This window comes from Agrilus planipennis, unplaced genomic scaffold (assembly GCF_000699045.2).
Source record: "Agrilus planipennis isolate EAB-ADULT unplaced genomic scaffold, Apla_2.0 scaffold74, whole genome shotgun sequence".
Taxonomy (NCBI): Eukaryota; Metazoa; Arthropoda; class Insecta; order Coleoptera; family Buprestidae; genus Agrilus; species Agrilus planipennis.
The window spans coordinates 721,758-793,846 of NW_020438975.1; positions in this window are offsets into that span (position 1 = coordinate 721,758).

The following is a 72,089-nucleotide window of genomic DNA, read 5'->3' on the forward strand; positions in this document are numbered from 1 at the left end:
GATGGGAATTAAGAAACTCGAATGGTCTCGCTTTCGATTCATTGACCATAATTTTCTCTCTTGTTTAGGCAACAGTAGAATACTCACAAAATATTCGAGACGCTTGCTTAAAACATTCATTGATGTTTACTAAATTTTTGGGCGAGACTGGGGATAGTTAACTATAGGGGTAGGTTGAGTGATTGTTAAAAACCAGGCATATTCAACAGTTATCTAGTTTGGTGTGATCAAAAAATAAAACATTAAATTGAAGTAGTTTGTAGTGGGTAAAAATTCAGAATTGAATTTTCAGAATATGTCATATTAAATATATTCTTCGTTATATTTTTGTAGTTACGCCTACACACTCGCTGTTTACTTTCAAATTAATTAAAGCAAGAATTTGATTGTTAATCTTTTAATTACGTATCATTTGTTTTTGATTTCACTTCAGTTTTGAGGTTATACCGTTTATTTAAAAGTTAAAAAGAGATTTGACGATTGTTGACCCTCTGATCAACCTACCCCAAAGTAACCTGTACGTACTTCACATGGAATAAAGTCAGTCTTTTGACAACCAAAATGTCGGGCTCGCTGACTACATCAAAAAAGAACTGGCATTAGAAAGTTACCTCAAAACAACAGCTGATATTTGTTACGGATTTTCACTTTAAGAAGAACGAAAGTTTGCATATGAGTTTTGGCAAACAAAAATTATAAATCTATCCCTGACTCGTGGAACAAGAAAACTAATTGATGCTGAAGATTGGTTAAGAAGTTTCCTGGAACGTCATTCTGCACTCTCCATACGATCTCAAGCTACAAGTTTATTTTAAGTCACATTATTTAACAAAATCAACGTAAATCTGTTCTTGGACAACTTGAAAACCGTCAATCAACAACGTAAATCTGTTCTTGGACAACTTGAAAACCGTCAATCAACAACGTAAATCTGTTCTTGGACAACTTGAAAACCGTCAATCAACACAACGTTTGAATCAATGTCTTGGTGATACTTGGAACGTAGATAAGTCATTGTCGTTTGTTACTAAACAACTTTTTTTTGTTTTCGTGGAAGAGGGGAAATCTTCAAAAGACACCCAGCCGTCCGTACGACTGGGCAGTGTAGGATTCCCGAGGAAGAATCCTAGGCTGTTCTAGGACCAACGAAGGTTCTCTTCAGCCGGTGTGGATATGATAATGTTATGTGATTATTGAATATTTACGTTTGAGGGTTACTAAACAATCCTTGCTTTTTCTATTTATAGCAGTTTTTAAATCCGTTCGCTTCGAGTTAAACTCTTCGCCTGCACCACCAATTCAAAAAATAACGGCTGAAATTAGCAAGGGTTGGCTCAAGGTAGGAAGAAGTAGATGTGCGTATTCAACTGGTCTATGAACTAAAGACCATTTAATAATGATGATCAATATTGAAGTCAATAGATGGAATAAATAACACAACTCATATTGCCCATTGGTTTTTAATAACGTTTCACATCAAATGTAAGATCAAGATATTGCTAGTAGATAGTGAAGGAGATATTCAACTATAGTTTGGACATTCAAAATTGGCATAGTCCACAATAAAACTGTCGCATTTACTTTCTTCTTCCAACTTACTAACTAGACTAGAGCGTATGAAATCCTATGACATTGTTAGTTACTTAATAGTGGATTAATTACAATATTAATTTGAAATCATTTTTTCTTTACGCACCAATGTTTTAACCACTAAACTACGAGAGGCCAAAGGTACCGGGTTCGATTCCCGGCGGGGGTGCGACAACAGCAACAATTTTTCCCTCATTAATTTGAGGTAGTTTGTAGTGGGTAAATAAAAAAATCGAAAAAATGATTTCAAATTAATATTGTAATTAATCCACTATTAAGTAACTAACAACGTCATAGGATTTCATATATTTAATATATATATAATTAAGTTAATAAAAATCGACGGATCGTTAACCTTGTAGGTCAGTTGGTCGTGGTTGCAGTTGTCACCTCTCGTAGTTTAGTGGTAGAACGTTGGTGCGTAAAGCCAAAGGTCCCGGGTTCGATTCCCGGCGGGGGTGTGACAACAACAACAATTTTTCCCTCATTTATTTGAGTTAGTTTGTAGTGGGTAAATAAAAAATCGAAAAAATAATTTCAAATTAATATTGTAGACTAGAGCGGTTGCTGGCAGAACGCGTACATATAGTAAACATAGAAAAGAGATGTTAGGTAGGAATTGTAGCGGACACTAATAAAGAAAAAGGAATAACATTACACCAATTAATGTATAGCAGAAAAAAATGCAGACAAGCAGAATTTGAACATGTTGTCAGTATCGGACTTTAAAGGAAGTTCAACATTCTCAGGAATTTAGGAGAGCAAAGACGTTTGATTAAAGATATAATTCCAATCAGGCAGTTATAAAGCCGACCCTGATCTTTTGCGTATCTAACGAACCTTTAACTATCCCATCGTTTACTATTATTTGGTTTTCTCTTTTGACATTGTTTGTGCACTACTCGTGAAGCATTTCCTAACTTCACAAGGGCGTGTTCAAAATGCAACAACAAATGACTACAGTCCCAAGTAGAAACAAGAAAGAAGATACGTCCATCTTCACAGATAATTTATTGCGGACTTTGTCAATTTTGAACGTTCCAACTATATCGAATATTCCGTGCTCAATGATGTTTCCATAATGAATTGCAATTTCAACGTTATGCGTTTAGTTGGCGTGTAGTAGTCGTAGGAGGACAAACGGCGCGTTCATGGATGCCTTGATCGAAACCAATACAATGAATAACAAATGAACGTTCAAACGGAGACAAACTCGCCTCAACCAGTCACCCATTAAGATGTTCTCGCTCCATTTAACGCCATCTATTATAGCTCGGAATGCCAATTCAATCAGTTGGGACACTCCGTTCCGAGAGACAAAAGGCACTTATTGTGTTAGGAGATGAAAGTAGATTAACTGATTAGTGCTGCAAAAGTGTTGCGATACTTAAGCTTTTCCTATGTTGCCAAATGACAAAAGACGGACGGACGGACGGCGACGTTATGGCAAATGGTCTCTTTTGTCTTTCGTTCCAGTGGGAGAACGCGAATGGAATGCGTACTTCTTGACGATTTGTCGAAATTACGAAATGCACTTTGACAAACCCATGACACAATAACTCCCTCCCCTAGAGTGGTTTCAAATATCCTGTCAGTCACTGTTTTAATTCAAAAAGGTTCAAAAAGGAAATTGAATTACTGAAAAACTGGGGCACAAAGTAATAAGTAAATGTACTAGTTTTCATTTTTTGTACTCGTCAATTATTCTCTTATTTGATACACTTAATTCATCGATTTTCGATAAATTACGAAATTGTGGTATCGCCAGTCTTTACCTAAATGATAAATTTTTGCTTCCATAAAGTACAAGAAAACATCATTCCAATAATTAACAGCCGATCAGTTTTGGATTAAATGACATAGACCACGATTGCCAACTTAAACAGATCCAAGATCTTTTTCAGGATATTTATATAACTTTGGGGGTAAATTTTAACCTTCTTTCCTGCTATTGGGATCCGTCAAATGGGCATACACCATCTGGTGGCAAAATTTATAACTCGAATGAGGGAAAAATTTACATAGGAACTGTGCACGGAAATTGTAAAATTGTTTATTAAAATAATAAAACACGTTAAAAAAGTAAAAATTTTTTTGATGATGGAGTCGACGAAGTTTTCTTCTAAAGTTAAATCAAATAAAAAGTTAATATGTTCAGTGAAAAGCTGCAATAGCACTTCAGACATAGATCTTCACTCTTCACCTACATTAACTACTTTCCAATAAAAACTAACCGTTTTATATATGTAAAAAATATATTCGGAAAATTAGAGAAAAAAGTAAACTAATAGAAGCTTGGATGAAAGCAGTAGGTATCAAAGAAGTGAATTCCGGAATAAAAATTTGTTCACGTCATTTTAATGCACATGATTATATTTCAGCAAGTATTTACCATCAGCCATAACCTTAATATTTAAAACTAGAATCATACTAAAATTATAAAGTGAGAAATTATTTATTCCTGTGTAATTGATTTAACACAATTCTAATGATACGATATAAGTATTTTGAGGTTAAGAACCTACCTGCTGCAATACAACAAAGTTGCAATAATGTGTTTGCAACGTTCTCTTAAATCGGCTTTGCACGTGCAAGTCATTGATATGATATTGCTTAAATCACCCAGAATCACCTCACCAATTATATAACGTGAATCACTTTTTAAATCCGAAGTTTGTAAAAAGTAGGCAGTAAACTTGACGGAATTTGAAGGCTAGCTTCCGGATTTGTTATTTCCGAATTTTATAATGTGATTGGCATTAAAAACACGCTCACCTTCAACGAAATTTCCTTTCCGAGGCTTTGTGTCAGCCCAATCACATATTGTGTCAATACTTATTATTTTATCGTAATTTAAAAACTTGGAAATTGCACGGTACACTATAGGAACTACGATAAATTTTCCCTAATCGGCGCCATGTTTTTAAGCTCCTCCCATTTGACGGATCCCAATAGCTTTAAAGATTATTCTTAGCAATTCGTTTATTAAAATTTCTGTCATGATTCTTTTGCTTTCTCGTTTTCCACTGGCATAATAGACACGATCGACAGGCCGCTATAGGCCGCTATCTTTCATCAGAAATGTGAATTTTCTTGTAATAATTTAAAATTTTAACTGATGTATGGTAAAGTACTTGCTTGTTACGTATTGATTCAAAAAAGGTTTTGGAACGAATAGTGTTGAAAATTCTACTCAAGAAAAGGGTTTTTCCTGAGAAATTGTAACATTCAGTAGTTGTAGTGCTTGTAATGAACCAACCGGTCTGTCTCTCTTGTTGGATGCCTACACTCTCTTTTAGAAGAAGCCTTAAGCGGTTTAGTGTAAGAAGTTGGTAATAACGGAAGACGAATTAAATTTATGAAGGCTCGGATTCCCAAACAAATAACAAACGTCAAACAGAGAGAAGTTCGGAGCGATATGGATTTCAACTTAGTTCTGAAACTTCTAAAGATATAAACTCTACTACTACATCGCCATCGTTGCTACTACTACCGCTGTTACTCTGGCTCTTATTCATTCTTGTTCGTTGCAAACTTGAAAAAGTTAAAAATAAGTGTAAGTACTGGACCGATATCGTCTGTATATATAGTGTCGCATACTTTACTAAAAATTGCACATTCTTCGGTTTTTGCTCTATGCATGTTAAATATTCAATCGATTATTGTTTTAATTAATTAAGGTTGGTTGTACGTTATGTTGTAATTGTGACCATTTAAATATACAATTTCAAGTAATTAATTACAGATTAAAGAGGTTAATCGATAAGTTGATGAAAACTAGCGTTAGATTAAGAATATACACAGTATCTGGTCGAATTTATTTAAATCCGGAGTACCAAAAGAAAGGAACTTTTACTTTTGTAAAATCTTGTTCATTGAACTGAGTACCACTATTGGAATCCGCCAAATGGGAGGAGCCTAAAAACATGGCGCCGATTAAGGAAAATTTATCGTAGTTCCTATAGTGCACCGTGCAATTTCCAAGTTTTTAAATTACGATAAAATGATAAGTATTGACACAATATGTGATTGGGCTGACACAGAGCCTCGGAAAGGAAGTTTCGTTGAAGGTGAGCGTGTTTTTAATGCCAATCACATTATAAAATTCGGAAATAACAAATCCGGAAGCTAGCCTTCAAATTCCGTCAAGTTTACTGCCTACTTTTTACAAGAAAAACATCTTGTATAGGCGCACTCCCCTTGAATTTATCAACCGCAATAAGTCTGGAAAACCGATGAAACAGCAAATTGCGTCGTCGGAATGTTTATCGGGGTTCATTTCCAATTGCACTTACAATTAGTTTACTGCTACAGGTGTTTGATTATGTCGAATAACAGATGGAAAATATATTATCGATAAAATGCGATAGTGACAACTTTAAGCAATAGCGATAGAGGGCGGTTCAATAAGTACCCGTGTTACAAGATTAGAAGATTTTGAAGATGAAGATTTTTCTTTTATTTTTCAACATATTCCCCTTTTAGAAAGATACGCTTCTCCCAATGTTCCTATCATTTTTTAACCCCTCCAAAAAGTAGGATTTGTCGAACTCTCCAAAATACGCTCCTGTCTCGACGATGACTTCCTCGTTTGAACTAATTTTTTTCCTGTTAGCCATTTCTTCTTGTTAGGGAATAAGAAGAAGTCGCAGGGAGCCAGATCAGGTGAGTACGGGGGGTGCGGCAGAAATTCATTACGCAATTCATGCAGTTTTACGGCGACAACTCCGGATGAATGTACTGGTGCGTTATCGTGGTGAAAAAGCACCTACTTTTTCTCCAAATGCGGCCATGTCTCCTTCAATTTTCTGTCGAAGCGGTTCAATAACTTACTACAGTATTGTCCAGTGATTGTTCTTCCTTTTTCTAAAAGATCCATCCCAAAAAATCGTCGCCAGGACTTTTCCTGCCGATGGTACCATCTTCGCTTTCTTTGGAGTAGATTCACCGGGAGAAATCCATTGTTTTGATTGTGGCTTGGTTTCTGGTGTGTAATGATGAATCCAAGCTTCATCAGCGGTAACAACTCGAAGCAAAAAGTCCTTCGGATCTCGCTTGAATTGCTCCAAACACTGCTTCGAAATTAACAGCCGCATCCGCTTGTTATCCACCGTAAGCAATTGCGGCACCCATCAGGCTGACAATTTTTTCATCGCCAACTTATCATGTAAAATATTAATTGCCGTTCAGGTCGACACATCTACGGTCTTTGCTACTTCGCGCATTTTCATTCGTCGATCGGCAAGAATCATGTAGTGGACTTTTTCAATGAGTTCCTTGATAACCACGTCCGGTCGCTCCTCATCATGCTCGCCCACGTTTAAATTTGTTGAACCAATATCTAACTGTGGTCATAGATGGCTAAGTGTCCCCATAAACAGCATCCAACTTTGCTTTTATCTCCTCCCATTTTTTCCCATCCAACAACAACAAGCGAGTTACTGCTCTTTTACCATCTTAGCGAAAACCACGAAACACATCTCACTCGAATGAATGCCAAATCCAAACTAACCTATCAATCAGTCTGAAATTTGTTTTGGCGTCGTTTGAAAGATTTCAGCACACGATGATAACACCGACTTCCTTCAGGAACGTCCTCTGTCTTCAAACACGGGTACTTATTGAACCGCCCTCGTAGATTTAAAATAAACTTATTGTAACCCAAACTTGTAGGGAATTTTATTTTACAACTATCACCTGTATCTACATATAAACCTACTAAAGAACTTCTTCTTTTTCAGATTTAAATGTTTGAGAACGTTCCGAGTGATTATGACCGAAACGTTGCTAACCCAGGACTCAGTGCAAACCTGGAATTCTTATGGGTCAAAGGTTGTTGTTATTGTTGGGCGAAGCAGCGTAAGTTAATTGTTCAGTATTATTATTTCTTTGGGCTTTTTGCGAATGCATACATGTTAATGTGTTTAATGCGGCGATTCTCATTAGACGCGATTTCTTTAACCATTTACGTACTCGGTTTATCGTATATACCTGACTTCATTAACGAAAGAATTTTATATTAAATTACTGCGACTTGGCAAAAGAAATTAATTCACCTATACACAAAACCTATAATGCGTATAAAGTGCGGCATGGTCGAAGAAGGCGCCGACTGTGTGACGGCAGGATCAAATACAAATGTACTCTGTCGCGACGCCGACTCGACGCCGATGGAACGTCGCTGCTCTCTTTTGGCGTAGGTATGTACGTAAGAGGACTTCAATTAATTTCTTCCAAATCGGTGACGTTCAAAATATCCGTCACGAATCGATTTTTTTACCGGCCTTCTTCTTCTTCTTCCTCCTCCTCCTTTTCTTTTCATTTTTTTTTTAATTACCGGCTTACGTTTGCTCCCTTTTTTTTGCGCCGCCCTTTCGCGAAAACGAATACTTGTCAATATCTAGCTGCTCACATTCGCAGATCAAAGTCGTCGTAGAAAACACTCGACGGCAGTTTATATCTCGATCCATATACGTGCTCACATTTACTTGTATACGTACCCTTTACACGGGTCTCAGCATTGGGATCTGTCAAATGGGCATACGCCATCTGGTGGCAAAATTTATAACTCGAATGAGGGACAAATGTACATAGGAACCGTGCACGCAAATTGTAAAATTGTTTATTAAAATAGTAAAACACGTTAAAAAAGTAAATTTTTTTTTGATGATGGAGTCGACGAAGTCTTCTAAACTTAAATCAAATAAAAAGTTAATATGTTCAGTGAAAAGCTGCAATAGCACTTCAGACGTAGATCTTCACTCTTCACCTACATTAACTACTTTCAAATAAAAACTAACTAATTGTGTGTAATTGATTTAACACAATTCTAATGATACGATATAAGTATTTTGAGGTTAAGAACCTACCTACTGCAATACAACAAAGTAGCAATAATGTGTTTGCAACGTTCTCTTAAATCGGCTTTGCACGTGCAAGTTATTGATATGATATTGCTTAAATCACCCAGAATCACCTCACCAATTATATAACGTGAATCACTTTTTAAATCCGAAGAAGTTTGTAAAACGTAGGCAGTAAACTTGACGGAATTTGAAGGTTAGCTTCCGGATTTATTTCCGAATTTTATAATGTGATTGGCATTAAAAACACGCTCACCTTCAACGAAACTTCCTTTCCGAGGCTCTGTGTCAGCCCAATCACATATTGTGTCAATACTTATTATTTTATCGTAATTTAAAAACTTGGAAATTGCACGGTACACTATAGGAACTACGATAAATTTTCCCTAATCGGCGCCATGTTTTTAGGCTCCTCCCATTTGACGGATCCCAATATTCGATAAAAAATTTTTATCGCTTTTTGAATGTTTGTACATTTGCATATGTAGTATAGGTAGGCACCTCATTTGTTTTTCAGTTTTTAGTAGATACTAAAATCATCAATATACATTTTATATACAAAACTTGCGCCGAGGTTAAATTTTTCTGTCGAAGCGAGATAAATTTTATGTTGGTGCAACTTTAATATAATTTTAAAATCTACATCTACTAGATAAAAACTCTGAAAATATTTGTCCAAAAACATATATTTCCGTCCCGAATAGTTACAGATCATTGTCGACAAACATAAATCATTATAACACATCCATATGTTAATTACTTATGCACATTTGCAGTTGTTTGATACCTAAAAGCATAACATGCATTCGTAGTCATTAAATACGCACAGTCTAAAATGATTACTTATTGAATGATATGGTGCAACTATATGCTTTTTTCTAAGATACTATATTTAACACCAATAGCTTAGTCACTAATTTCCGAAGTAACAGATAGTAGATCATTTTCCATTGTATAAATCATTGTAGCAATACATAGCATTTTGATCATTTATATTCCTTCACATTCGCTTGATATCTAAAAATACAGCTTGCATTTGCAATCATTATGTTCGCGATTGGTGTAGTTTGTCATGTCTATGAAGCAAAATCTACAATGATATTTATTTAATTAATAATAACAACCATATATCTTTCTAATCTGATCAATTTGGCATCTACCTATTATATAATATTGTAAAAATATTTTCTTAAACACATGAACACTTATTTCCGAAATAATAGATAGCAGATCATTTTCGACTATATAAATAATTGTAGCAACAACAGGCATTTTGATTATTTGTATGCCTTCACTTTCGTTTGATATCTAAAAATACAGTTTGCATTTGCAATAATTATGTTCGCGATTGGCGCAGTTTGTCATGTCCATGTAGCGAAATCTACAATGATATTTATTTAATTCATGATAATAACCATATGTCTTTCTAATCTGATCAATTTGGCATCTATTTATTATATAATATTGTAAAAATATTGAACACATGAACACTAATTTCCAAATTAACAGATAGCAGATCATTTTCGACTAAAGGAAATCATTAGAGCATGTCCATTATTTTATTACTATACGGTTGTCTGGTATCAAGTACGCACTCACAATCATTTACTGCTTGATTTATTAATACACCTCTGATATAATACATAATGATTAGGTATTTTTACTGAATACTTTGAAGTTATAATAATGCCTCGATGGACACTACGCCTTTAGGACAGGGAGTGCGTCATGTTCGACTTACACAAATCATTATCTCGCAGATATGAGAAATAATACACTCAAATAGTTATTAATGAAGCATTCGATATTAAAATTTTTGGATTATTTCATTAATTCATTTCAATTTCATTCAGAAAGTAGGCGCATTCCATTTCAATTACACGCTCATTTAGGCACCGGTGGCGATGGAGATCGGTGGTTGGCAGTTTTAAAAAATGCACCCTCTTTAAAAGAAAAGTTTCGGAACGATTAGTGATCCACTTATAGCTTCTTCGTTAATCGAAAAGTGTGTCTGATGGAAATTGATATTAGAATTTTTATGGATGCTTATTAAACCATAGCACTCGCGGAGGGTTGTCGGAATACCTATTAAGTTTCTTGTGAAAGAGAGGAATCTTCGGAAAATTAAATTTTCATTAATACTTTTACGGTTAAGATAAATATTGATTGTACAATGCCTCTTAATTAAAAATATTACTCTTTTTTCATTAGGTGGGTACGCTCTTTGATAAATTTCTAAAAAGATCATTATAGATATGCATTTCTTATTGGAATTGCACTAATGTTTTACCACCGGTAAATCCGAAAACAGTGTTTTAACTATGCAAACAGATTTATACAACATATTACCTATAACACTTTATAGCAGTATTAGCATCTAGCAAGGAGGAGTTAGAGATCGTATCAGGCGTTTTGATCCCCCGACAAATTATCCCTGACAAAATATCCCTGGACAAAATATCCCCGTGACAAAATATCCCCGTGACAATATATCTCCAGACTAAATATCACCGAACAAAAGCCCCCATAATAAATTATCGAACCGATACTCCAATAAATAATACAAAATTCATATACTTCATTTCATATATTTATTTGTATTTATTTAATAATAATAACGTTTGATTGTCAGTAATATGTAAGTCATTAAATCGATAGGGTTAGGTTAAGTTAGGTTGCGCTAGATTGACTTGGGTTGGATTGTATTATGTTTGATCATGTGAGGTGTGGTTGGTAAGGAAGGGAACGTACGGCAATGTAGCATGGCGCAAGTTTGATAGGGTTAGGTTAGCTTTGGTTGAATAAAATATTGGAAAAAAGTTCTTATAGCGATTTTTAGGGTGGGGGGGGGATATTTTGTCTAGGGATATTTAGTCTGGAGATATATTGTCACGGGGACATTTTGTCACGGGGATATTTTGTCCGTGGATATCTTGTCGGGGATATTTTGTCCGGTGATATTTTGTCGGGGGATGAAAAATCATGGAACCGTTAGAGATAGTCTCAAATCAAAATGAAAGCTATATTGATAAAAACGGTCTTAAATGAAAATAAATAAAAGTAAAACAAAAATACTAGTAGTTAAGAGGGGTAGTGGTAGACTTAAATTGGATTACTGTTCTTAAATAGGTAGAGTTAAGGATGTGGGATGTTCTAGTTTTAGGGAAATGCGAAGCTTAGCTCAAAATAGGAGAAATTAGAGGTGCGGGTCCAACCAATTTTAGGACTAACGACTTTATGATGATGATTTTACAGTTAATATTATTTTATCCAACCCCTGACAATTGCCCTCTGGAAGGTACTCACATGCAATTCGCATTCTTTGAATGAATGAATTATTTGTAAGTCGAGCTAAAATCCATTCAGTTTTTTCATGTATCTATTAATATACTTAAACTCTGACAAATTTCCCTTGAAATACCAGCATTAACGTTTAATAGAAAAGTCTCTCTAAATGTTTCTGCTGTTCGATATTAAAATTACCTAGCACTTTACCAGGTAGCGCTTTTAATTATTTATTTTTTTTCCTTTTCGTCGACCTTTTCCATCAGTTTGCTTCTCTCGTTCCCTTTGCCTCGATAGATTGCGATAAGACGTCAAAATCGTAAAAGACCACTTTGACGAATTGGAAGTTTGCATGACTTCGGCCGGTTCGGAATTGCTGGAAAAGTTCGCCGTCATTAATATCGAGAAGGAAGTTCAGTGAAAATGAATCCGATTCAGGCGGTAAAGAGGGCTGTTGCGGACAGTACACCTCAACTGGCCCCCCGAACTAAATCTAAAAATATAATAAAAACTGATTAATATCAAGTAACCAAGGAAAGTACTAGCCATCTACTGGTATTTTTTACCAATTATACCAGGGCGGTTCAATAAGTACCCGTGTTAGACAAGAAGACACCTTTTTTTTTTTAAATTTTAGTCCCCTTTTAGAAAGATACACTTCTCCCAACGACCCTGCCATTTTTTTTACCCCTCCAAAAAATAAGATTTGTCGAACTCTCCAAAATCCCCCCTGGCTCGGCGATGACTTCCTCGTTTGAGCTAAATTTCTTTCTCGCTAGTCATTTCTTCATGGTAGGGAACAAGATGAAGTCACAGGGAGTAAAATGGGGGTGTGCGGAAGCAAATTGATAACGTAATTCATGCATTTTGGCGGCAACAACTCCTGATGAATGTGCCGGTGCGTTATCGTGTTGAAAACGCACCTTCTTTTTCGTCAAATGCGTCCGTGTCTCCTCCAATTTTTTGTCGAAGCGGTCCAATTACTCACTGTAGTATTGTCCAGTGATCGTTTTTTCTTTTCCTAAAAATCCGTAAAATGATTTCCTCGGGAACAACGTTTGCCAGGCTTCCTGGTCGCTCCTATCAAAAACGGATCTTTGCCCACGTTTAAATTCGTTTAAGCGATATCTAACTGTGGTCATAGATGGCGAAATGTCTCCATAAACAGTATCCAACTTTGTTTTCATCTCCTCGCATTTCTTCCCATCCAAAAACAAAAAGCGAGTTACCGAACGATACTGCTCTTTTTCCATCTTAGCGAAAATAACGAAGCACGTCTGAGTGGAATGGCTGCCAAATCCAAACTAACCTATCAATCAGTCTGAAATTCGTTTTGACGTGGTTTGATAGATGGCAGCACACGATGACAACACCAATTTCCCTCAGGAACGTCCTCTGTCTTCAAACACGGGTACTTATTGAACCGCCCTCGTAGTACTAGTACTTATCATGCTAAATCTACGATGCATTAAATACTGGATCAGTAATTTAGATGTGGATCACTTATTAGGTCTCATCAGCACACCATATGTAAACTGAATTTTATGGATCGTTTGCTGTTAAAGTAGAAAGAACAGAGCGACAAAATACACATTTTTTCACTTGAGGCACGTTTCGTCAACTAAATTTCCATCATCAGGGGATTATATTAAAAATGCCCTTTTTTGGTAGACCTAAATTCCGTGCCATATTGGGACAAAGTTCAACTTTGTACTTCGTATTCTTTTACAATTCTCGCGTATCTTAATTCCAGGGTCCAATTAGTGTGCAATTTTTGCTGAGAAGGAGGTGGATGGTGGTTGGGGGTGGTTTGATGTCGGGGGCGACGACGGACGGGTAGACAGTCGGGCGTGCTCGACGCTAATTAGGAAGGTTCATTAAGACTGTATTACAAATATGGAAATTGCAGTCATAATTCTTCGATTTCTATAAATTACGACTTCATGCTACCGCCACTCTCTATCTGAATATCAAAGTTTTCCGTCGATGAAATATGGCTAATGAACGTTGTTACTGCCTTCAATCATGTAATCAGGTCGCGACCTCACGATCAGTAATTAACAAAAGAAAGAAACAAAATGGTGTCGTTCCAATTTACCTATCAGTTTATTATCATTTCGGAAAAAGAATCCCATTTATCTTTTATTCTGATAGCATCAAACTGGACTTTTCTTACCTTAAATGCTATGTATTGAGATAAACCGAAAACACCAAAATAATAATAAATCACCTAAAACTATATTCACATTTATGCCTTTCGATTTATTGTTCTTTTTACTTGTCGGAATTTTTTAAGATTACCACAGCAAAATACTAATGACAATAATTTGAAGCCAGTTCTGTGCGTGAATTGCTAACGTAAATAAACAATTTAATAACACAGTGTTCTGACGTTTAGTATGATAAATGAATTAAATAATACATTTGTTCGTAGAGCATGCACCACTACGTAAATTACACCTCAACGTGTATTCAGAATACAACACTAATGCTGTTAATTACCAGCTGATTGAATGCAACGTTGCATTGTCCTTTTTCTTTTTCAAGGCCGGAATAACAGTAACTTTACGCTGTTAATTACCAACTGATTGAATGCGACGTTGCATTGTCCTATTTCTTTACCAAGGCCGGAATAATAGTAAATTTACGCTGTTAATTACCAACCGATTGAATGCGACGTTGCATTGTCCTATTTCTTTACCAAGGCCGGAATCATGGTAAATTTACAGCTGATTGAATGCCACATTGCATTGTCCTATTTCTTTTCCAAGGCCGGAATAATAGTAAATTAACGCTGTTAATTACCAACTGATTGAATGCGACGTTGCATTGTCCTGTTTCTCTACCAAGGCCGGAATAATAGTAAATTAACGCTGTTAAATACCAGCTGATTGAATGCGACGTTGCATTGTCCTGTTTCTTTACCAAGACCGGAATAATAGTAAATTTAAGTTGTTAATTACCAACTGATTGCATGCGACGTTGCATTGTCCTATTTCTTTACCAAGGCCGGAATCATGGTAAATTTACAGCTGATTGAATGCCACATTGCATTGTCCTATTTCTTTTCCAAGGCCGGAATAATAGTAAATTTACGCTGTTAATTACCAACTGATTGAATGCGACGTTGCATTGTCCTATTTCTTTACCAAGGCCGGAATTATGGTAAATTTACTTGTACCTTAAATTACGTTTTTCTCGAAAAGGCTGAACTTTAGGACATACAAACATTTACCTAATTGTCCTATCATCCTGCAAACTCCGCGCATATTTCTATTTTACCCTGTATAACCTACTATTGTTAAATGTAAAAGTTTTGTGTTGTATTCTATTCCACTTGTGTCTTTTTCACTTCAACATTGCTACCCGTCCGATCGATCGAACAGTTATCGCAAATATTGCATTTCTATAGTTAACCTGTGTTTTCTTTATATAAACTATGTAAGGCAAATCAACCAAGTTTAAAGGACGTTTATGTTATACTGTTCCCGTAATAAGAAATCTCGTTAGACTGGATGTCTATTTGTGGACGGTATTAGAATATCACCTACCTGTCGTCTGCGAAGCATAGCATCTAGTAATAGATTTCTGGAATCGGTATGGGATAGTGAAGTGGCTTAGGAAGCCAAACGTGGTTAATACGCAATATCTGAGGAGGAAGGAAGTAATTTCGTCAGGGCATTTCTGAAGACAAATCACGATAACCAATTAATTACGTAACGTGATCCTGTATCAACCCTTTAGATCCTAATACACCGAGAGGAGCAGCTCTTACATGCTATATATCAGTAAGAGGACATGCATCCCGGTAATATGGGATATCCTGGAGGTCCTGCAGGATTAGTATCTTATTGGATCTAGTTGGGTCACTTACGTTCGAATGCCGACCGACCGTCCGACTGGCCGATGTAATCCTCTACTTGATAAGGAGTCCGGAACTATTTGAGATTTTCGATTTTCTGTAGTCGAATGGACCTGACTTACCCTTGTTCTCGTTCCTATCACCAAAAACACCCCAACAATCCGCCTGCAACTAATCTTATTTATTACACACTCAAAATTTTAATTAAAACAGCCCAAATATAGGATAGTAACTTAATTTTACATATCTATTATTATTTATATGTTCCATTTTACGAATTTCTTTAACAGCTGTCGTAATATATTTATAACAACGAATTTAGTTAAACCCAACATTAATATTAATTTTGTATCCCGAGAAAGCATATGATAGCGCAAGGTCGAGTCGCTTTCAATAAAAAGAAGTCACTTCTATGCTCGCGAATGATTAATTTAGAAATTCGAAAAGATTTTCAGCGCCGTATGTTTGAAGCGCGGTGCTGTACGGGTGCGAAACATAGACGGTGGGCGCGGCGGAAAAGAAAAGGTTAGAAGCGTTCGAAATGTGGTGTTACCTGCGAATGATGAGGATACCGTGGAAAGAGAAGCTTAGAAATGAAGAGGTATTAGAAAGAATAGGAGAACAGATGACTCTATGGAAGTCAATAAAAAAAGGCGAGATAGGTTTGTAGGACACCTTTTCAGGCAAGAAGTTCTAGTCAGAGGCATAGTAGAGACGGAAACAGGACTTAAGAGGACTAAAGTTAGACCTACATTAGATTACTGTTCGCAAATAGTTAGGGATGTGGGATGTTATAGTGTTAGGGAAATACAAAAATTAGCTCAGGATAGGAAGGAGTAGAAGTGTTACTGGTGTCTAACCAGTGTTAGGACTGACGACCTTATGATGATGATGTCAAGAAATTAAAGGCCCTTGTAATTTCAACAAATTTGTGGTTCGCTTAGCATGTATTTCACAATCTTGCGACTTTATCAGAAGTTACCCTTAAAATTACATTTCAAGAATTCTTGACAAGTCATTTAATAGATACTTCAATTATTTCCATCATTATCTCTAGATTAATCTTAAGCAGTGTTAAGTTAAGTAGGTATGAAATAAATGGCAATACTGGTGAGGACGATTGGTAATATTTTCAATATTTAAATTGAGTAAAGTCTAGACCGACAAATGCCTGATTAAGAATGACGATATAAGTCTATTATAATAGCGCCTAGAGTCCTTACATGTTGTAACGGCTAGTGGCCGAAATAGGCAATTCGTGGCTGCTTCTAGTGGCGACCACAAATGGCGGAATGTACGAATAGTCTAGTCTCCGGGATTGCTCGCCCACCTGACCAGTTATGACCTCCACTAGAAGCTTATATCGACTACTAGCCATCGCCACTCGTGTTCGCCACTAGTTACGCTGGTGGGCATCACTTGTATTCAATTTTTTAAACCAGTTTCGATCAGAAAATGAGTGACTGCTACTGACTTCAAGTGATGAGAATGGACTGCTAGCCGCAGCTTGTGGCCCGGATGGGTTATTGCTAGTGTTGCCACCCGTACTTTATTATAAGGTATTGTACTCTATTTCGACTGTGCGTACGTTATACTACAAAACACATAAAGTACGCAACAATACTTTATTTAAGGCCTTAAGTAGGCCGTAATTTTGTAAGCGATTATTTGAAACTCAGAGTATTTTTACATCAATAATATTGCACAGAAAAATGGCAAGCCATATTTACGGAACAACCTGATTTCCCAAATCTGTTCGAAGTAATGTCACTATTGCTGTCCGTTCCGGCCACTTCAGCATGGTGGCGGGACGACAGGAATAAGGCTTCATTGAAACTAATTAAAAATGAAGTTTTTGTTTACTTAAATTTATGTTTGCCATGTTTAGAGGCTATTAATGTATTTAAGAGTGAAAGCAATTTGTTACTGGCTGCTAGGTGTAACAAAAAAAAAATCGGTTGTCTGTAAAGTCGGTTTACTGACGATAGTTGAACGTGACAACGTCATAAGAAAATACTGATGGAATGGTTTCATTTTTCAAAAGAAAATTTTAATTTTATTTGTTTGATAGATATTTTGTATGGATATAGAGAAGGAGGTAAATGGAAATGTATTATTGTATAGCAGCTGTCCATGCGGACGCATCGTTCACTCAAGTAGGAGAGAGACAGATGTCGAACGCTGCCGAACGCGGAGCCCGATTGTGCCTCTTTGTCGCTCGTTCCGCGCTCTCGCTTGCACTTCAAACCTTAAATGGAACGCCTCAGAGCGAGGTAACGCCTCATGAGTCATGTTTTTTCGTGTGTGCAGCCCGGCTCCATCGAATTATAAGACGTTGTCACGTCAAAAATATGTTTTTAAAAACAAAAAATAAAATACTTTATTTTTATGCTGAGTACTGTTTTTTAACCTTTTAGTAGTCAAAAAATACTGTATGTAAAGCCTGAAAAGGTGGCAACCCTAGTTATTGCATACAACATACTATCGCGTCGTCGCTTCTAGTGGCGAGTTCACAAACATGCGAGCTGCCTAACTGATAAGACACTCCTTGGATGTTAGGCGTTTAAGCTTTTTAATGTAGAATTTTAGGTTTTTGTCCTATTAAGTGTAAAAACAAATTACATAAGGAACTAATAACAACCACCACGATAATGTAACATAGTATCTAGATGTACATGCATATCATGATAGTTGGGGTGGCTATGCTGTTGTTTAATATAAATGCAGGTATGTTTTGTGTTACCTACCTATGTATGTATGTATGAATGTTAACCGGGGTGGTTATCATTAGTGAATTGTAAACGATAATTATTTCGCTGAAACGTAATAATAGAGCGAAGGGAGCGATAGGGCCGACTTGGTACGGATAATTCGCTGATAATGTACGAACGATTCTGTCTAGTTGTACATAACTAATATGCGCCGCATTTGCAGTTTAGTAAATCGGCGGCGACGCCGGGCGTCGCGCGCGCGATAAGCACCGCCGTGGCGTCGTCGTCGGCACAGCGCGGCGTACTGTAATGTTATAATAGTTAGGTTGCACGCGAATCCTGCCACTCAATCGCGATAATGTAAACAATATTGATACGAAAGTTAAAAGTGCTTGATTTACAGGACCAAATGAAATGATCTTATCTGTATGCGACCACCTTATTAATTAGTCTACATATTAGGCACTCTGTCTCTGTCTTTCCTTCCCTTTCTATATCTCTCATTGTCATTTCCTGCCACTTGTTATTTAGTTGTCTACTGGCTAATTTAAGGAGTTACACCGATCAGTTGAATAGTAATAGTTATTGTAAAAATAAGAAATTAAGCTATCTTAAGAGCGAATATAAAGATAGGAGACGAAAGATTAGAAGAAGTGGCTGATTTTAGGCGTCTGGGAAGTCAGATAAGTCAGGACTGAAGAAGTAGTAGGGATATAAAGCAGAGGATAGCGCAGGGTCGAGTCGCCTTCAATTAAAAGAAGTCACTTCTTTGCTCACGAACAGTTAACTTAGAAACTTGAAAAAGGTTGTTTAAAGTATATGTTCGGAGACAGAAACAGGAGTTAGGAGGGGTAGGTGTAGACCTAGATTAGATAATTGTTTGCAAATGGTTAAGGATGTGGATTTTTCTAAGGGTTGTTCGGAAAGTCATTTCGTTTTCTTTTGTGGAAATGAAAGACAGTTTTCGTATAATAAACAAATACTTTATTAAATTATATATTGACCGTTCTGGTCCAACACCTTTTGCCATCTTTCTGGTAGTAGCATAATTTCACGCTCATAAAATTTTTGGTCTTTGCTGGCAGAAAACTGATCGAGGAGGTTTTTGACCTCCTCATTTGAGGTGAAGGTTTTACCGTCTAAAAAATTTTGGAGTGACCGGAACAAATAATAATCCGATGGTGCCAGGTCTGGAGAATATGGTGGGTGTAGCATTGTATCCCATTCAAGCTGTAAAAGCTTTTGGCGAGTGACCAAACTTGTGTGAGGTCTCGCGTTGTCTTGGTGAAACACTACACCTTTCCTGTTGATTAGTTCTGACCTTTTCTGTTGAAGTGCATCATTCAGTTTGTCCAGCTGATGACAGTAGACTTCCGAATTAATCGTTGTGTTATCCGGTAAAAGCTCAAAAAAAACGATTCCTTTAAAATCCCACCAAACAGACAGCATCACCTTTTTTTGGTGAATATCGGCTTTGGAAATGGTTTGAGCCGGTTCATCTTTTTTGCTCCATGACCTCTTGCGTTTGACGTTGTTGTATACAACCCATTTTTCGTCCCCAGTGATGATGCGCTTCAAAAACGGATCATTTTCGTGACGTTTGAGAAGCGAATCGCAGACGTCAATGCGGCGACACAGATTTCTCTCTGTGAGAACATGGGGAACCCATACATCGAGCTTCGAGGATAATCCCAGGCCTTTCAAGTGGTCATAAACTGTTGAATTTGATAAATTTAACCTCAATCCGATCTCACGTGTTGTTATTCGCCGGTTCACATCAACTAATGCCTTTATCGCGTCTTTATCAGCTTCAACCGGCCTTCCCGAACGTGGTGCATCTTCGACATCAAAATTGCCGGATCGAAATTTAGCGAACCAGTTCTGGCACTGGCGTACTGTCAACACACCTTCTCCATACACATCAGTCAATTTCTTTCTGGCTTGAACAGCATTTTTACCCTTTCTGTAGTAAAACAGTAAGATATGTCGAAAATGCTGCTTATCGCTCTCCATATTTAAAAGGGCACCAACCAAAAACTACTGCGTAGAATTAATTGGAATTTTTCACACACAAGCCTTGCTATATGAGCTCTCAAAGCATATAAAAATTATACGGCTTAAATGTGAAGTTGGGTGCAAAAGAATACAATTAATTCCTCTGTCGGGAAAAAACGAAATGACTTTCCGAACAACCCTATAGTTTTAGGGAAATGCCAAGATTAGCTGAGGATAGGAAATAGTAGAAGTGCGTGTCTAACCAATCTTGGGACTGACGACCTTATGAGACTTTCAGTTCTCTTTTTTATCGATTTTCGGAAGACAACAATAACTGAATTATTTGACTGTTTATTATCGTTTTGTTTAACAATTGGGTGTTATAAGTGGCGAAACTGAATGGCAACAAGAAAACGTACAATAAACTTTAAATCGTTGACCCGTGGATTGACTGGATCCCCCCGTCAGGTTTGCGAGCATTCAGATAATAGAGGATCCATTTCGCGTTAAAACAAATCTAGCACAAAACATTCGAACCGGGTTTGTATGACGGTCGCGGAGTGCTGCCGTTTTCAAATTAAATTTGCAGAGAAACCATCATCATGATCTTCTTTTCACAGTAGTCAGTAGTAGTACATGGGTATTTTGATTGACGGAATCGGAGAGATTGTCCTCGTTGAAAAATTAATTGCAGTGAGCAATAAAGAGTGGTAGGTGAATGAATGGATGGCCGGGTACACGTATATATATATATATATATATGTATATATCTATCAACTAAACGCACATGCAAACACAACCGTACGCATACACGTCAGGTAGTACACACGTAGCGTAACATCAGGCATTATATCGTCTACATTTATATCATTACCGGCTGATATTCTGTTCTGAAGCGTAAAAGTCGGAGAGTGAATAGAGTGTCCAATTACAGGGATGTGATGTTCAGTTCGTATTAAAACGACGATGAAATGGCAAATTGAACAGAGCGGCAGATGCGGCGGCTGCAGCCGCCGCGCGCCACGCCGCGCCGCCGGTCCCCGTCGTCATCATTTTTACCATCATCGCGTAAAGATCGGGGGCGTCGGGAGTGCACATTGAGCAACAGCCGTACTGATTTAATGAGTTCCCATTCAAATCTCAATACTACACCGCTTCAGATAATTAATTAACGGATACAACTACTAAACACACGCTCTGCACTCGTTTGTGTCGTCCTTCCACGTACTATACTGATGCCTGATGCCCGTTTCCGTAAGTTCTCCATGTCCTCGCAGCCTGTCTGCTGCTAGGTCCATCCTATTCCGTACTCTCCAATCTCTCGTCCTCGCTTTTCAAATTGGACGACAACAACTTCAACCAAACCGCGTTAAACTCAGGAAAAATTATTGAGTTATTGACAAGCAGCTGACAAAATACGAAATATTAACCCAGAAATATGAAGGGATGAAGCAGGATTACCAATAACTACTCCAAAATTTTGTAAAGATACGCAAATCCTGTAGATTTTGCTTTTTATGCCGAAGAAGGGATTTTCAGAATATCCTCGCATTTCAAACTGGATGACAGCAACTTCAATAAAACTGCGTTAGATTCCGTAAACACTACTGAGTCATCGACAAGATAACTAGCAGCTAACACAATAAGCAATATTAACCCAAAAATATGAAGGGATGAAGCAGGATTACCAATAACTACTCCAAATTTTGTAGGGATACGCAAATCCTGTAGATTTTGCTTTTTATGCCGAAGAAGGAATTTTCAGAATATCCTCGCATTTCAAACTGGACGACAGCAACTTCAATAAAACTGCGTTAGATTCCGTAAACACTACTGAGTCATCGACAAGATAACTAGCAGCTAACACAATAAGCAATATTAACCCAAAAATATGAAGGGATGAAGCAGGATTACCAATAACTACTCCAAATTTTGTAGGGATACGCAAATCCTGTAGATTTTGCTTTTTATGCCGAAGAAGGAATTTTCAGAATATCCTCGCATTTCAAACTGGACGACAGCAACTTCAATAAAACTGCGTTAGATTCCGTAAACACTACTGAGTCATCGACAAGATAACTAGCAGCTAACACAATAAGCAATATTAACCCAAAAATATGAAGGGATGAAGCAGGATTACCAATAACTACTCCAAATTTTGTAGGGATACGCAAATCCTGTAGATTTTGCTTTTTATGCCGAAGAAGGAATTTTCAGAATATCCTCGCATTTCAAACTGGACGACAGCAACTTCAATAAAACTGCGTTAGATTCCGTAAACACTACTGAGTCATCGACAAGATAACTAGCAGCTAACACAATAAGCAATATTAACCCAAAAANTGTTCTAGTTTTAGGGAAATGCGAAGTTTAGCTCAGGATAGGAAAGAGTGGAGGTACGTGTCCAACCAGTCTTAGGACTGACGACCTTATGATGATGATGATGGTGATGCAAATCCTATAGATTTTGCTTTCTATGTCGAAGTCCTCGCATTTCAAATTGGACGAAATCAACTCCAAAAAACTGCGTTAGATTCTGTAAACATTACCTATAGAGTCATCGACAAGATAACTAGCAGCTAACAAAATATACAATTTTAACCCAGAAATATGAAAGATTGAAACGGGATTACCAATAATATAATTGCTCTAAAATATTATAAAAATGTACAAGGATTTTTTAAATCCTGTAGATTTTGTTTTCTATAATGTATATTTTATCACCCGCCTATGACACCCACATTTCACACCCATACGAGCACATTTGGAGCAAATACACTTTTATGTAACAAACAAGATGGGTGAGGTACTTACACAATTAAAAACAAACACCTAATTTGTATATTTTTTTATATTGTAATTCAATATATTGTATGTAAAACGTGCAGGTTTGTTATAAAATTCGTTCACGAATTCTTCTTTCCCTAAAAGAGGGTGCCTTGATAGTAGTGTTATATATAGTGGCGCGGTTTCCGTTGAAATTGGATAAGAATGTATGTAAATGTATTCTAAAGATACCCCGAAAGATATTTTATTGGATGGCCTGACCAGCGGCCAGTGACATACCGTTTGTAATTCCAGATATATTGAAATACCACATTGACATCCCTCGCGGAAACCGTTTACGTCGAATGCTACTATTCTTGAGTAAATTGAAAAATTTGTAGGATTTTATACCTACAATGCATAACTTTACCCATATTTATACAATCATGCTTTAAATTGGTTTTAACCAACATCAAAAAAATTCCGATTAGGATTTCATAAACCGAAACCATCTGATTATCTTGATGATTAACAAAGGACTTCTGGCAACTCAAATCAAAAGGAACTAAATGATTTGTTTTAGATGTTTGTTAATTTTATTAGATACCTACCAATGCCTGTAATATGTAGCCATTAAAATTTGACTATCATAATGATAATGTCGGAGAATGAAAAAAAAATCATAATTAAGTAGTTATTATAATAATAATAATAGATAGAGCCGTACTATAAATACAAACCACAAAATGTATTAGAAAATCACTTAACCAAGCTTTATTGGGATAGAGACATTAATTACAGATAAAATAGTTAACCATCAAAGAAACGAAAACAATCCACCTAATGGATGTTGCTATACCAATGACAAAAACATTTTGACAAAAATCAAAAATATATTTCTTTGGCTGACGAAATAAAAGAAATGTGGAATCAGAACACAGTTCGAATTATTCCAATGATAATATCATCAATAGGCGTTATATCTTAAAACATTACACGCTAGCCTAGCCGAGTTGAAACTGCATAAGTTTACGTATATAAGTCTACATAAATCAGTAATCCTTGATACATGCGGAATAGTACGCAGATTTCTTAACATTAGTGACATATCCCCTTCATAGAAAACACAAAAGGTTAAGTTAGAAGCGGAGTTTTTCATAATCACGGATCACATTTCAAGGCTAGAATTACTGTTGTTACAGTGTAATTTCAATTGTAGTTATTAGGATTAGGGATAAGTATGCAATATTAAGCATGGTATAATTTTCCATATTTATATAAGTTACTGCATTGGCTGCTATAGTGTATGAATGTTCATTATTACAAATATCACCCTGTTGGGGCCTCTCAAAACATTTGGTCCCAATAGATCAATTCTACGAAGGCATCGTCGGTCAACTACCCTTATTTAATTGCACTACGCTGTAATGATATCTATGTTTTTTCGGGTCTTTTCCTATACTTTTCTATAGCTTTTGTTCTCGCAGGTACTGGTGGTGGTAGTATTATAGGTTTCATTTTATTCCATTTTGTAGTAGTTCAGTTTAGTAAGTAAGTTAAGTTTTGTCGCTCAGCTTAACCAGTTCTATTATTTGTCGCTAATTTTGTCATTCTGTCTTCTGTTTTTATATTGTTTTCATGTTCTGAATATGTTTAAATGTTGTAAATAAAGTGTGTACATAGTTTTGTTTTACACTGGAATTTTATTCAGTTTGGTCATTTATCCAAAAACATTCTGAGAAAATACTGCTCGTGGAAACACGGCAAACAACTGTTAGCTCTATAAATTTTAAGAACAGAAAATTGGTTTCCGTATTGTATCCCAAAAGATGTGAGTGAGGTTCTTTGGCATTAACTCGTCTTCACTTGCTTAGAATTAACCAGTGAAAACTGAGAAGACCGGGAAAATAGTAATAACAAACAAAGAATGCAAACAATGCAGGTTTCAGATTTTTAGAAGTGAAATCACAAACCCTTACAGAATTTCCTGATTTAATTCTATTTATAATTTAATTACGCACTGCCGAGAAATCAATTGAAAAACCAATTTACGTTAACTTTCTTCAAGTTGACGCATCATTCGTACATCATTTTAATGGAGCCCAATTATACGCACGCTTAAGTATTTTATCCAGTTAATGATATCGATTTATGCATTTGTTTACTCCACCGATTGTTCTTTTCGATAACATCACGTCTATAAATAGAACTAGTGGGATTAAATTGGCATGAATGGACATGGAAATAGATATGTCTTGCATGGGCAGTGTAAATTCATTGACCCCGAAATTTATTGGTATTTTTAAATATGTATAATAATATATGTATGTACTTTGCCTTCTTCAACGGTTCGTAGATTGGACCCTAGAAGAATTACGCACTTTGCCTGCTGAAATTTCGAACACATGCCGCCGGATATCCTTATCAATGTATGTATGAAGGTACATACGCGTGTTGTATGTACATGTATACATACATATACAGCCTATTGAAGCGTTGACCCACTAGATATGGACGGATGGAATTATTAAGTACCGCAATGTTAAATGTGGGCTATTGCGTAATAACCGGAGCTGCAAACAAGGGTCCTTAAAAAAATCAATTGGGGTTACTACATATATACAAATAATCATTTTATTTTATGATTTAAGTAGGCTTAATGAGGATAATAAAGTATTTAACGATAAGCAAAAATACACACATGCGTGTATAGTCATTTTGATATCTAAATATCATCAGAACGGTTGGATACATACCTCTAGTCCTTCCTATTCTGAGGTAATCTTCGCATTTCCCACATCCTTAACTATTTGTGAACAGTAATCTAATTTAGGTCTACCTCTACCCATAACCTAACTTCTGTTTCTGCTTCTAATATGTCTCTGACTAGACCTTCATGCCTGAGAAAGTGTCCTGCCAAGCTGTCTCGCCTATTTCCTATTGAGTTCCATACAGTCCTCTGTTCTCCTACACTTTCTAATACCTCTTCATTTCTAACCTTCTCCATCCACGGTATCCTCATCATACGCCTGTATCACCACATTTCGAGCGCTTCTAACCTTTTCTTTCCCGCCACGTCCACCGACCATGTTTCGCACCCGTATAGCGCCGCATTCCAGACAATAATATCCCGCTAGCATAGAAGTGATTTTTCTTTGTTGAAATCCATTCTACCCTGCGCTACCCTCTGTTTTATATCTCTACTGCTCCTATACAGGCAATGTCTTTTTTCTTGTATTCGTGGATAAAGAGAAATCTTCCCAATACACCCAGTCGGTCGTACGACTGGGTAATGTCAGATTCCCGAAGAAAATGTTCTAGGACCTAGCGACTAAAACCCTTCTTCGTGAAGCCTTTCTAAGACCGTTTAACTCGGTCCTCTTCAAAGCCGAAGTAGAAATAACCCAGTGCCCTAAGTGGACTATAAAAAAATACTCGAATGTTAGGAAGACAAGAACATTCTAGGAAAACTAAAACTAATTTAAGTAGGGATTGTTTTTATCGTAACTGTGAGTTTTCTGTTATCAAGTTGTGAACAGTATATTGCCATCTAGTGACACTTACTGCTTACTGTAGCTTTCAAATGTTTGAAAAGGGCGTTATGAAGGTATTTTCTTGCCAAACTGAAATTACGAAGCCGTTTATACATTGGTGGCAAGTTGAGAACTGAACATAAGGATATCCTATAACATGCCATCATCAAAAGCCGGCATCACTTCTTGAAAAGTACGATAAGATCCATACTAATACCTTCAGTCATCTTTTCATATAAATAATAAGTCCAATAAATAAAATTTAAAGCCCTTGACTGGTGTTTTGTTATTTATTCAATAGATTTTAACAGTTTAAATAGTTTAGGACAGATTTAAAAAACGTAATTGATATTTTCAGACATGGTTGATAAAATATACTTTGTTTAATTGCTTTGTTTGATAAACATTTCGCCTTACGTGTATATGTAAATAGGTCCGTATGTCAAATGAATGAAGAAATTAAATTAGTGGTCTGTAATTCCTTAGCTAACTGTTTCAGTATTTTAGTGATGTGGTTGTAGTGACTTACTGAACTATTGCTCTTCCCTGGATGTAATTGCGCTGTTATGGATCGAATTCTAATGCTTTTTAAATCGAACGCCCCTTGACGTGTTTTTTTGTCCGTTTGAGGAGGTGGTCGAGTCTCACAATCGGTGAAACGTAACGTAATGATAGATCGGTTGTCAGGACTTTTACCCCTGTCTATTCTGTTCGAGATTTCGCCCAAAATCGAATGGAATATCAAGTTAAACGTCACACTAAGGCACGCTATTAAAGATTTTATCGAAAGTCAGCCAAGTTCGATCGACAAATCTGTTTTGCATGCGGCGAGATAAGAAACCGATTACCACCTACCACCAACGGCTTGATGGGGGGATGTGGAACAAATGATGGATTGTCCTTTCGAATTGAAATGGGTTAATGTTAATGCCTGCGGCTGTAACCCTAGAAATCGATAATAATAATAATAATATCTTTTAGCAATTTATAAATATCTTTTCGGGTACCAAGGTTCTTATAAGTAAGTACCTATTGAATAAACAGCCCGTAGATATATGTTTTGAACGTTTTACCATTTGTAAATTGATTTAAATATAAGTGGAATCGAACTCGGCTGTAACGAACACGGGTTATAACGAATGTGTGATTTTATCTAACAAAATTTAAATAATATATAAAGTTACTATTATTCGCCCTTGAATACAACGAACGATCGGTTATAGTGAACACTTTTAAATGGGAAGTGAACACGTCCGATTGGTTATAAATTATAACGAACTATTATTTCTTTATACGATCTATCTAGCCAACCATTTTAGGGTATATTATAACGAGTTTTCGAGTAATTTGTTTATTTCAGGTTCAAATTAAAATGACGAATGTTTTTAGTGCCTATGTTGGTAATTAAAATGGCAAATAACGAACACCCGCCTGTAGCGAATAAAATTCTAGTCCTCTTCGTTTTCGTAATAACCGAATTTGATTGTATTTATATTTGTTTGTACGCTTATAAAGAGATTGTTGTATGAGAATCCAAAGCTTGACATTATAGTCAAACGAAAAACAATATTTAGAAATTATACGGAAGTCGACATCTGTTCGGAATCGATTTCGAAGAGTGCCAAATCGCTTTAGGAATAGGAGAACCGCCGTTGTTGCTGCCGCTGTTTCGCGATGCTCTTTTAAATCTACTTTTGCCGCAAATGCGTCTTCCCATTTCCCGATATTGTTTCCACCCTCTTAAACGCATCGAAACACGCCACCAAACGATCGAAGCGCGGGAATAAATCACCTGAAACCACGAACCGAAACCTTTTTGCACAATTACAACTACACATGTTTTAGCCATGTAGTATATCTACTCATAAATGAGTTAAGTTTGATATCTTCGCTTTTTCTATTCCTAAGTAATAATTCCTTCAGAATGCTAGTTTTAAAATAAAATACTCAATTGAGAATATTCACAGATTTGATAAATTTAGTAAGGTTTTCCCGCCTTTGTCCAATGTGCTATTGGTTTTCGGAGATATTTTTTCTCGGCGATTCGCCGATACCTGCGGGTAGCATTTTCAAAATATCTATTAGGGTGATTGATTCAGCTCAGACTGGCGAGGGGGTATTGTATACTTTTGGGTGTTTTATTGGGGAGTAGTCCCTCCGGATAAGGCGATTCAGCTTCTTTTAGGAATCATGGAATCTCTAGGTCATGCCGCTCGTTGGACGGAGATGCCCCGGAGTTATATTTATAACAACATATTTGGGTAAGCAAGGGAAGAAAAAGTAGGGAAATTATGAGGATATCGTATATAGAGAAGATTAGAAATGAACAGGAATTAGAAGCAATAGGAGAACAGAGGACTCTATGACAGTCAATAAGAAGTAGGCGAGATAAATTGGTAGGACACCTTCTCATGCATGAAGGTCTAGTCAGAGACATGTTAAAAGCAGAAACAGGAGTAAAAAGGAGTAGAAGTTTATAAATAGTTAAGGATGTGGGTTGTTCTAGTTTTAGGGAAATGCGAAGATTAGCTGAGGATCGGAAAGAGTGGAGGTGCGTGTCCAACCAGTCTTAGGACTGACAACCTTGTGATGATGATTTGGGTAAGCCGGTGTTCGAGATGTTTGGTTGGCTGGTTTCATGGTTGGTTAGCTTTTTAGGTACGGTGGTTTTTGGCGTCGAAATCTAAGCACGATTATTTCTTAGTGATTCTTCTAATCTACTACAGTTGTTCTTATGTTTGCGTATGTCTATTGCTTCCTAGTATAGTCTAGAATAGTATGATGATTGCGTCGCCAAAACTTCAGTATCTTCGAATCTGACTCTGTGGGCTGCAGATTTGCTAGTGCACAAAACACAACGCGATTCCGAATACTAACAAACCCAAATATAAATATGCGCTTTTGAATCACCTCCCGCCAGTCTGCACTGAATCAGATACCTATTTTGAAACTGCCAACCGCTCGTGATGCAGAAACCCCTGGAAAAAATTCTCCAGGCGACGATCAGCAAGCTCCAAAGTTAATAGCATATCAGCAGGTTTATTTTTACGTGACAATTATTTCGCCGAATATTGGTTACTTCAGGCATAATATTTAGTATTAACACTACCATGGTAAATAGAATTTCAAATATTAATGGACAGATAATCTTTCACCCTGCTGCCTTCATTGCTTCCGTTTCATTCGTCTCTATAATTCCTTAAATGGAGTTGAAGAAAGTCATCCTTCCTCTCCCTGCTTTGCCCATTAGGATAAACCCACAATTAGTGCGTACAGATAACTTTTACTATCCTCGCTTCAAACCAATTTACTTAGATCGTTGGATTTTCTATTTTCAAAATCCACGTGATTTCGTCCGATACGTGAGCACCTTATTTTCATTGCTCATCGATCGGTAAAAACCCGCGCCATCCTGAAAGTTTGTACATGTGATTATCTTCGTTTTCATTCAACGTCACGTCCGCATATTGCTAACATCAACGACTCCTGAAGGACTCTCATGGTTCCTACGAAACGGTGAGTGAGAGATTGAGTCGAGATGTATTATTTGCAACAACAGACGATGATATCTTGCTATGCTGACGTCGTATTATTATTATTATTATTGAATCCCGTATGTCAGGCCGTCGATCCGATGCGAATCCCCCATTCTTTTGCTGTATTTTTTCTCAATAAAACGGTGCTTATAGAGGTTTCTTCAAGTATCTGAGCCGATCGCAATTTGCTCGCTATCGCGCTACGAGTACCTTTCGTCATTGACGATGCTCTTTTAGAACTGTTTCATTCGAGTAAGTTTCAAAAGAAACCACGCATCAGATGTACGAACTGCTTCTCTCTGTATCGCACAATAACGACCTGCTGCAGACGTGGATGAGTAATGACTCGCTGGCTTTTTTTTACTAATACTTATGGCTTTGTGAAAAAAAGTTTCGATCGATAAATTTCATCGACCAGATACCAATTAAGAATTCAAATGTAGCTCTGGATTATTATGGCGTCAACAAGGTTCAATATTTATTAACAAAAAAAAACATTGGAGCTATCAGATGAATATGTGAACTATTCGAAGTGCGAATTTATTGTATTGACATGGAATTATAGAAAAGATGTCTGTTTTCGTTTTCATCACTGTTCCAGCGCTCCTGCTATCTATCGGCTTTGTTAGTATTTTCAATTATTTAGCATTTATCATCTTTAAGAATTATATCATTACTTTTGACATTTAAAACTGTCAAATAAAACTACATTCTGTCTTCCGCCATGTTTTTTAGGCTCCGCCCATTTCTCAGATTCCAATATTTTTTAGTTAACTTGTCACTAATCTAATCCGAATTCAAATTTTAATCTGTTTGATGATATTTACGAGTAACTACTTGCACGTAATAAATTGTAGCGCTAGTACGAAATCAACTGGCATTCATTAATTTATATTTATTTTTGTGGAATATAAGGGGACCAAGGCTAAGGGCTTCGATGCTTTCATAATGAATGATCCGCGATCACCGTTCAGGTAGCGTTAGACAAACGCGTTTTCCTGTCTTAATTATTCTTTTAAGTTAATTACTTTTTTCTTGGCTTGACAGTTTGGTTGTCACGGTTTGATTACTCCGCTTTTTTCTTAATTTCCAGATACTTCAATTAAGCGAAGAACTGTCCCGATAAAAATACGACTGACAACTTTCCCCATGTTTAATATATCGCTTCTTTAATGAGGATGAAAAAATTTACTCGGCAAACAACGATATTTTACGTGGCAACACCGTTCAAAAACAAAAACAATGTCTTCAAGCATAATTAGTTTGAATTATGTCACAACAATGTTGTACCACGTAAATTTCCATAAACAGATTGCTTCTTTTCATATTTTAGTTTTAAACGTTTGAATGGTAATGTGTATATAACGGTTGAATGTAAACCATTAAAAAATTTGTTCCGTGGAGGGGGATCCACTGTTGCAACCGATTACACAAATATCTGGTGTAAGCATTTAAATAAATCCTGTAAATTTCGCCTTTCTGTAACAAATGTAGTTTTTGTAGGTTGTAGGTTTATATTCAGTTAAGATTATTAATACATAGTTGGGGCTCAAACGTAGAGAAGTAAATATGTTTTAAGGAAATGCAAAGATTAGATCAGGATAGGAAAGAGTAGAGGTGCGTGTCCAACCAGGCTTAGGACTGACGACCTTATGATGATGACATAGGCACTTTACGTTTGATTTGAAAACTGAAAGAATATTTTCCTTTACATTCTATTAATGTGAAGTTACTGCCTGCGTCTAACGATGTGATAGTAACCGTTTAGAATTTTATTACATTACGGAACAATCACATCGGAGTTCATTAAGAATAGTTACAGGCTCATTAGGACAAGGAGCAACAGCAACTGGCAGCTGTCAACGGTGACGTCACATCCTGTCACAAGCTTATCGACGCCCTTCGTGTTTATATATCCGTTAACATATGCACATATCGGTTTATTATCTATTTAATGCCTATTAGTCACTGTATTCTCTTGATTATACGGCTTGTTAACTAGCTGGACGTGCGTGTTTTGTTTCGTGCCTACAAATAGAAATGAGTGCTTCACCAACAACAAAAAACAAAATGCAACACGAACAAACACGCGCATATTTGTATCCTACTTGATCGTTTAACAATAAAAAATGTTTATCTTTTATGATAAACGATGAAAATCGATCATGTTTTAAAATAAAATTTGCAATCTTAAAAGTATTCGACAATTTTTATAGCACAACATATTGTAACAATTGGCACTCCGCATTACCAACCCTTAAGTGTCATAATAACACTAAATATAAATAAAAACAAGTAGAGAAATCCAAAAAATATCATACAAAAATTCAACGATCTTCTGAAAAGTATTTAATGGTCTTGCTGAATTATTTAGTCTGATGGATTTTTCGACCTTTTTTTGATGATATAAAGATTCACAGTGGTCAAAATTACATTTTCCTACATGCCGTCCATTGTACCTATATATTGTCTTCTTCTGTTTTTTATTATTCCTATTTTGCTTCTAATTTGTCTCTAACTAGCTTCTCATGTCTCAGAAGGTGTCAGATCGTTGAATCTGCTCTTTTTCTTATGTAATTCCATAACAGACTTATTAATTTGTATCTATATCGAAGACGAGATAAACATCATTAAAGACAGGACAACTTTAGGGATAGATATACAGGGACAAAAGTTTAGTATGCTTCGATTTGCTAATGATAAAGAAGTATTATTATCTGGTAAGGAGAAGTTAGAGGTAGCCTTCAACAAAATGGAAGCGTTATTGACAACAGTATTGTATGAAAATAAATAAAAGTAAAACCACAATACTTGTGTGCAAGGGAAGAAAAGGTAGAGAAAGAGTGGATATAAAGACAGGAGTCGAAAAATTAGAAGAACTGGCTGATTTTTGATCTATAGGAAGTCAGATAATTCAGGATGGAAGGAGCAGTGAAGATGTAATACAAAGGATAGTGCAGGGTCCAGTCACCTTTAACAAAACACTTCTATACTCACTTGGTACTCACAAGTCTCTCATTTTTACCGCCATGTTCGGCCTTGTTGAATGTTCAGTTAATGTTGGACACCTGTTTTGCTTTCACATGTTTTGATTCGTCTTCAATTTTTGCCTAGTCCAAAAAATGTATCAAAGGATCTGTGCCATATTTTGTGTGAAAAACAAAATTAAGTGCGCAGACGTATTCCGAATGTTGACTGGCATATGATGAAACTACCTTGGCCCAAAGCAACGTTTATCGGTGGTACAAATGTTCTCAGAGGGCCTAGAAGATGTGAACGACGAAGAGCGTGCCGGACGCCAGAGCTCGTCGACAACAGACGAAAACATTGATGAATTGAACAAAATAGTATTGACCAATCGTCGAATCACCGTTAGAGAAGTTGATGAGGACCTAAACATATTGATTGGCTCCTGCCATTCGATTTTTACCAATGAGACGGATCGCCGCGAAATTCATTGCTAAGGAGTTGTTCAACTCTGTCCGCGACGACCCAGATTTGCTCCAGGGGGTCATAACTGGTAACGAATCATGGGTTTATATATGACGTGGAAACCAAAGCTCAATCATCCCAATGGAAGGCCGGAAAATGCATTACTAAGGAGCTGTTGTTCTTCCAACCGTGTTCCAAAATTGTTTGAATTTTCAAATTAACCATTCGCAGATTTTTTATTTGTAGTTCTTATCTCTATCGATATTTTCATCGTGAGTTGTCTGGATTCCTAGATATCGACAATCGGCGATACTTTATTGACCCTAACCTTAGATTCACCTTTTTTTGTGTGTTGTTTTCAATAATGTACCTGTATAAATAAATGGTAAGCAATCAGGAATTACACTCTATCTGACGATGAAAGAAATCTCTCTCATGTGGACTGTATTCTCGTGTCGTAATAACATCTACCACTGTCATTGTGTGAAATGTCATCCGTTGCCGCGCCAGTATTCTCTGGAAAATATCGGAAAAAGTTGTAAATATATAAAGAGAGTGTAAGATGTATCTCCTGAAGGCGGCAGCCGTCATGGTACAACATAAAATTCAAATACCGAAGCGCTTAAGCAGAAATACTTACAGTTTATGGGCAAAGAGGCGAAATCGACTCGGCATGAATAAAACAATGCGATCTAAAACGGCAAGAGTGGCGTGAGCGTAGAATTATTCAGTTCCTTTATAAGTATATGGAGTCACGTACGCCGCGTACAAATGTATGTACATGTGTATACAAGTATGAATCTATGTACCTTACACGCACACACACACATAGACACCTACGCTAATACGGGAGCTCGGGAAAAGAAAAATATGTGTAGCGATTGTTGCAGCTCTAGTTCTATGCAACGCGATGCGGCTCGACGCGGCACGGCGGTGTAGTACAAAAAGAATAGGAAACGGCAAGGGTGAAATGACAGATAAAATATCGGAGGGATGGTTTTTACTATCACCACCGCCGCCCTGGCAACCACCATTAAACAGTACCTACTTTACGAGAACATTTCCTCTACAAACTTGCAGAATAATGTGAAATAAAGGTAAAAAAATTACGAACGCTTTTATCTATTCGAATTCTAAGAAAAGCCGTTGTATGCGCCATCTGTAGAAATTTGGCGCTAACTATGGGTTGATCAATGCTTGACAAGGTCCTTTCTAATTAAGGATATCGACTTCCCATACTTAATGGGAAATCAATAACATCCTTAATCAATCAGTTATAGTGCTATTAACCAGCAGAAACTTAGTTAGTTGGTAATCTGTAGTGATCTGCTATGCAACTGCTTATGGTGTGCTGATGATGTCTTGTAACATACCTAATAGTGACCTAAAATCAGTTATTCAGAATTTAACACTAAGACATATTTTATTTTAAACTTTTTTAAGACGATGTGTAATCCTTAGTGATTACTGACGATTTACTAATTTTACTAATTGATGTAACTAAATTGAAGATTACGGTACTTATAAAGAAAACGAAAGAAATGTAAGTGAAAGTAGAAAGAAATTTGCGGGTTGAAGAAAAAGTGGAAATAGGGGAGGGTAAAAGTGGGGTTGTAACCGATGAGTTTTAGTAGATGCAGATAATTTGGACTTACAGAACACTAAGCCGAGAACCAGCTTAACATTGTCGAAAATTGAAAAAAAATATGTTTTCTCATACATCCAAATTACCAATGTAAACTTGTACGCACAAGTTGTTTTGTTGAAAGATTTACCACGTTATATTCAGACCATAGAATTTTTAATGATTTTCCTGTAATCTAAGAACTATTTTCTGTAAATTTTTTCAAAATTTTAGATTCAGCGGTTTCAGAGATAGAGTGGGAAAAGTCAATTTTCACATATTTTCGTAAATAATTTTAATACTGTTTATTTTAAAATTATAAAAAAAATATATTTGAGACCCTTACAACAAACCCTTTTATTTGATATGTCACACGGTACAATTTTCAAAACTTTTTATTGTAAATTTCCAATAGGCCTCCCTAAAAATAACCCCATGTTCAGAATTAATTTATTTACGTATCATAGAAATCCATATGTGTACTAAATTTCAACTTAATCAGTCCAGTAGACTCGGAGCAAATTGACTGTGACACACGGACAGATGGACACAAGGGTTCCGTTTTTAATTCGGACGTACGGAACCCCAAAACAAAGAAAACAAAGCGGTAAATTTCTTTTGATATAGAAAAATTGATGTTTCCAGTAGCACTTAACGGTCGTGTCTCTAACGCCTTTCCATTCATTGTTGTAAGTATGTTGCTATTTTGCATTAAAAAAATGTATCCATTTGTCTAATCTTCATTCGGTCGCCTTTTCTACGACACTTATGGTAAGCTCTTCCATCGCCTCGGCTGGGAGCGTGCCGATCGTTATCAGATGCCTGTTCAGAAAGATCATTACTGACGTGGAAACATGAGCAAAAACAATAGGCGCCTTTCTCACAAAATACAGAGCATTCACAAAATATCGAAACTGAATAAAGTTGAAAAGCTATATGAAGGCCAACCATTTGTTTAATTAATAAAAATCATCCCTAAGTACTAAAAGGGTGACGTCTACTTCGTTTGAAATATTGAAAAGTTAGAAGTTTTGATACTTAAAGGGTCAGATAACTCAGGAGGAAATAAAACAAAGTATAGCGCGGGGTGGAGTGGCTTTTAAGAAACAGAAATAACTTTTGTGTTTGTGATCGGTTAGTTTGAATATTCGAATAAGTGCATGTGGAAAAAAAGCTTAGAACCATTCGAAATTTGGAGGTACAGCTAAATGATGAGGATACCGTGGACAGAGAACGTTAGAAATGAGGTGGTATTAGAAAGAATAAGAGAACAGACGGTGCTATGGAAGTCGATAAGGAATAGGCGAAATATGTTGCTAGGATACCTTCTCAGAGATAAAGACCTAGCTAGAAACATATTAGAAGCAAAAACAGGAGTTACGGGTTACGGGTTATTCATACTGTCATGTATTAATACTAGTTAATAAGCGGAAGAATTTGCCATAGCAATACCCAAAAAGGAAGAACAATCTGACTTACGCATATCCTGGTTGAGCACACATAAAACATTATTCCAGGCAGTAACTTACGCTATAGTACATGTCAATTATTCACTGTGCTATTGATAACTTCAGCTGTTACTTTTGGATTTGTTCGTATCATACAGACATAGGAATGTGCATACGTAGGTGCGAAACATAAAGGAGCGGGGAAGAAGTGCTATTGGCTACCTGCACATTACGGTGTATCTACACCCAACTAACATTAAGGGGCAATCAATAAAATCTAGACACCGAACGATGAGAACACCCTCTCACCCCCAAAAGTTCCACTTCTTTCATCTTTGGTGACCCTTCAAGTCAGTTGATTTTTACGTTTAAATATCTTCAGTAGGACTTTTTTCAAAGCAATTGTCTACAAGATTACACTGTTTTATGAACGCCCTGTAAAGGAAACGGAAAGGAATGATCTTGAACTGTGTTATAGTAGCTACCGTACCGTATCGTTGGTTGTGGTCATATCGTCTTCCAAGTCGTGACACCTTTTGGTTCGTTTTCGTCGTAGCCGCCCACGATCTATTAGATGATCGATTGTTTTCTATTCCCTCTAAGTACGTAAGCATGTTGAGTATTTTCGATTCCGATTAATCACGGTATTAATATTATGAAGGAATGCAATATTATTTATCGAGAAGGCCTTTTACGTTAGAGTGGCACGGCCACCCAGGACTGTCGGTCCTTAGCGACCGGAGACAATGTAACACAGCGGCGGGTTGTCCCAAACAAAAGTAACGAACATCAACTACCTAAGTAGCAGATGCCAAACAGAAGTTATAATAATTAATTTATTGTATTAGAAATTCGAAAAAGGTTTTTAAAGGTGTAGGATGTTTGGAGCACGGCGCTGTACGGGTGCGAAACGTGGACAGTGGGCGCGGCGGAAAAGAAAAGGTTAGGAGCGTTCGAAATGTGGTGTTACAGGCGAATGATGAGGATACCGTGGATAGAGAAGGTTAGAAATGAAGAGGTGTTAGAAAGAGTAGGAGAACAGAGGACTCTATCGGAGTCAGTAAGAAATAGGCGCGATAGGTTAGTAGGACACCTTCTGGGGCATGAAGGTGTAGCCAGGGACATATTAAAGGCAGAAACGGAAATTAGAAGGGATATAGGTAAACCTAGATTATATTACTGTTCGCAGATAGTTAAGGATATGGGTTGTCGTAGTTTTAGGGAAATGCGAAGATTAGTTCAGGATAAGAAAGAGTGAAGGTACGTGTCCAACCAGTCTTAGGACTGACGACCTTATGATGATGATGATGAAAAAATGTTGTTGCGATGGTAGAAATTTACAGGAATCCTTAGTTCTTCTTTTATAGAAGTTAAGCCAAATTGAGTATTACTCTTAAAGGAAAAACAAGAAACACTCGAAACCTTCCTATTTTATTTGATATTAACTACTTCTTACCACAAAACTCTTCATTCATAAATTTCACGAAAACACATCTGTATTCAATAGGTACATATAGTTCCTGCAAGTCAGTAAAAAAAGCCATTACTTGTTGTACGGTTAGTTTAATATAAAATGCTACGCCACTGGTTATGTTTCATCGATCGAAGTGGCTGTTATCCTACACAATGGTTACTAGATTTCCCACTCTAGATATGACAAAACGATCATCAATTAGACAAGCACAGTCATTTGTCTGGTATCCTTGGCGAATTCTGATACCGACCGACTTAACCCTTAACGCATCTGTCCTAAGAATATGTGTTTTTGCACATACACTGTCTCATTACGACGAAGAAAAATAGACAGACGCTTGCTTTGATTAATTGTTAACACTAGTACATGTTTCGCCATGTAATAATAAGTTTTTAGACATGGACCCTACCGACTGAAAATGCGAATTATCATTTTGTTCGTATTGATCGCTAAGGTGATGAGTCAAGGTGGAAAGTCACATAAATAAGGAAATTATTGCTATTTTCCCACGAAAAGTGTATGATTCCATTACAAAAGTTATGGAATACCTATTGCTTATGGTATAGAAATCCTTTAAGAAATTGTGTACTTTACTAATAGGTTTCCGACAATTATCATCTGCATCAATTAGAAATCACTTATTTTAAAGATGGCTTCTAAATATTTGCAAAAATGATAGTCCCCTTATAGACAAGAAAATTTATCGATATTTATACATAGTAGAAATGGGACGGCTACTCGATTAGGATCCGGTACTCTTTTAGGTTTCGATTAACGATAACTTAGTATGATTTTGTCACCTTGCAGTTTCTTAATTTTTATAAATATTATAAGCTTGTTTCAATGTTTCCAACTCATTCGTCTCATTGAAAATTTGTCAATCAGGAACGTGGTGTTACCTGCGAATGATAAGGATACCGTGGACAGAGAAGGTTGGAAATGAAGAGGTATTGGAAAGAATAGGAGAACAGAGTTCTCTACGGAAGTTAATAAGAAATAAGTGAGAGAGAACACCTTGTTAAGGACATATTGGAAGATGAAACAGGAGTTAAGAGGAGTAGAGCTAGTCATACATTTCTAACATCAAGATTTCTGTTATGATGGTCTCTTTATAGAAAGCAAAATAAATGAATGTTTATTGTAGTAAAAATGGGATGAGTATTCTGTTAAGATCCGGAACTTTTTCAGGTTTCGATATTATAGGTTTGTTTCAATGCTTCCAACTCATTCCTATCATTGAAAATCCGTCAATCAAGAATTCAACTTGCATTGGTAAATTGTTTAAACGACTTGTTGATAGGGACAAAATGTGGTTTGGGATGTTGGTCGGATTGTGTTTAATAGAAAGTCTGCCAGATCGAAAACTTGAATCATTAAGTGTAGTGGTTTAGCCGGGTAACAGGCACAGCTAATATCGGGTATCAGTTATCTGATACCCTGCAAAATCACTATCCAGTGCATCTCTGGTTTGTAGTATCTACCTCTACCCTAATGTTTTTGTATTAGTAGAAACTACGATCCTGAAGGTGCATTCTCCTTCCATTTTAACACTTTTTGGATTCAGGGGACGAAAACTACAGTATCTTCAATCATAATGTCTGCAATGGCAAGAAATCTTAGCGTGAGTACGTTTGGAAACAAAAAAAAATGGCTTTGGTGTGCTATCCAGTCTTTTAGACTTCACTCAGAACCACCAATGAATAATTTTCTTCTAAGAATTGGAACACTAAATTCTCAAGTGAATCGTTTAATCGAATAACCATATGGATATAGGTTTTGTACCCAACTAGAGTGAAAAATTTTATTATCGTCCTTCCTATAAAGATATTATTACAACGTGGACAATATCACTATCATATTCGATCCAATTACTCGATCCACTAGGTATCTGACGTATTACGGCTGATAATCATACGTGATCTTAGAGTTAGACACTTTATATATGACAATGATAAATCAATGGCTTTCAGGACAGCAGTACAATAAGAAACGAAGGACAAAGGACCGCGATAATAATTCAAAGGAGTCGTCAGAGGCCATAGATTTCCAGATTAAGTTAGCTCCTCGAAACAGCTCCACCGTATACAGACAGACAGACACACATATACCCACACAGAGCCTACTTTCTAAGTCTACTCATAAAGTCGTCGAAGTGGGATGCCACCAGATCCTTTGCCGATCTTTGATTTGATTTATCGGATTAGCGGGGAAACGACAACACATTTTCCCCAAATGCACTCTCACATACACTTTCCATCTTTCTCTCGTGCTTTCTGTGCATTTTCGTTTTCCCGTTCGACCGCAAATTGTCATCCCTACGTCTCCGAGAAGAAATAAAGAATGGTCGGGATTATTTGCTATATATGGTTCATAATGATGATAAGAAGTTATATTAAAGATATTTATTATTATTTGCACCGTTTATGACGGGAATTCCAATTTTCGTAATGTTCTCCAGCTACCACACTACAGTTACATTATCAAGGGATGAGTTAAATAAAAATCAATTTATGGGTTTTTTTGATTGTCTTAGTGTGGGTGAAGTTTTAGATCCCTATTCAATTAGTTCTTCAAGAACGGATTTAATTGGGCTTGCCTAAGCAAGAAGGACTTAGAAAATACCACAAATGGCGCGGTAAACGCCATCTGTAGTACGATGCTACATTTTAGGATTACGTATGCTCCAACAAGGTCCATTTAAATGTATGGATACCTACAAGCTGAAACGAATCCTGCCTTAGCTAACCTCAACGTGATAGGCACGTTACCATAATCGAATAAAATAATTCGAAGTGGTCTGTATTCAGTCGAAACTGCCAGAGGCGGATCGTGATTTCGATCTTTTTGGATCTCATCAGCGCGTCGCAGACAGCTCCGACAGAGCATAGACCAACTTTTACCTGCTGTCTTAACAATGCGTTTTAGAAAATACCACAAATGGCGCGGTAAACGCCATCTGTAGTACGATGCTACATTTTAGGATTACGTATGCTCTAATAAGGTCCACTTGTGTGGATATCTACTTGCTGAAATGAATCCCGAATTATTTTAATAAGGACTTAATTAATCGATTATCGTTAAGAAACCTTTTTATACATGTAGGAATTATACCAAACTAAACAGTATCGATTCCCAGTTATAAATGTGAGAAGTCAACAATGAACAACTTCCACAAGGATAACTAGCGTTTCCAATAATGCGAGAAGAAAGCCAATAAAGTCATCAGTCCATCCCATCTGTCCATCTGTTTTGTCACAAAGTAATCTTTCAAAAGGCCATAAATCTTTATCGGGCTTGTGAAATCTTTATGAGAACACTTAAAACTAAATTGTTCTTGACGTTGCGTCCACAATATCGGTAAGATATTCACTAGTACAGTGAAGAGTTGCTTTTTCTGGTGGTTTGTTGGTTTAGCAATAAATAAATTGTGAATTTCACACTAAAATAGGACCTCCCGTTCAACAAAACGAAGTCACTTCTATGCTCGCAAAATTTAGAAATTTGAAAAAGATTGGCGAAAGATGAGGATACTTTGATAGACAAGGTCAAAAAGGAGGAGGAATTGGAAAGAGTAGGAAAATAAAGGGCGCCATGGAGGTCAATAGGAAATAAGCGAGATAGGTTGGTAGGACATCTTCCCACGCATTAAGAGCTAGTTAAGAACATATTAGAAGGAAAAACAGGAGTTCAAAGGAGTAGAGGTAGACATAGATCAGATCAATGTTCACAAATAGTAAAGAATGGGAGATGCTCTAATAGTAGGAAAATGCGCAGATTAGCTCAGCATAGTCTTAGGACTGACGACCCTATGACAATGATAATCTGAAAATGTCAACTGCTTTTGTGAAAACTGTCGTATATTAACTGAATTCTCAAAATCTTTTGAACAAAAGTAATACCTCTAAAAACCTTTAAACCATTATTGACTGAAGGTATTTGTACGATGTTTCGTGCATGACGCTGCATTTTTAAATGCTAAAACTGCCTTTGCATGACTGTGTGCAACAGGATATCCCTATATTCGATTCTTAATTCGCCATTGGTGTAGATTATTTTTGACGTTGCGCCTACTATATTGCTAAAATATCGAGCAGTTCGGTGAGCGTGGAATTGTTTCGGTGGTTTTGTGGTTTAACAGTAGGTAAATTCCGAAGTGTCTAACGTGTATGGAGAGAACGAGTTGGAGTCCATCATCATCCGGTCGTCCGAGCAACACTTCCAGCGGTTTACGATAAGGAATCCTCGAAACAATTGAATTGTCAGCTTCAAAGCCATACTTGATGCGAGTTTAGATTCGCCCGACTATAGACTATTGAATACTCTACGAGATGACGATAATAATACTAATACTAATACGTAATACAAGTCTATTTTGTATGTAAGTAAATGTGCACGTATGTAGGCGGCGGGAAGTACGATTATTCCCGAATTATCCGGGCCCATTGTCTTGCACGGCTCTTAATCAACAGTCTCTTCCGAACAATTTAGCCGGTCGTCCTTGCGGAGAACAAGAAATAGCTAAGATAGTAAGCAATTACTTCGATGGATGGTTTGGAAAGCTATGAAGAGAAGGTGGTGGGTGGGGTAGTCGTAATGGTGGTGGTGGTGGTGGTGGTAGTATTAGTAGTAGCAGCAGTGACGGTAGCGGTGGTAATAATATTCCTTTTACATGCTCCCGACACCGTTCGACCGACAACATCCCCCCCGCGGATGGTAAACACTTAGCTTAATTTGACGTTTTCGGGGAGGAAAAGTAATTAATTAATTCATTGTTTTCCTTTTACACGCTTCTCTTTTCCTGCTTCTTTCGGAGAAGTGATTTTATAGACCGTTATTTGTTTTTTGCGTTAAACTTCAAACCAGACGTACCACCACCGAATGAAAAAAGATCCGTGCAACAAACGAGTACTAATAATTATTATTATTACATGTATAGGTAGTTTAGAATGACATGAACCTTAACATTTCTTCTTTATATTGTACATTTAGTAAACACTGAAGTGTCTTTTATTGCACTGATGGTAAATAATCATTATAACCATGTACTTTACATTACAACCATCAGGGATAGAGCTCCAGACAAACTATAAAAACTGACAACAATTGTTTTTAAAAGTTGGGAATCTATGCAACCCACAAAGTCAAGGTTCATGTCATTCTAAATTACCTCTACCATCTAGTAATAATTGTTCCACTATTTAAAAACGAAGTATTAACTGCCGCAAACGTTTACCGATAGATAAAAAGTTGCATGTAGAATAACTTGATTATAGAATGAGCGAATTTTAATTTTCAAACGACGAGATGCTAAACAATTAAACGACGCCTTGCGTCGTTTCGGTAGGAGACGTAGAGACAACGGGAAAAAAAAGGTGTCTGTCTGGTGTTTTCCATTAATTCAGAAGATTGATTCCAATTACGGAAATAATTGAATCTCAGACGGCTGTGAAACAAGAAAAGACCCCGGAAAGGAGGCGTTGCGATTGACAAGTGACGTACAACGCGCTATCACTCTTGTATCCTTGTTAGTCGGGCCATTGTTTCAGATGTTAGTTTCCATTGATGAGAAAATAGAAGCGGAAAGTTTAAGCAGGAAGATGCCACAAATTGTTCCATCTTTTAAGGTTAAATACATTACGCATATTTCATGTTTTCTTGGTACCTTATTCTTTTGTTTTAATTAGGTTTTTCTAATCAATAGTTTTTGAACCAGAATGTTTAATTCCATTAAAATAATTAAATAACCCGTTCATTAGGTACTTTTTTATTTCTAAATAAGTTCAAATCTTTACTTTAAGTTAACGTTTTCTCATTTATTTCGAACTTCATCGCAGCTCACATCATCATCATAGGGTCGGCAGTTGTAAAACAGGTAGGACATGCACCTCTGGTCTTTCCGTTTGCATTTCCCTAAAACTGGAACATGCCATATCCTTAACTGTTTCTTAAATATTAATGTAATTTAGGTCTACGTCTAAAATATGACCTTAACTCCTGTTTCTGTGTTATCATCTTATGAATTCCTGATGATAGAGGTGATAGAGCTTCCTTTTTGTGAATGTTGTAACTTAAATAGTGTTCAATTAAAGCTGTTTCGTTATTAATTCTATAACTATTTGAAAATACAACCTTTGAATTTTGAATGTCTATTCGGAGAGAAAGATTCGGTTGTTTCGCATGTCAATTGCTTCAGTCATTTTCTATGGTCCCGTGGCGCGCCCGCCAATCAAAGTTTTCTCGCGAAGAAATCGTTCGAGGGTTTTTAATGGTAACAATTACAAATACGTCACCGCCTCGATCCCTGGGCAGGTGGTCCACCACCTCCCTCGCGTCGCTTGCCCCGTTGTTACCCTCGCGTCCGTTGTTCTTGGCTTGGAAAGAGTTCCGTCCGTCCGTTCCTCTGTCCATCCAGTTGTCAAATCGCCTGCCATGGGGTTCGAGCTCGAAGCCTTTTGAACGCGTCAACCAGTAATTACCAGGCGTACTCCGATACACTTAATTATAAATGGAGATCGGCTCTGTTAAACGGTTTTTAATTGGTTGTCAACTTGTTATTCGATCAGATTTAGCTCCTCCGCCGATGATGATGATGATGATGATGATGATGATGACCGCGGATGTTCGTTCTTCTTCTTACCTATGCGCTGCTGTCGGCGATAAAATTGCCAACGTAAACGTGACCAGCATGGAAACGAACCTTCTTGCCATAACTAATAATCTTTAAATTAGGAAAAGTAAATGAAAAAAACATAATCAAAAGAAGAATAGAAGAACAGAGGACTCAACGGATGTCAATAAAAAATAGGCGAGATAGATTGGTAAGACACCTTCTCAGGCATGAAGGTCTAGACAGAGACATATTGGAGGCAGAAACAGAAGTTAAAGGAAGTAGAGTCTAGATTAGGTTCTAGTTTTAGGGGAATGCGAATATTAAAGATTAAAGATTAAACAATCATCTGAACTAAATGCAGTTAAACCCGAGTAGAATTTATTTTGTGAATTCCCTAACTCCAATTGGGTCCCTATTGGAGATTATTGGATTTGCCCAAATTGGGCATTTTCCACCTATACCCAATGAATTTTGATCTACGTATTTTAGGGCAATCCCAAACTTTGCCCAAACTGCACTTCTTAACTACAATCTTATTGAAGAATAATTAATAATTATTTAATTTATAAATAATAAATAGTTATTTTATTTATTCTATCCTATTAATAATTATTTTTTATACTTTCATGTAACAGTTGACCATTTATTGGAAAGTATTCATTGGGACCCAATTGGGATTTCCCTAACTATATCTTAGACTCATTTTATTGTAACCCAAGAAGACATTTTGAAGAGCAAGTGGGGGTAGCGTGCTTTCGTGACCAGTATAACTACTAGTAGTTTACAAAACAGTTTAGACATACCCTTTTTTTTTCGTATATCAACATCGATATTCTCAACAATTTTTTTATGTACTATGCCAACAAATTCATCGCACAAAGACGTCATTAACACGTTTACGTGTCAGAATATTTCGTGAAAAAAATCGGAAGTTATCTTTAATACTTGAAGAAGAAAATTCGAGGTTAGACAAAATTCATTTGGAATTTCCCCAAATTTTTCAATTAGGGCTTTCCCTACCGGGCCCCAGGTGGGGAAAGCGTTACATTTCCAATAAGGAACCGTTTGGGTATCCCATTTGGGACCCCATTTGAATTTGGGAAAATCCAATCGGGACCCAACCGGTTCCCAAAAATAAATTCTACTCGGGAATGTCAAAGAGAACACTAATTTTTGATTGATTTTGTACCTTTAGATGGATTCCTGGTCAATTTTACACATCGAATTCTTTCAATACCATATGAAAATTCTCTGGGGCGAATTTTACTCATATATTGGGGGGGGGGGAGTCGTGAAACGGTTATCAACCTAAACCTAACCGAAAAACAATCCAGAATTTCAGAATTGCCAGAAAAAGTGAGTCGGAAAATTGGACCGATACATTCATGATTCAGTTTTCTTTCTGTTGTTGTTGTTGTTTTTAATTGACAACCGTTTAGAATTTAACGCATCGTATAAATAAAGGTAATTGTGACGTTGACAACTAGAATTGTCTCGTATTTATTTCCAAATAATACGGACGGAATATAAATGGATGCAAATGATAGAGCAGTATTGGCGATAAAATTATGCAGAAAAGTTAATCTAGCATCGGCTTTATATCGAGGGAATATTTAGTGCTGAAAATAAGACTATAAATTCAGAGCGAGCCAGTAAATTGGAATATTTGACCCCCATAAACAGTACGATGCTGAAAACGGAATGTTCAAATTGACACGTCGTCGCGACACATAGACCTTCTCTATCTCTCTCTAGTCTCCGTGCATATATGAGTGTGTATGTCGGGGTGCCAGACAGCGTTGTCGTCATCACTTCCTGAAATATAAAGCACATTGCAAAACTGATCAAACGCCAGCATTTTTAACACTTTTGCTGTTCCAACACAAAACAAGAGAGAGCACCACTTTACGAAGTATACCAAACTAAATAGACACCTATAAATTTGTGGGTCTGGTGTCTTTTTAAAGACCTAATTGAATCAATAATTCGTATGAATCTTTTTGACATGAGTTACCAAATCACCAAAAAAAAAAAAATGGTATTGGGATCCGTCAAATGGGAGGAGCCTAAAAACATGGCGCCGATTAAGGAAAATTTATCGTAGTTCCTGTAGTGTACCGTGCAATTTCCAAATTTTTAAATTACGATAACATTGACACAATATGTGATTGGGCTGACACAAAGCCTCGGAAAGGAAATTTCGTTGAAGGTGAGCGTGTTTTTAATGCCAATCACATTATAAAATTCGGAAATAACAAATCCGGAAGGTATTAAGGTTATGGCTGATGGTAAATACTTGCTGAAATATAATCATGTGCATTAGAATGACGTGAACAAATTTTTATTCCGGAATTCACTTTTTTGATACCTACTGCTTTCATCCAAGCTTCTATTAGTTTACTTTTTTCTCTAATTTTCCGAATATATTTTTTACATATATAAAACGGTTAGTTTTTATTGGAAAGTAATTAATGTAGGTGACGAGTGAAGATCTATGCCTGAAGTGCTATTGCAGCTTTTCACTGAACATATTAACTTTTTATTTGATTTAACTTTAGAAGAAAACTTCGTCGACTCCATCATCAAAAAAATTTTTATTTTTCTAACGTGTTTTATTATTTTAATAAACAATTTTACAATTTGCGTGCACAGTTCCTATTGTAAATTATTCCCTCATTCGAGTTATAAATTTTGCCACCAGATGGTGTATGCCGCTTTTACGGATCCCAATACGACGTCTGTTCAAAAATTTTGAATTTCCGTAGGTTACGTATACTCGATTTTTTTGTGGCGTTATGTTGGTACTCATGTCTCTCACTTATACCAACAAGTTCAGTTAATTTTTAGCAGCTGCTTTACTTGCAACAACAGACGAAAACATTGATGAAGTGAAGAAAATAGAGAAAGAATATTGTTAATCGTCGAATAACCGTTAGAGAAGTTGCTGAGGACCTTAACATATCGATTGACTCCTGCCATTCGATTTTTACCAATGATTTAGGCATGATACGGTTCGCCGAGAAATTGGTGCCAAAATTGCTCAATTTCGACCAAAAACAGCATCGCATTAACATTGGTAAGGAGCTGTTGGACTTTTTCCGCGACGACCCAAAGCCCCAGAGGGTCATAACTAGTGACGAATTGTGAGTTTATGATTATGACGTGGAAACCAATGCTCAATCATCCCAATGGAAACTACCGCACGAGCCAAGACCTAAAAAAGCGCGCCAAGTTAGTTCGAATGTGAAGGTTTTGCTTACAGTTTTCTTCGACTGCAGAGGCGTGGTGCACCATGAGTTCTTGCCACAGGGTAGAACGGTCAATAAGGAATATTACCTGCAAGTTATGCGCAATTTGCATGAAGTAATCCGCCAGAAACGCGCGGATTTTTGGAATAATAAAAATTGGCTTTTGCACTATGATAACGTTCCTGGTCACATATCGTTGCTTGTGCGCCAATTTTTTGCCCAAAAACGACACATTAATAATGCCGCAGCCATCGTATTCCCCAGATTTGCCCCCTTGTGACTTTCTTTATTCCTGAAACTAAAGAGACCCATGAAAGGACAACGCTACGATTGAGCAGATGCAGACGGCATCGAAAGAGGATCTGAACAAGATCACAAAAAATGATTTTTTGAAGAGCTTCGAGGATTGGAAAGAAACTTCGGACAAGTGTATAACATCTGCTGGGGATTCCTTTGTGGGGACAAACTAGATATTCATGAATAATTAAATAGTTTTTGAAAAAACACAAAATTCGTAGTGCCTTTTAAACAGACATCGCATAGTTAGTAAACCTAGCAATATTTTTTCTTTAATATAACACATTATGAATTACTACAATTAGCAAACTGCCTATCTACAGTTTAGGATGTACAGATTTCATTAATATTTTCAGGAGAAATGTGCTTGAAAGACGTATTTCCTTGCTTCTCCATTAGGTTCAAGGCGTATAGTTAAGGAAGGTAGTGATTAGATTGTACAATAGAAATTCCTGACCTAATTAATAGGTGATCATTGGGGAATCGGAGGAGTCATGGGTGGTATGTATGATCTCTTTAATTAGCATAAATGTTTAGCGATGGCCATACGAAGGTATCGACGTAACAAGGACGTAAACCAACCCAAACATACGAGAACTAACACGTTCGAAATCACAATCGACGTTTAGTGGTTTCGATAAAATACAGATCAAGATTTTTTGTTAAGGCATCAACAGTTTTTGCTAATAAACGTTAAAAATTTATGGGATGTGAACATCGCTTTTGGGGTTATTCCTTGCGTTATTATTATGCTTAATGTAATAAAGCTGTAAAAGTAGAAGGACTACTTATCTAATAACAAACAAAAGCGATCAGTATCAATAGGTTCTTAAATGAATGGTGCTATTGAAGGGTTAAAAAGAAAACGATGGAGGACAAACAGCAGTAGGATATAAGTACACAATACACACACTATCGCCGCTATTCGATCTACATCTTTTTACAGGACTAAACAATAAATCGAAAGAAAATACATTCATACTTCATACTACGGGCACGTATGTCGTATAGTAGTTTAGTGACAGGAGACCCATTCAGGGTTGAGTTATTTCGGGACCGAACTAATTCCTTTTACCTTCTCGTCCACCTGCGTAACCATCAATAAGACTGAACTTTATTCATATTCAGATTTCTAAAGTTCGGGCTTCAATTGAACTCTCTTTAATTTGAATATCTGAAACGAGATAAGCCTTTGAAATAATAGGACTCGCGTACACTGGTAGCAAAAGATATATAAGATAAATGCTCAAACGAAGCCAAACCAAACGGTCTACCAGATCCTGACTGTAACTATCAAGAGGAAACGTAGATGAAATGCTTTTTATATTATAATATAACGATTAATAATTGTTAATTGATATTAATTAATGAAAATCTAGAAGATACACAGAAAGCCAAACAAATCAATCAAAGGAAATGTTTAGAGTACGGCTCTGTATGGATACGCAACGTGGATGGTGGGTGCGACGAAACAGGCGGATGATGAAAATACCACGGGTAGAAAAGATTAAAAATAAAAAGACATCAATGAGAAAAAGGAATAATATGAAAACAAGGCTGCTTATGAGATATGACGGGTTAGTTAGAAGCATGTTTGATGAACAAAAAAGCTTTTGGGTGTTTCATTCCTACCAACCATTAATGTTTGTGGACTGGCAGTCCCTCCAGATTACGCCGAAAGGTAAGGCAGAAGACCCCCTTCAGCCTTCTTTCAGGAATCTTGGAATTGTGTGGATGGTGATTCGGGTGAAAAAGATGAGATGGATGAAATGAAGACAGAAGTGAAGGAAAGATTATCTGTGAAATATTACTGCCCCAGCGTTTGCCTAAGTGATCCAAGAAAACCACAGAAAAACTTGGATCAAGGCAGACGGACCCGGAATTGAACCAGCGTCCTTCCGAATGCTAAGCAATGGTCTGAACCTCTGGGCCATGCCGCTTGGTGAAGCATATTTGAAGGAAAAATGGATGTAAATAGTAAGAGAATAGATAACATCCCACTGTTATTATAATTTATGAACTATACCACAATAGTCTAAGTTTTATTGTTAATTAACATAGTCTGGTTGAAAAGGTAAGAAGCTGTAAGCAATTGTTGCTTGAACCTAAGACCCATGATGATGCAATTGGATGTGCTAGAATATTTTGAAAATCGATGCGTACAATTTTCAGTAAAGTTAGAAAAGATAATTTTAATTAACTAAAATTTTAATTTTAACTAAACTATCAGGGTAGATTTGAGTTACTGTAAGGTCAGTTTTGGATAACAGATTTTAAATTCCACAAAATATGGAGAATCTGACTGAATAAGATCGAAATAATCCAAATCCAAACATTGAAACAATATATTCATGGTTACAAATGGATTATATCGTAATCAAAGAAAAAATTATTATTCGATTACTTTAGTAGCTTTAAATTCAGTCTTTCCGGACAAATGATTTTCATAATATCATATTTTATATTTGACTTCAAGGTACTTGAAAACAGATTTTCATAGGTCTAAATACTTTGAGAAAATCCAAAGTTAAAATCTATTCTAGTTAATTATTTTTATTGTGTAATGATAATATCGAGGTTCCCTTTTAGAAACTTTTAGATATAAATTACTTTGTTTTATAAATTTTTATTTACAATTAGATGTTTTAATAATACTATTCACAACTCAACCTTAGACAAAAGAATTTTGGGACAACCTGTATATATTTTATGTCATTCACTACTGAAATCTTCTGTGGTCGATTGGACCCAAAAAAACACCTGGTTGACGGTCTCTGTAGTAGCTGTCGTCTTCGTTCAATTTTTTTTACACTAATCCACATCTTGTCGAATCGTTATCGCATTAGTTGATCATAACCGGTGACGATTGACCGTTCCACGCCGATAACAATCCCACCATATATCTCATCAAATTCCATCACAACTCGCTAGCGTGATGGACAGGAGCAACTATTTGATTTTGACTCCTGGGTTTATTAGTTTTTTGTTAAGAATAAAAGATATGGTTGACATGGAATAAAAAACGGCTTTACTGACAGTAATATAACGGAACAATTTTTTTTCTGCGCTTATAAAGAAAATTAGGAATATTTTTTAACATTGGGTAGCAAAGGTTAATGAATCGAAGACACTGGTCAGGTTATTTCAACAAACCGATTACAGAATTGGTGATGTTCATATCTGTTCACTAAATAGATATTAATTGTGTTTCCACTTTTATACGAAAAATGATTAATTTAAGTCATGTTACAACATCATCGTCGTATTCTTATATTGTACTACCGTGCATGTCATTCGGTAGCTGTGCTGGTGCCGCGTATATTTTCGGATTTTATGGGGACCGTAGGAGTGACTTGCGCTGGTGTTAAGTATATTTATAAGTAATCGCCGTCGGAACCAGGGACGGACTGTATCGAAATACTTAGTGATGTGTATATCTCTTTACTAAATAGATATTGATTCTGTTTCAACTTTTATACGAATAATGATTGATTGAAGTCATGTTACAACATCATCGTCGTATTCTCATATTGTACTACCGTGTGCATGTCATTCGGTAGCTGTGCTGGTGCCGCGTATATTTTCAGATTTTATGGGGACCGTAGGAGTGACTTGCGCTGATGTTAAGTATATTTATAAGTAACCGCCGTCGGAAGCAGGGACAGACAGTATAGAAAACAGGTCTTAGTCAATACATCCTTTAAAAAATTTTGCATTAAAAAGGAAAATGTTCATTCAATTCAGTACCATTTTGTGTTTCGTTGAGAGATTGTTTTCTTATATTGTGTTTAGTAAGTGATGCCAGTAATTATTGAAAAAAAATCCTATTTTCTTTACAAGTAAAATAGACAGTATTTGTATTATTATTATTATTATGTTATTTCTAAATCTATGTAATCGGGTAAAATTTTTTATAAAATTTGTATTTTCGAAGAATTTTAAACACAAAATGCATGTATTTTAAATAGAAACTAAGAAGGTATTTTACTTTTACTATCATCAGTTTCAGGATAGTTCCATGAATACTAAAAGTTCTCGAACATAGGTAAATTGCAATCATAATCCTCACCATCCTTTGGTAAAGATTTACTAAAGATCTTTTCAATTTCGATTTAGTTTCTTGTATTTACTGTATTCTTGTGTCAACCACGTAAATCAGTTTTCTTATCCTGTACTTCCAGTGTATCTATGGAACTAGGTTCAGTTGCTTCCTATACCAACAGAAAATCGCTTGAGGGATGTTCTTTCCAGAGACGCGACGCGAGAATGCTGTTTACAATGATCTTCTTTAATTTTCTTATAACCAACCACCTCACCACCCATCCCATTTACCTTACGAGGATGCTACTTGCTACATCTAGGGATCATTTTTTGTATGGTTTGTTTATCATTACATTATCAGCATACACATTCAGGTTCCTAACAAACAATTCTCGTTTTGTTACTTCTTAACCTTATTCCGCTGCGTTTCCTAGAAAACAAACGATTGAACATCTTCCATTAAATATTCATTGCCGCCAATGTAAACAAACAGTGCGCTATTTATTGATGGAAGCGGAACAAAGGTGGCTCGTTCGCTAACTAGCGTTGGTTCGTTGGTTGCTTGGTTGGATAGATGGTGTGCATGATTCCATGAATGTTTGCTTTAATTTGGGAAGGGGAGTTGTTTTGCGAACTGAACTGAACTGAACTGAGCGAGTTCGATTTCGCCAAGGATTCTAATTTCACATTATAATTATAAAATAACAACTATTGCCGCTTACCAAACCGTCCTTCGTTATCAACACGTTAGAATACACGATATCGACAGCGTATCCCCAGGGTGGTAACGGTGCGGTTACATCGAATAGTTTACTAATTAATTGGAATATGATACCCAATAAAGAGAGTTTACCAGACAAGTTACATAGATACCATACAGTATAAATTTGTCCAACAATTCATTTTTCTTTATAATTAATTAATTTAATAATTAAAACTGCTATCGCAAATTGTTTTCAAACTCTCCTAATCACATTCAAGTTGTTTGTCCCGACCTCAGCGAAAGCTTGTTAATGAAAAGCAACAAATAATGTTATTTGTGACGGATTTTATGGGTAGAAAAGGACAATTGATTTTCCGATTCTTGCCTTACAAATGTGGGAATGAAAACAGGATTCAATAAAATAATAAATTATTTCGTCAACCGTCTATAACAAGCAATGGGCCCTTAAAAATTTTGTTGAGAATGAGAACGTCGTCGGTCCATTGTAAAGTTGTGCCTTATTGACAACAGTGTCTCTACAAACACTCTGCGATCGTTAGAGACCATGATTGAGTGGTTTTTCGAAATTTCACGCGTCATCCTTAGACAGACAGGCATCTGAATGTACAGGGTCTAAATGAAAAGAAGGTGAATTAAATCGCTCGAGAAATTTTTATTACTTCTTTCCTTTGCATAATCTTTTCCTGTATTGACTTAATTGAAATGAAAACAGCCACTAAATTTATAATACTTCTTTATTCAATTTTTTTTGCTTGAATTCAATCTACACAGGGTGTTTCTGAAATAAGTAGCAAGTTTTAGAGGGTGTTAAATACATGTTCGGCTAAGAGCCTAAAAGCATTGTAAGAAACACTAAAGAAGCCGGCCCTGGGCGTGAATTGGCAACATACAGAGAAACACCTATAACAACTAAGCAGCTACATCAATAAAGAATATTAGATACTATAGGGAATCGCATGGTGAGTAAAGCTGCCTGGTTGTTAAGGGTCAAAAACATTGTAAGAAGAAGAAGCCGGCCCTGGGTGTGAATTGGCAACATACAGAGAAACGCCTATAACAACTAAGCAGCTACATCAATAAAGAATATTAGATGCTATAGGGAATCGCATGGTGAGTAAAGCTGCCTGGTTGTTAAGGGCCAAAAACATTGTAAGAAGAAGAAGCCGGCCCTGGGTGTGGCTTGGCAGCATACAGAAAAATCACGACAACAAGCAGCTGCATTGATAAAGAATGTAAACTGTAACGATTGTGGAACGACTATTACTACTACTACACATAACAATGTTAAGACGCCAGCTGCTTAGTTGGTTCATCGCTGGAATTATGGAATACTACGTAAAGTACACCTCAACTTGGTATGCTTACGTATGCTGTTTCATACAACCCCATACAAAGAAGTCAAACGGATTTAGATCAGGATTACGCACCGGCCGAGATATAGGACCCGTACATTCAATCCATCGTCGAGGAAACTGTTCGTCTAGAAACTCACATATCATTCAATGTAAGAATACCACCCTGGACTGGCCTATAACACTGACACACCGACCTACTGCCAATGACTTTCACAAACTACATACATACAAATAGCAAACAATGTATGAGTATAAAAATACAAAATAAATACAACACAGGTGCTGCTAATCACTAGCTGATTGAATGCGACGTTGCAATGTCGTATTAAATACCCAGCGTGATCCCAGCAGAACCGGACTGGCTCTTGCATCTACTTTTAAAAACGTTTTTCCCGAAAACGAAAGATTTTAGGACCACCAAACATTTATTTATTTTATTCCAAAAACATACCCTGTATATATTTAATAATGCTCCATATTGTAAGTATGTTTGTTAGTCTCAATTAAATGAAAATTGCACTTTCTGGTTAATGATTGAAGAGAGACGGCAAAATATACGTGAAATACCATACTTGACCCTTGTCCTGGTCTATTCAGTACAAACCTTGTAAATATTGTAAACCCTGTGGTACTCATTTCTAGCTTCCATATCGGCAATTGCAGTTACAATCGAATTTTTTCAACGTTCAATTCTAATCGTTATTATCGGATTAGAGCTAATTACGTTGTGGCTGTGGTAGCTGTTGAACGTCGAAGACGTCCGTCGCTGTATGTTGTGCTTGATTAAATTTTTATTGTATGCATGTGGTACACACAATCACACGTATGTCCACACGTACACATCTACGTGTATGAGTCGCTCTGATAGGTGATTTATTTAATAGAAGGTGCTTTGTGCTTATGAAAGTGGTTTTTAATATTGAATTTATTCAATAGCACTCATACCTAAAGAAAAATTCATGCGAACGCGAAGCTGACAGTTAAAAGAAAAAAAAGATTTTATTTATGATTTAGTACACTCAATCGATGAACGATTCAATGGAAGTAATTTTTCAAGACTGACTGACAGTTTGGTCCACGAATTCCTCCTGTTAGCAAACAACTTTCTATAAGCGTATGCCTGTTGTCCATTGTTAGTTAAGAACTTTCCGTTTACGTTACTTAATTATTATTATAAAGAGTCATCGGGTGTACAAGGAATTTAAAACGAAATAATAGTCGCATCAAGTTGTTGCTGACAAATGTTAGGTACTGTGCCCTAACCTAAAATAAGGCGTGTGGAGAAGCATCCAGAATTCTGTACTTACGAATATAAACACCAAATTGATACTAAGTACTTTATTATTCATAAATTTCAAAAAAGTCAGTAGTTTTTTCCAGTAAAATTACCCGGTGACATTATCCGGTACCCGGCCGGATCTTGATCTTGATCTCTTGATCCTCAACGGATACCTGGCCCATATCTTCAAGTAAATTTGTTAATTGAGTTAGAAAAACTTTGAATTAAAATAGTTGGTAATTTTTTTATTTAGTTTCTACATCATTATTTATTGAATTGTTGCGATCTACCATAGATTCGACAACAATAATTATAAATATACAGGGTGTCTCACGGCAACCACCTATTTAAATATTTCGGAAACTTCTTCGGTTTAAAATTTGAAAATTTGTACAATGGCGTTATTGGATGTGTTCTCCTCAATTAAAGTAACGGCATCTATGTAGCACTTCCTGTTATACCGGAAGTTGAAATCAACTTCGTTATTTTAAATGGAACACCCCGTATATTATGACGGTTTTGAATTCTACTTATGATTCTAATTACAACTTTCATAAGGCTTTCCTACTTCTAAACTTTACCGTTCTCGAGATATTTTTTTTTTAAAGCAGTAGGTAGCAAAAAAGCATGCTTATTTTACAGTAAAACATATTTCCAGAAAAGGTATCCTCAAGCTTCTCATCCATACTTTAAAAGTGGATTTGATTAATTTCAGATGATCGTAAGACAATTTTTTCAAATCGAACCTGTATGTATTTTCATAGCCTTATACAGTGTTTTATTGCTTTTTGAATAGTGCTATATCTAAAAAAACAATAGAGTTCTTTCGCCACAATTATGAATCAATTTTTGACGAAATAAATAATTAACATTCTGTGAAAATCTAATATTTATTTGAAATATATATGTACCTAAAAGTAGTTCTAAAATTTAGATGCTTCAGTGTTTCAAAGATGACCTTTCGTAACTTTTGTGCGATATACCTTATTATTTCTTTTTTAAACTGTATGTGGTTTATTTCTGCTGTGGTCGATTTAGACGTCTGTCATCACGCTTTTCAAAAATTAATATCGCAGTGGGCTGAGAGTAACAATGTTAAAACGTGCATCCAACAAAAGAAAATCGAAAGTCTTTAAAAAGTTGCAGTTGCGGAATTCTTGCGACCCTCGTAGCGATTTTTAGACAAAGAAATCGACGAAGCCGAACAGTTTGTCAACCTATTGAATTATTTCCGAACATCTTACTTCTCCCACGCTGTGAGAGAACGGATCCCCCAATGAAGGGCTTTTTCTATTCCTTTATATACAATATATATTACCGTTTCTATCCACTCATTCGACCAATATTTCATGGCCGCAACAGCGATCAATAGGAATAATAAAAAATAGACCCCAGATTAAAAATCAAGAAGCTATAAATTTCCGAACAAAAACCGCTTTAATCTAACCCCTCGCTTCAATAGTTTCGTGACCATTCATACCTACTCGCTGACACACCTGCATTCAAATCTGACAAATGTATTAAATTCGATCGCAACTTACGTGATATAACATAAAACTTCGATGCAGAATGCAGAACGTTTTTATCATAACCTATATGATATTCAGGAAAATATCTTTTCATTACACAGTGATCAGAGATGTGATTTATTTGAAATACTTGGATTTAAAATGCAAATACAAAATAAAAAATATCTATTCTTATCTTGCATTTAAATACTTTTTTGGGAAGAGTATTTTGTATTTTATTAAAAATACTTTTCCAAACATATTTTCTATTTGTAAAATGCAAAATGCATTTTTGCAGTTAAAAGTTTTGCTAGTATCACCGATTATATGAAATGATGAATGAATGTTAACCATATTGGTCATTGAAGGTATTAGAAGCTTAAAATGGGGACAAACAGACATTCCATGAATGCCTTCTAATTCGTATCTGAAGAATCTAAAGTACTGGATCGATATTGTTTTCCATGGTCCATGGAATTTGAAAGTTCCAAATTGATATCAGCACCTGCCAAATAACCTGCCAAATAACCACTTTAGCAAGGAACTACGAAATTTTATAAATTGAAAGAAAACAGTCCACAAAGCCATATCGAATTGATATAAGCCAGTTGTGTAAAACCGAGAACAACAAGATATTGTGGTGTACTAATAAATGTTTATAAACCAAAATTCTTAAAAAACGATTCGAAAAACTTCAGTTATTAGATGAAACCAAAGCTAAAGGAACTATGGATTCCATCTCCTTCTCTTATTACAATGTATAAAAGACCAGAAACAAAATGGGGTTGTAAATATTTTGGTATAAAATGATTATTGTTGATTTTACATCCATAAAATTATTTACAACCCTATTTTGGCTCTGCTCTTTCACATTAAACAAACTATATTAACATCGATGTCTTTTTCCAATTAAAACGGTTGACAAAGGTAAATAAGGAAGCATATAGAAGAATTATTTTTTTAATATACCGATTACTTAATCGATTAATTATATCGGAGAACTTTAACATCAAATTTTAAGTAAATCCGAACATACAATAAGATATTCCCCTTACAAACGTCGCAAACCTATTTCACCCCTAGGTCCTGGAGCGTTGATGGGTCACTGACTATGAGGGTCAAGACTTTCTTTTTTATATCTATAGATAAACTAGTTAGGGAAACACGTGTCCTTAGTGAACAAATAAGTTTTCTGATAAAAAGGGGTAATGATCATATAGATAATATGATTATTAATGATAATAATAATAAATAATGAATCATCTCTTTTCAGATATTCCCTACACTTTTGATGAGATGAGAACATTGTGACAGAAAAATACTACCGAATGGTGAGTTTATTTTCTTTAAAATAATATTTAGACCATATTAAATGATATTTTATGGTAGTTATTTAAAACAAAAAGTACACGAACATTATTTATATTCGTACTATTATTTCACCGAATAAGAAGCGCAATTATCTTTATGGATTCATCGAACACTACAAGACGGACTCTATTGTAACGAATTTTTTTGTATTTTATTTGACACTGCATTTATATCACCATGTAATCAATTCGTATTCGTACCTGTAATGTCTCAATTGATTGTGGATGTCATCCAGAGACCTCTTTACATTGTCATCTAATTTCTCCGGTACGGTTCTAATATTTCTATAAAATTCTCGAAATCCTTTTGTTACGCTACCTTGTATGTGTCGTTCAACGTATCATTTATGACCTCCTCGACCTCGAGCACAAAGGGGCCACCTAATCGATTTATTAATTTCATCGCATATATGCTTATATGTACAACACAGTATTCTACATATCTTCAAGTGCGTAGATATTCCTACATTCCATCGGAGACTTGTAAAATCTGCAAAATTTAGTTCTTATTGTCTTCTGTTGGCTCTCTATTGATCCTTTGTTATAATTGTTTAGAATTTTATTTGACACTGCACTTATATCACCATGTAATGACTTTGTGTTCGTACCTATAATGTCTCAACTGATTGTGGATGTCACACAGAGACCTATTTAAATTGTCATAGAATTTGTCCGGTATTGTCGTAATATTTCTAAAAAATTCTCGAAATCCTTTTGTTACGCGATCATATATGTGTCGTTCAACGTAAGATTTATGACCTCCTCGACTTCGAGCACAAACGGGCCACCTAATCGATATATTGATTTTATCGCATATTCTACATATCTTCAAGTGTGTAGATATATTTCTACATTACATTTCCACCGGAAACTTGTAAAATCTGCGAAACTTTAGTTCTTACTGTCTTCTCTTGGTTTTTTATTGATCCTTTGTTATAATTTTTTATTGACCAATAAATTTTCCTCCGACATGCTCATACATTGTTGTTAATGTGACGTAAAACGGCACAAGTCGGCGATGGCGAAACGATTCTGTTAACTGCAAAATGGTTACACACACTTATATGTTTACCATACATTTATGTACATATACCAGCACGAATACGTACTGTACGGTGTTGGTGAGGTTCAGACTTTAGCTTCAGACTAGCGCTCATCTTTTCGTTCTATTCGAGGTTATAAACTGGAACCGAGCGTATTATGCGTCAATAAAGCTATCTTTCTGTGCTACAAGAGTCTTTACATATTTATATGTAAACATAATAACCCCAGAGGATATTCTAATATAGAGCCATAAACCGACGACTGCATGCGAGAGGATGCATCGCACCACCACCACCATCACCATCACCAATGCCATAGTCGACTCCGGTCGGTCATTCCTTTTCATGGCGATGTCTCTTGGCTACGCGTTATTATTGCCAACTGAACGCTACGATAAACGATAAAATTCAATACGTGAGAAGGGCATGTAAATAAGCTTGAGATCCAGAAAGCATACGTTTAGATTCGGCTGAGGCAATACACGTATACAGAGTGCTTTTGAAATTAATAGCAAGCTTTGTTAAGTATTTTTTCCAACTGGATGTAATAGAGAATCGCACGATGAGTAATGTAGGGTGATTAAGGGACAAAAGAAATTGTGAGAAAACCGAAAGAAGTTGCAATCTAATGCCGGCCCTGGGCGTGAATTGACGGAGTAATTAGCTATTGCAGCTACATCGACGCAGAATGAAAATAGTGACGATTGCGTTGTGTAAAGTAAACATCAATAACTTAATATTACGCTACTGCACCTAATGTTTTGTAGACCATTGCGATAAAAGGAAATTAAATTGTGGGAAGTTCTTTAAACCATCAAATAACGAACATTTATAAATAATGAACTTCTCTATAAAACAAACAGTCAAAAGTCTAGACTATCTTGGACTCGTTCTATACAAATATTTTGAAATATCTGCTAGGAACTTATAAAACATTGTGAGAAAATCGAAAGAAGTTGCAATCTAATGCCGGCTCTGGGCGTGAATTGACAGAGTAATTAGTTATTGCAGCTACATCGACGCAGAATGAAAATAGTGACGATTGCGTTATGTAAAGTAAACATCAATAACTTATTACTACGCTACTACACATAATGTTTTGTAGACCATTGCGATAAAATATAATTAAATTGTGGGATGTTCTTTAAACCATCAAGTAACGAACGTCTCTGAATAATGAACTTCTCTATAAAACAAACAGTCAAAAGTCTAGACTATCTTGGACTCGTTCTATACAAATATTTTGAAATGCCTGCAAGCAACTTTTCAAAAATTGTCAGAAAAACGAAAGAAGTTGCAAACCAATGCCGGCCCTGGGCGTGAATTGACAGAAGTGTTATTAAGCAGTCATATCGACGAAAAATGTAAACAGTGACGGTTGTGTTGTGTAAAGTAAACATCAATAACGTATTACTACGCTACTACACATAATGTTTTGCCGACCATTGCGATAAAATATAATTAAATTGTCAGAAGTTCTTTAAACCATCAAGTAACAAACGTCTCTAAATAATGAACTTCTCTATAAAACAAACAGTCAAAAGTCTAGACTATCTTGGACTCGTTCTATACAAATATTTTGAAATGCCTGCAAGCAACTTTTCAAAAATTGTCAGAAAAACGAAAGAAGTTGCAAACCAATGCCGGCCCTGGGCGTGAATTGACAGAAGTGTTATTAAGCAGTCATATCGACGAAAAATGTAAACAGTGACGGTTGTGTTGTGTAAAGTAAACATCAATAACGTATTACTACGCTACTACACATAATGTTTTGCCGACCATTGCGATAAAATATAATTAAATTGTCAGAAGTTCTTTAAACCATCAAGTAACAAACGTCTCTAAATAATGAACTTCTCTATAAAACAAACAGTCAAAAGTCTAGACTATCTTGGACTCGTTCTATACAAATATTTTGAAATGCCTGCAAGCAACTTTTCAAAAATTGTCAGAAAAACGAAAGAAGTTGCAAACCAATGCCGGCCCTGGGCGTGAATTGACAGAAGTGTTATTAAGCAGTCATATCGACGAAAAATGTAAACAGTGACGGTTGTGTTGTGTAAAGTAAACATCAATAACGTATTACTACGCTACTACACATAATGTTTTGCCGACCATTGCGATAAAATATAATTAAATTGTCAGAAGTTCTTTAAACCATCAAGTAACAAACGTCTCTAAATAATGAACTTCTCTATAAAACAAACAGTCAAAAGTCTAGACTATCTTGGACTCGTTCTATACAAATATTTTGAAATGCCTGNTAATTGTTTTCACTTGCTGCCTCGTTGCTGTGTAATGCCAAATATGCTTATTTTGCAAGTGAATGAACTCGATATCCGTTTTATGAATTTGAAAATATTTAATTAATTTTGAAATATGTTTTAAGGTCTAAAATGGTTTTTTGAATTTCATTAAAATTTCACTGCATGACAATGCCTAAATATATGTGCAAAATATGCAAGAATAACAATAGTAATTTTATAGATCTGAATGTGAATTTTTTTCTTTGTTTCTTTGATATTATTTCACGCCCTAACCATTCAACTAATCAGGATTAAATCTTGTACATACATTGTCAGGGATACAAAGGACATAGGCCACCTTTTATCCAGAAAAACAAATACTGTTCCCAAGGGATAGAAAAATTAGATTTATGTGATCGACGATGATTATTGACTCATATCGAGGACATCAACGCGAGCGAAGCCGTAGCTAAAACCTATCATGAAATTTTGTTCTCAAGTTGCTAGGGGTATAAAAAAGAACATAGGGTACCTTTTAACCATTTAAACAAATACTGTTCCCAAAGGATAAAAAAATTAGTTTTATGTGATTGTCGTTGATTTTTGATGAATATTGAGTACATCAACGCGAGCGAAGCCCCAGGTAGAACCTAGTCTACTATAAATTGGTTAATTAATTGCAATACTTTAATTAATTAACTAATTCGTAATTAATTATTCGTTCATCGTACCAATGTAATATTTTATACTTATGAAATTTAATGTCTGTAAAATACGTCATTCTAGTTTCGAAATAATGACATGCAGTCGGTTGTAATAGATAGTAGTATTAGTCGTAATAGTAGCATCGATGTTACTGCGGTAGGGTAAGACGCAAACGGTTGGACGTTGGCCGACTTCTATCATAATTCGACTCCCCGCTGATGCGAATGAAACGCAACAAGTACGGCCGCCACTGCTGTCCACCCAGTGGCCGACATAACACGCGAATGGGGTCATTCAATAAGGACATTCTGTTTCCCTTTCATATAATTGATACTATAATAAATGACCCATACACAAATAAAATATTATTTATAACTTATAAGCAATGCTTTCGTATAAGAATGAATTTATATTTATATCGGTTGTATTTTTGGAAAAGAAGTTCAAAAAATACTCTAAAAGTTATTTAAATGTTAGGAGCATGGAAAGTAAGTTTTCTATGAATTAAATCAAATCTTTTTGATAAAGAAAGTGTTATATATATAACAAGCTAAAGACCACTTTTTGTCCGAGGCTCCATTTAAGTGTGTGAAATCACTTTTACTGGTCGAATAACCATAAAAAAGTAAATATAACAAAACACAGGTAGGAAAATAGGGGCTAAAGAGTAGATATTCTAATCCAGGATGTAGACTAGCCACCCCTCAATTTTCATCCAAACTCGTTCAGTCGTTGAGGCATTAATGAAAATTGATTCTGTATTTATAAATGTAAGTCTTCATCATCATAAGGTCGTCAGTTCTAACGCTGGTTGTACACGCACCTTCACTCTTTCGAATTTTCGTGAAACTAGAATACTCCACATTCTTAAATATAAGTGTTAAGATCATAAATTTATAATTCCATAAAAGTTTTATAGCACCAACATAATAAATGTTTTTGAAAGAAGTAGATATTCATATTATGTTACCGTTAAACAATAAACATTCAATGTTCAATAGCAGCAAGTAAATTGATCGATTTTCTGGCGGAATTATCTACGGCGTGCCGATGAATTCCAAAGGGCTAGAAATAATATTGACTACCAAGCACTTTTTGTTGTATTTGACCACGCAATCAATTGACATCCTCATTGAAGGAGAAACTTCTTGAACATTATTCAATCGCACAAATTTCTACAGGTGGCACTCATTACACTACGCTGTCTATACTTATTCACAAACACCCAGTATGCACTGCTGATAGTACCTATTGGGATCCGTCAAATGGGAGGAGCCGAAAAACATGGCGCCGATTGGGGAAAATTTATCGTAGTTCCTATAGTGTACCGTGCAATTTCCAAGTCTTTAAATTACGATAAAATGATAAGTATTGACACAATATGTGATTGGGCTGACACAAAGCCTCGGAAAGGAAATTTCGTTGAAGGTGAGCGTGTTTTTAATGCCAATCACATTATAAAATTCGGAAATAACAAATTCCGTCAAGTTTACTGCCTACTTTTTACAAACTTCGGATTTAAAAAGTGATTCACGTTATATAATTGGTGAGGTGATTCTGGGTGATTTAAGCAATATCATATCAATGACTTGCACGTGCAAAGCCGATTTAAGAGAACGTTGCAAACACATTATTGCAACTTTGTTGTATTGCAGCAGGTAGGTTCTTAACCTCAAAATACCTATATCGTAGGTATCATTAGAATTGTGTTCAATTACACAGGAATAAATAATTTCTCACTTTATAATTTTAGTATGATTCTAGTTTTAAATATTAAGGTTATGGCTGATGGTAAATACTTGCTGAAATATAATCATGTGCATTAAAATGACGTGAACAAATTTTTATTCCGGAATTCACTTCTTTGATACCTACTGCTTTCATCTAAGCTTCTATTAGTTTACTTTTTTCTCTAATTTTCCGAATATATTTTTTACATATATAAAGCGGTTAGTTTTTATTGGAAAGTAGTTAACGTAGGTGAAGAGTGAAGATCTATATCTGAAGTGCTATTGCAGCTTTTCACTGAACATATTAACTTTTTATTTGATTTAACTTTAGAAGAAAACTTCGTCGACTCCATCATCAAAAAAATTTTTACTTTTTTAACGTGTTTTATTATTTTAATAAACAATTTTACAATTTGCGTGCACAGTTTCTATGTAAATTTTTCACAATTTCAGTGAGTTGTTTACTTTTCAAATTTTTTGTCTGTTTATGGTCCAAGGGAGTCGCCAGAATTTTTCAACCTGTAAAGGGGTCTCGTATTCAAAAATATTTAAAAACACTGCTATACACTATTGCCTCTGGTGTTATAATGTGTAACATTCTTGACAGATTACTTTTTGTATACTGCCGTCCGATCAGAAGAAATCGAGTTAAAACCAACCGTCCTGTCCGTCGCTCGGGTTATTCTTGACACTCCCTGCTTTGATATGTTGTCTGTCAGTCAGTCACTCCGATTTTGGATCAAACCCGCCGCTTTTTGCGCTTCATTGGATATCGCTTTTGATTCGCCTTTTATTCTATCTTTTCAAATCGTGTAAAAGATATCAGACCCAAGGCAACTGGAGCTCGACGAAACGAACAACTTGTCTTATGATTTCTTCCTTCGTTTTTTTTTTTTTATTTTTTATTCTTCATTAAGCGTTTTCGTTACAGCATAGCGCCTTTATATTTCCGATCATTAAATACCGTAAACGAAATCGAAATCGACATCAAATTTTAATACTTATTATTATTAAGGGTTCTGTAGCTAGAGATTTCAACGGAATCCTATTGTTGAGGTAACACTGTCCAAAATCTTCTAACTCATAAACAGCTACTTTTTAAAAATTGTCAGAAAAACGAAAGAAGTTGCAAACCAATGCCGGCCCTGGGCGTGAATTGACAGAAGTGTTATTAAGCAGTCATATCGACAAAAAATGTAAACAGTGACGGTTGTGTTGTGTAAAGTAGACACCAATAACTTATTACCACGCTACTACACATAATGTTTTGTAGACCATTGCGATAAAAGGAAATTAAATTGTGGGAAGTTCTTTAAACCATCAAGGACTCATTCTATATAAATATTTNGAAATCGACATCAAATTTTAATACTTATTATTATTAAGGGTTCTGTAGCTAGAGATTTCAACGGAATCCTATTGTTGAGGTAACACTGTCCAAAATCTTCTAACTCATAAACGAAGTAAGATTTTGATTTGAAATTTGAAAATTGTATTTAAATTACGTTTAATAGTAACAGCCTTCTTGAAGTTTTCTAAATAAATGGTTGACTAGAGACATTGCCTTCCTAAGTTGACCTGTTTCTACTAGTATTTTCTTAGGGTTCCATACCTCAAAAGGAAAAAAGAAACCCTTATAGAATCACTTCATTGTCCGTCTGTTTGTCTGTCTGTCTCTGCCTGTCAAGGCCCTTTTTTGTGAAGAATGCGTGGATGTATCAACACAAATACAGTGAAAAATACGAAAAGCGGGAAAAATCTTTGAGACTCAATTCCTGTGACGACCGGACTGTTTACTATCTACAAGTTTGTAGTACAGAACCCTTGGTGTGCGAGTCCGGTTTTTTTTAATGACTGGTCCCAACTTCTAGATTAAGTTGCGTTCTAATTAGTCGTGCAATTAAGTACCTGATCGTAAGTACACTTCGACTGTTTCCCATTTTACAACTCGTTGACATAATAATAGCTGCATCGCGTCGCCGTCGTCGTAGTTTTGGTCTGAGCGTCGCGAGGCCGCCGACGCTCCTGCCGCCGTCGACGGGGTCTTGGCGGACGAATTATAAATCCGGAGGTTACTGTTTGTCTAACACCGACTTAAGAACACTAATTATCAAAGTTTGAAACTGTATTAAGATTACGGAAGGTGAGGCCGTATTAAATATCGTCAATTTAGCAATTTACAAACTTCTGCACGTGATTCCGCTGTTATTATAGATAATGGTATGCTAAATGAGTTGACTTTAGCTAAGCAGCTTGGGCGCCGGAAGAGAATCGGGCTGGGGGTGGATTATTTGACACATGACGTTGGGTACTTGCTTTTACCACTATCAGTTCGAATTATGCCAACTGCAGCCACAACTGAAAATTTTCGTAAAGCTTTTCTATATAATTCTCTGATTTAAACTGAACTTGAATCATTTAAATACATTTAGGCATTTGTCCGGCCTTATTTCAAAATAATTGGATAATAAATTACATAAAATTTATAAGTATTACGAATTTGTATTACAATAATTAAAATTAATCTTGTATTTTCCAAAAGTTGACAAACATTAATTTGTTCTAATTTTAAAGACAAGTAGGAGAGCTAATTAAAATGATAAAAATATAAAAACTGCATCTAAGTAAATCGAGCTTTGATATTTTCTTATTTGAATCATTTGTTCGTTTTATAGAAGAATCTAGAAGGCTAAAAATAAGAGAAGAGTCTACATGGGTTGTTTAGATAATGTACGGCGCGTGCTGTAAGAGTGTCATTAATTTCTACTCGGCAGTTCGCTGCGCAGTAAGCCGATGCGCATCCCATTTGGCGTGTAATTATAGAGGGTAGAGGTAAGGAGAAGTATCTCTGTAGTGAAAAAGTGTTCATCAAACTGCGTTAAATTAGGGTGGCGCCACTGGAGCAACATGATGAAAACAAACAAAGACAAAATTACTTTGAACTACGTAAATAGTTGACGTTTGGTGTACTGAACTGTCACTAACTATTCTAATCACTAAAAGTATTAAATTTTATAATTCGGCATACTTCAATCCGTCAACAACTGCTATATTCATACCATACTTTTTGCCTTGGCTAGCGTCATTATGGAACGTCTTTGAACTGTTTATGTACGTATGGACATTTTTTCAACATCCCCCATATGAGATAGTTCTCCTTACCTCTACTCTCCATAGTCAAAGAGATTTTTTTATAGGTTGTATGCTTGACAACTAGCAGTACTTAAATCGTATGCGCAATCGCAGCAGACCCTTGCACTTTCTGTCCTTTATTAGTTATGACTCCTTTTTCTAACCTTCTTAGGAAAAATGTTTGGTTTACCCAGTCCTCTTGGTGGGAGTAAGTGCAAGATTTTCTCCGGTATCTATGAAAAACGAAATGTCTGCTGGGACACATACACTAGTAGAAGTGAAACGTCAACAGACAAATGGAAAAACGAATGGCAACGGACAAGTGGAAAAACGAATAGCAACAAAATTTTTACTTCAAGTTATACGGTCAGGTTTTCAAATTGGACAAGTACATTAACAATCTGCCCGTAAAACTTGAAATGAAAATTTTGTTGCGATTCGTTTTTCCACTTATCCGCAAATAGAGGCAATGGTGCCTAGCCACGTGTACAGTAGAGGTAAGAAAACAGCTAAGCACAGCACACGCCGCCGGGACTCTAGCGGACTCCCCGCTATCCGCGCGGCTGCGCATTACATACATCTAATACTGCCGATGGCCTCTCGTCGACGCCGTCAGCCGTTCCTTCCTTCCGCCTTTGCCGCCGCTCACCAGGTGATATGCCGTCTACCCCCTCCACGCTGCCGTAATGCTTTTTCGTGACTGAAAAATCGTAATACCCTGTCTATATACAAGTTTCACTTCAAAAATTCAAAAACCACTTGAGAATTTTCATTAAGAATATAGATCATCAACTTTTTCGTAAATATTTTGTTGAAGGGTTGGCTGCAGTTGTGCGATGACACGTTGTTACCGTTGCTGTTGCACTTACCGTCGCGCCAGTGAACTACAGCGGGTTTAAACCCCCGTTTTGTAGTTGCTTGTATGGACGCGTACGTGCTGATGCCGAAACAAAACAATGGGAGCCGTTTCCGCAATCTCCTTAAGCTAACGGCCGGATGAACGGCGAAAGGATTTTGTAGGTGCACCTACGGAGAGCCACTTCAAGAAATTAGTAAACAGTAAACTGTTTGACACTGCTGACGCAAATGGGCGACGGCGGATGCGAAGCACACGTACATATAATGCCTGAGTTTTAAGTGCACACTAGATAAGAATCCGCACGCTTGCTTGAGAAATGTCACATGGAGCTTCAACGTTTCGCGAAAAGGAAAACATTAAAAAAATGAAGGGAAACGTCTTTAAGAAGAACATTACGAAAGATATATCGTTGTGGTTATGGAACCTCTTTGCGGAAGGCGCTTCAAAAAAAAAACTTTTGGGTTTTTCATTCCCACTAGCCACTACTGCTGGAAGGTAGGGCGGAAGGTCCCCTTCAGCGTCCTTTTAGGAATCGTAGGAATGGGTGGGTGGTGGTTCGGGTGAGAAAGATGGGACGGACGAAATGAAGACAGAAGAGAATGAAAGATTATCTGTGATACATATTACTGCCCCAGCATTTGCCTAAGTGATCCAAGGAAATCCTAGAAAAACTTGGACGAAGGCAGACGAACCCGGGATTGATCCGCCATCCTTCCAAATGCTAAGCAATGGTCTAAACCTCTAGGTCGTGCCACTCGATTGCGGAAGGCGTAAGATGAGCCCTTTATAATGGTCTGACTTTTGGGTTCTACCTATAGCCATCTTACACTCCAAGAATTTCTAATCTTCATCTTTCTTGTTAATCATTTGGAATGTGTGCTAGTCTCGATACCCTACATCATCTGATCAGGAAATACATCTCATCAGCTGTAGGTTTAGGAGTTACAGCTTTAAAAAAATGGAAGCAGTATTGATAAAACAGTATTGTATGAAAATAAATAAAAGTAAAACAAAAATACTGGTATGCAACGGAAGGAAAAGTAGGGAAAGTTAGGAGACTAAAAATTAGAAGTGGCCGATTTTAGGTATCTAGGAAGTCAGATAAGTCAGGACGGAGAGAAATTCGAAAAAGGTTGTTAAAGGTGTATGTTTGGGGCGCAGCGCTATAGGGATGAATGATGAGGATACCGTCGGTAGAGAAGTTTAGAAATGAAGAAATATTAGAAAGAATAGGAGTCTATGGAACTCAATAAGAAATAGGCGAGATAGATTAGTAGAACACCTTCTCAGGCATGAAGATTTAGTCAGAGATATATTGAAGGCAGAAATAGTAGTTAGGAAGGGTAAAGGTATGCCTAGATTAGATTACTTTCCTTGGATCACTTAGGCAAATGTTGAGGCAGTAATATTCGACAGATAATCTTTCATTCTCTTCTGTCTTCATTTCGTCCGTCTCATCTTTCTCACCCGAACCACCACCCACCCATTCCCACGATTCCTGAAAGCAAGCTGAAGAGGGCCTTCCGCCCTACCTTCCGGCATAGTCCGGAGGGACTGCCCGCCCACCAGCATTACTGGCTGGTGGGAATGAAACACCCAAAAGTTTTTTTTTAGATTACTGTTCGCAAATAGTTAACTATATGGGTTGTTCTAGTTTTAATGAAATGCGAAGACTAGGTCAGGATAGGAAAGAGTAGGAGTAATGGTCCAGGATTCATGTTTATCCTAGATAACTATAAAAGAGAGTTTAGTATTTGACTACCTGTATTTCCTTGGGTAATTCTGGATCCAATAACCTGTTACATTTCCCCTACTGTGTAATGTATGAGCTAAGGTATTTAAGATGATCACACAATTTACCGTTCCCCCATCTATGTGGATGTCTTCATACTTCAATGCTGATATATTCTGTTTTCTTGTGATTACTTTCTTGTACTTCTCCAGTAATTTTCTCAACATGTACGAAGCTTCTCCACGACACCTGATCATCAGCAAAGAGTAGCTGAAAGAGATAATCGTAATCTGAACTTAATAATAATAATTGAAAAGGATCCTCAAACTGGTTTGTCAAAGGTCATTTGAATGCGTGTACTTATTGAAATAAGTATTGGGCTTTGACTTTCTCGCCGCCACATTTTTTACAATCAGCCAGCAAGAGTTTATCTATCGATAATTAATGAGAATGCTAAGCGCGTCCGACAAAACTCCGTCCAATCTCTCAGTGAGAGCCGGCCGACGTACGTACGGGCATAGCAGGCACCGTGGCAATTTTTTTACCACATATTCTATCCCGCCTAATGACAATATTAAAAATGGCAGTCGTGTTAGTTATGATGGCGGCCGGCGGGGGGTCCACGACCTCACAAGTAGAAATACGGTAGCAGCACAATGCGACCTATTAGTTTGTGCCACCGTAAGTAATGTAATATTGTCGCACCGTCGGACACCCGTATTTGTCAGGTGCACATTCGAAAATTAATCGACCACATGTTCCGTTTTTTGTATGTGTACGGCTCTGTCTTCTTAATGACTGGTATACAAACGTTTTTGGTTTGACACCAACGCTCTCGTGCTCTTCCTCAACACACACTGCACACCATATCTCAACTCTGGTCTGCTTCATGCCTAAAGGCTACTATTAAGTCTGCAGTTTTTGGAAAATAATTAACCAGGACAATTGGAACTAGCACCACATGACGCGACAGGTCTTTATTATAATTATATTTTCTACTTTGTTTGTCCTTAAGGACAGGACAGGATCGCGTTTCGGTTAGATATACGAGGGTGGATTGATAAGTTTCCGGCCTAACCAAGAGATGACGCCACTAGGCCTACCTTGAGGTGACATTCTATAGTACCATCCTTGGATAGCTTGTAGCTATAGTTTCAGCCCGATCTCCTTGCTAGTGTAGGTTTGACAGCACGCTGAACAAGACGCCTCTGTGGTTTTCGTAAAAATGGAAAAGCAGGAAAATCGTGCTGTCATCAAATACTTTTATTTGAAGGGGTTAACGCCGAAGGAAATTAAAAAAGAGATGGACTCAACACTGGGGACATCCTCCCCGTCATATTCAACCGTTAAGCAGTGGGTTTCCGAGTTTAAAAAGGGTCGTGTGAGCACCTCTGATGGGCCTCGCTCAGGACGCCCCGTTGAGGTCACAACTCCAGATATGATCGAAAAAATTCATCAAATAGTGCTGGGAGACCGCAGATTGAAAGTGCGTGAGATAGCTGAGACCTGTAAGATGTCATATGAACGTGTGCAACATATTTTGCACCAACATTTGCATATGGAAAAGCTCTGTGCAAGATGGGTGCCGCGTTTGCTAACAGTCGACCAAAAATTGATTCGAAAAAACATTTCTACCGCAAATTTGTCATTGTATAAGCGTAATCCAAGCGAATTTTTGCGTCGATTCGTAACCGTTGACGAAACGTGGGTCCACCACTACACTCCTGAAACCAAAGAACAGTCTAAACAGTGGATTGGACCAGGGGAACCAACTCCAAAGAAGGCAAAAACAATTTTTTCGGCGAACAAGGTTATGGCTACTGTTTTTTGGGATGCAAGAGGTATTATATACATTGATTACCTTGCAAAGGGTAATACTATCACTGGTCAATACTACGCAGACTTATTGCAACGTTTGAGCCACGAGGTGAAAATTAAACGACCTCATCTGGCGAAGAAAAAAATCTTGTTTCATCACGATAACGCACCAGCGCACACGTCAATCGTTGCGACGGCTAAAATCAACGATCTAAAGTTTGAATTGATGCCGCACCCTCCTTACTCTCCAGACCTAGCCCCGAGTGACTATTT